The sequence below is a fragment of the Oculina patagonica genome, chromosome 5 (assembly GCF_052425735.1).
Source record: "Oculina patagonica isolate OP01 chromosome 5, crgOcupat, whole genome shotgun sequence".
NCBI lineage: Eukaryota > Metazoa > Cnidaria > Anthozoa > Scleractinia > Oculinidae > Oculina > Oculina patagonica.
The window spans coordinates 13404358-13462289 of NC_135762.1; the positions used below are offsets into that span (position 1 = coordinate 13404358).

The 57932-nt window shown below is 38.5% G+C and overlaps 1 protein-coding gene across 8 annotated transcripts; it reads left to right on the forward strand.

Annotated features, from left to right (window-relative positions):
* The first annotated feature begins 451 nt into the window (after positions 1–451).
* Positions 452–54003, forward strand: LOC144655578 (von Willebrand factor D and EGF domain-containing protein-like). Of its 8 annotated transcripts, XM_078515847.1 has the most exons (31): positions 454–976; positions 1857–1916; positions 1992–2263; positions 6613–6702; positions 7035–7361; positions 12400–12485; positions 17026–17089; positions 20396–20620; positions 23383–23507; positions 27759–28185; positions 32978–33249; positions 34396–34510; positions 34893–35156; positions 35251–35365; positions 35605–36009; positions 37715–37825; positions 38953–39063; positions 41742–41852; positions 41935–42045; positions 42232–42426; positions 43407–43520; positions 43660–43773; positions 44922–45035; positions 45545–45658; positions 46508–46621; positions 47080–47193; positions 49051–49371; positions 50115–50215; positions 50749–50807; positions 50927–51081; positions 52378–54003. In XM_078515847.1, exons 1-31 carry the CDS (start codon positions 484–486, stop codon positions 52812–52814), a joined length of 5736 nt encoding a protein of 1911 aa, XP_078371973.1. In that variant the 5' UTR covers positions 454–483; the 3' UTR covers positions 52815–54003. The 8 variants fall into 8 exon arrangements, with proteins under 8 accessions (XP_078371980.1, XP_078371976.1, XP_078371978.1 ...); XM_078515850.1 differs by lacking the exon at positions 46508–46621 and having other exon boundaries at positions 453–976; XM_078515848.1 differs by lacking the exon at positions 45545–45658.
* The last annotated feature ends 3929 nt before the right edge of the window (positions 54004–57932 follow it).

The following is a 57932-nucleotide window of genomic DNA, read 5'->3' on the forward strand; positions in this document are numbered from 1 at the left end:
AATGCGTTACCTGGTAAATAGTTAAGGGTTGCCATGCCTTTTTAACTGTGTAATGACATGTAATGAAATATTCTAGTCTAGCTCCGTAATCCGTCATCGCTAATGAAAACAGTACATTCCTTACCACCTTTAACCTTGTGTTAGCTCTCTGATTGTAGCGCATGTGTAAAACTATTTGCACAGAGATGTCATAAGAAGGAAATGAAGAAAGCATCATTCTGGCCAATCGCTTTTGCAGCATTAAGGAAATAACAATGCATAAATATAAAATCAGTGGAATAAAACCAGATAAAATTCAATGAAACGTTTGCGTTGCCAAGGAAGTACCAACAAAACTTTTTATATGTTACAATTAAACAAGATCACTTTGTAGGTTTCGTATAAGATATTAAGCTGCGCATGACAAGGGGGGCACGAAGTGACATGTTTAATTACGCTACCTTGTTTGAGACATAAAGAAGGGAAGAGTTTGGAAACAGCAAGATGTGTGGACAAAATACATCTTATTTTTTGTTCAGCCTTACAACAGTTATATTTCTGTCTTGGAGCTTAACATTTGTGCAAAGTGATCTATGCACGAAAAGACCGCAGTGCTGCAAGAAAGGAGCACCAGGAGGATACACAGAACTCGATAATCCACGCCGTAGCACAGAAAGCGTATTCAAAGCAGGGCAAAGCGCTATTTGTGATAGAGCCTTGACTTGGGGGTGGTATCGATTCGTCAGCTACGTTGGAGGAAAGATGCCTGAAAAAAATAAGATAGCCGAAATGCGTTGCGGCACCGTTCATCCAATTTGGATGAAGGAATCTCATCCTACATTTAGCGAAGGAACAGTCGATCGCACTGCATGTATCAATTTCTACGACTTAAATAATGGTTGCTTCACCTCTTTGAAGATCAAGGTCACAAATTGCAATGGTTTCTTTGTCTACTACCTTGGGCCGACACATACTTGCTCATTAGCGTACTGTGCCGGTAAGTTAGTGCATACATTTTCTCGTCTGTTATTCATAATGTATATTCTAAAAAGCGATCTAGCTAAATTTATGTATATTTTGACATCGGTACAATTCACTCGTCTCTTAGCACTTTCATAGGATTGCAACTCGGAAGGGTTAAAGCTATTCAAGCGTTTGTTGTGTAACTAAAGCAGTTATGAAGCAAGGCTTATATAATACTTATATAATAGCTTTTGCGGAAATATTAAGACCCAATCTTAAACGTTTTAGGGGAGGGGGGGAGGGGCGATGAGGGGAGTATTTTCTTATATAATCTATACGCGGGGTCTGTCGCCGCTGGATGGTGTCCAGTGTTTGACATTCAGGGTCTGTTATAAAACTCCGATTTTGGTCTTTTAGTCAGAAATGGAGTTGTTAATAAGTGGGGCAAAATATGTTTAATTTTTATCTTTCTGCCTATCTTTGAACGGGAAAGTGTATAACTACAACGGTTTCTGTTTTGAAACAATTGAAGTATTACAATCCACGTGCCAATACGAGTGACTGTTTTAAAGAAAGGAAATATTAAATAATAACGGGTTCTATTGCGAAACAATAGTAGCTTTAAAATCTGCGTGACAGTGGAAGTTAAAATAAACAGTCATTATTGCGTGACAGCTTTACAAAGCTTATCTTTTAACAACCCAAGCAAGAGATAACACAGAGTTCGGCAAAAACATTTGGTCGTTAAAATGCACCAAAACGAAACTTAAAATAACTTGAAAGATATTAAAGTAAGTTAACCCATACAACCCCGCGCCGCTACACAAAAACATCTGCTTATTATAACTACTTTTTATTATTTATATTCAAAAAACTCCTAACGGTCACTCTTTTTTTAACTTTGCTTATATTAGGTTTCAGGAAACCTTGTCCTTACGGCCAAAAATTACAAGGCACCCCTCCAACATGTAAAGGTAAGTCAAAGTTTTAATGAAATTTTAACAACCAACGGATGAACACTAATCTTCTCAACCCTTCTCTCCCTTTAGCAATACAACCGAAAAAATTTGACAGCAAAAATCTGGATACACCCAAGATTAAAACCATTCCGAATTCGGTATCCTTACTGTGCACAGTTGAGCTCCTTAACAACATTGAACAGGAGGGCAAAGTAGAGTATTTAATTGAATGGTTTGCTGACGGGAACGTCTTACAATTCAACACACCCAAGTGTGCTAAGCAGAACAATTCAGCATGCCCTTCGCCTGATACGAGCATTTCATCGAAACTACAAGGAAAAGATTACACAGCTGGGAAGTGGGTAAGAGAAATGTTGTTTATTGAAGTTCCTGGTGAGGTTTTAGAGGGATCTCTCAAAACTTTTCAGTAACCCTAGTGCTCGTCCCTAATTTATGTTTATATTCAGCCACAATTAATTCTGATGGTCGATTTAAGAAACCCCAGCACAGCAGTGAAAAAAATACACTTGTTTGATCCAAGTTGAAAAATGTTTCTTGATCTACACATTAAAAAATATACATAAATATAGTTTATATTGAATTTCCTCTTAATCATGAGTCATAAAATTTTGCTTGTTAGATAACTTTTGTTTAGTTATTTTAAAAAAAAACACGATTCATTTACAAGGGCAACACCTAGAGGGATAACATGGTTTTTCGTACAACTATTTACATTATTACAAACACTCAAGTGATTTCCAATAAACCATGAATTTTCCTTTTGCTCACTCCATGGTTGACCCATTACAATATGTTTACACATATGCATAGGTAATATAACTGTAAACATGTCACAGAAACAGTTGTTCTTTTTTATTCAAGGGTTTCTTTTTTTTATTTTCATACAGCAGTAAACCCTTCGAGTCACAAGTTGGCTGATTATAATGAAAATTCTCCTTGCAATATCCATATTTACTACTCCATCACACAGCCCATGAGAGACCATGATAATACGATTATCCGTCTATTACTGTTAGAAATGTGAACTTATTATGTTGATCAGGGTTTTTTCTTCCCTGGTCTACAAGAGGCTCATCTGCAAAAAGGTCTTCCTCGTTGTCACTACAGGTATTGCCCTTTTTTCAGTCATGAAGTAGTCTGAGAATCACACATTGTAGAGACTGTTCCACTTCAGGAATGAATATTCATTTAGAAGTTATCAAATTGCAACTTAGCTATGAGTATGATGAAGACAGGATTTTGGAAATAAAAACTTAAATGCTTTTTTCTCAATGAGAAGAAAAAGAGAAGAAACTTTTATTAAAGTGTCTTACTGCAACGATAACACTTTTAGCTTGCATTTTGAAAAGAAATCATAAAGCGAGTCTTCGCTGTGAACTGATGATGATTGATTCTTGCGTTAGTTCTGCCTTGCTGCCATGCTTAAGTCAGCAATGTATAATTCCAGTGGTAAATAACAAGATTTTGATATATGGTCTTTCTTCTCTTTTAAAGAGAGTCCGTTTTTCCGCGAAAGCAATCAGAAACGCCAGCATAATCAATGGCACCTTTCCTTGGCAATACATGTCCTGGAGCGCAATTGACAGATATATTTTATTCGTGTTGCAAATATCAGAGTTTTTCTTCGAAATAGAAAAGAACCATGGCTTTAAATGATGAAATAAAGCTACCACAGATATTTTTGAACTCTGAGTGTAATTTGAAATGAACAAGATTACAATTTTGGCGGCCCGTAAGAAGAAGCTGTATGTATGTATATGTATGTATGTATATATTTTTTTACATATATAGCTTCAGACAATGGCCGGAATTTTGAAGTCACGTAGCGAAGCTTGCATTGCTCCGTCTTCGCGCAAAAACTACATTTTAGTAAGCTTCTACCAAAAAAACTATGCTATTTAATAAGAGGAAGGTTACCTGTAATCTTCCATTTAAACTGGCGGAATAAGACTCGATAAGCGAAACGTCTACCGATGTAGTTTTTTGCAGTTGAAACTGGAGATCCCAAACTATCAAAATCGCCTGCCATGGAAAATGTTCCAGGTAACCGCAATATTACAATTTGATCCGTTTGTAGCCTGCGAGCAGGCTCTCTATCGGGGGCAACGTGAATATTGAACCAGTCTTCGAGCGCCGAAGGCGCGATCCCGCGAGTGCCGAAGGCGCGAGTCGGCGAGCGAAGCGAGCCGCTGGGCGAGCGAAGTGGGCCCGCGACCAAAATTGAGAGCCTGCACGCACGCCATTGAATTTCAAATCCGGCGCGTTCGTCCACGAACGCAGCACTCTGATTGGTCAAAAATGGCAGGCTCAATTAATGTGAGTAAAACCAGAGTCCATAACAAAGTCAAATCAACTACGGCCGGCGTCCGTGAATAGGTATGCGAGTTTGTTCAGCAGCGTTCATGAAGAATTTTGGAAACTTTCGCTTGATTCTAACGATTCTTGATTCTCCTTAAATTAAAACAAGAACAGGAAGATGCAGTAAATTGTCTTCTAGAAGGACGAGATGTTTTTTCGGTTATGCAAACCGGTTACGGCAATTGCTTCATATTTCAACTCTTTACAGTGGCAATGGCGGAGAAGAAAGTTTACGAGCGACTCTCGGACACTATCGTTTTAGTAATATGCCCACTTTCCAGCATAATTGAAGATCAGGTGAAGGAGGGACAATGGATGGGTTGAACTGTGTTGCTTTGCGAGATTTAACCGGCGTTACGAGTGTCAGTTCGCAGTTGATTTTGCATCGGCTGAGAAGTCCGCGACAGTCGGACGAAACGCGCAGGAGAATAAAGCAGCTTTACAAATGCCGTTCGCAGAGTGATGCTCACTAGTTAAGTTCGATTTTCTGATTTTTTTGAGGACACTAATCGCACACACGGCTGGACAAACTAGACAATTTTGCGAATTGGTTATCAATTTGTTCGTACATCTGTCATCATTTGTCCGCGGCTCCCATCGCGATTTGACGCTTAAAATATCTGTTTTCCGTTTACATGCGAACCTATTTACCAGTTCCACATTTTACCAAAAATGTACACTTGCAGATACAGGAACATTCACTCTCTTTGTTTACAACTTTTTTCGAAATAAACGCGCGAGCGTTCGATCGATCTATGAAGAGCCATCGATCGATCTATTGACACTGGAAGCGTAGCGAGTTGTCAACAAGTTGTCACATTTCGAGGGGCCGGATTTGAAATTCAATGGCTTGCGTGCAGGCTCTCCCTCTGGGGGCTGACTTCGCCCACGCACTCGCGCCTTCGGCACTCGCGGGATCGCGCCTTCGGCGCTCGAGGAGTTCAATAATAATATATTCACGTTTCCCCCGAATAGAGAGCCTGCTCGCAGGCTAATCCGTTTGTTGTGGTAAATTCCCACAAAATTTGCATTGGAGACGAAACTTCAGTTGCTAATATCTCGCTAAACACAAATACCTCTGAGCTATAAAAAAAAATGTAAGCAGACAAATGTTGTGATATATTTCAAGCTGCTTAAAACTTAACCGATTTAAAAAGGGTCACTTAAGGCTTCAGGAATACCTTAAATTTGTCTACACTTCGGTTACTCCTAGGCGTGTTAATATCTCAATCGGAAATCAGCACTCGTTGAATTCTTACCACATCCTCCAAAGGGAAAGCGTAAATTGGTATTTTAATAACCGAATATAGACAAACTTGTATTTATAGATCTACTCATATACATGTATGCATAAACCTATTTTATATTTGCGTGCTGTTCATCTATCTGATCTATGGCGAATACACTTCGTGTATTTGTGAGGATGAAGTGCTCCATACAATTCGCCCTTTTCGCCCCATAGCCTCACAAGGTCAGCTTTCCCCGTATATTGCCCCCCCCCCCCCCACCCACTGTTGCTGTTGTTGGTTGTTGTGGTTGTTTCCAGGGAAACTGGGGATTAAGACCCCAGTTCCCTGGGAAGCAGGGCATGTGGTTGTGTTTGTTCCCAAGTGTCCTAGAGATTAGGACCCCAGTTTCTTGGGAACCAGGACATGTGACATATAAAACATTTCTGTGATTAATAGATAGGCATTATATAAGCTTAGTTTTTAGGTGAGCGTCTGTTGGATTTCATTTTATTACACGCAGCAAATGTGCAGAAAATTTAAGCTCATTTGTTTGAAATTACGGTTCAAAATTGCAACCTGTTATGCTTACATTACTAACTGCGACCGAAAATGCTCCTCTAATACTCCATTGCCTTCCAAAATGTCAAAATTGTCTCTAAATTGTCTTCCCAAACAAACAGATCGTGTGCACCTTCCGCCATCTTAAATGAACTTGTGCACTCTCAGAGTCACGTGATGGGTCTGTTAAACCTCGGAGAACGCACTATTGTTTAGCCCTTTGAAGTTCGCCGGCTTTCAAAACAAGTCCTCTCTACTAACTATGGTGAAACCAATAACCGATTGCAATCGATGGCAATCGATGTCATTTAATCGATTGATATTGGAAATCGATGACTAATCGATAACGTAAAAGTTTGTGACTTTTAACGTGATCGATTTCCATTGATCGTTTTTTATTTGGTTCAACTCTGTATGGGTGTTATTTACATCAACTCAGTGGTTCTAGTGGGATTCTTACTCTTGTGAGTCGATGTCTACGTTAATTCGTTGGCTATTACAGTGTAAAATGGAGCCTCATGATTACTTTTCATTTATTGCAATAGATAACATGCAAAGTCAAAGCAAAGTTTAAGGATTCAAAGGACTGGTGTACTCCAAAGGAAGCGAATAAACCATTCTATGCAGGGATTGAGGTAGGTTAATCTTCACTCAGGACCTAGTACAGTTTGTAAAGAGTATATTACCGTGATCTCATGACTCTTTGGGACCTTGTACACCGCCGACAACATTGAGAAAAATTAGCGACAAAAATAGACAATCTACCGCATTAAATTCGTGAACTAACAACTAGTGGTGTGACAGCGTCGCTAAACTCGGTTCTATAAACCAAGCATTACACGACTCTAAAACACCAGTTCCGTCATGTTTGCGACTATAAATGTATAAGATGAATAAAATTATTTCACATGAATACGTTTGATTTATTCGTAAGGTATGAATGTGACCATGATTGTTATTATTACAGGTCTCGCCATCAACTTTATCACTTGATCTGCAATCCTGTAAGCCAAATGTCGGCAAGAATAAAATAAAAATACAGGCAACGGTTCCAGTGCTTAAACACCCTGTTACTGAAGAGTTTTTGAAAGTGAGCTTTAATTTACCAGTGGGGTTAAAGGTGGACGATGGGCAATGCGATTTTCAACTGAAAGGAACTTCCCCAAAAGAAGTGACGATATTGCCAGATTGCAGCGCCTTGAAAGAAAATCGTCATGAGACTAAAGTGATTGTCATCAAATTCCTTGGTGGAGGGAGTTTTTGGTTTCCCCACAGTACCGTACGTACTATTTGGGTAAGCATTCTACTAAGTCATAACTTTAACATTCTTATTTAAAGTAAAACCTATATCGTAGTCTAGTCCAAAGTAATGAACATGTTTGTTTTTTTGCTATTCCCTTCACCTAAGTAATCTCATTGACAAATTTTAGTCAATATTAATTTCCAGGATGCTCATTGACGTTAGCCAATTAAGTTAATGTTAACAGAATCTGGTCATACTTGTCGTAAAAATAATGAAATATTTTTCTTGTGGCGTCCTGGCACTTATTAACAACCGAAAAATTCTATCCTGTCCACTTCCAAGGTGGATTATCTCAGGAACCAATAAAAGTATTGAAAAAGCCAAATTTTGAAAAGTCTAGTTTGTTTGGATGCCGACGGTTACACAAAGGCTGGTGATTCAGTGAAGCAAACACCATCCTCTTCCGATATAAAGTTTTCTGTCGTTTCTATTTAACTCTATTCAGACCGGGCTTCTACCCCCCTCCCCCTAACCCCTAACCCCCCCCCCCCCCTAACCCTACCCTAACCCTTACCCTAACCCTAACCCCCCCCCCCCTTCTATGTAAGTTCCAGAATTTTTAAGCAATCGCAATGAAACTTATAGGATGTATAGTATGTCGGAACAACTGTCTTTTGGTATACGTCACATGGGATGATGACGTTACATCACGTGACAATTACATTATGATGTCAAAACAGCCGCCATCTTGGATCCGCCATTTTTGATTTAAATTTTTTTTCTAAAACGCCAGCAAACCACTCAAAATTACTGCAAAGTACAAATTACAAATTTGGGAAAACATGCCTGTCAAAATGCCGTTGCCATGGTGATGTCAAGTTCTTGACACAACAACCTATCCGCCAAATTATTCCCAGATAAATTTTAGATAAACTCGCAAAGTTTGGCAGCGTTTGGTTGAATCCTGAAATAGCTATAAGCGTTTAAAGTCAGCGCGGGCCTCAACATCACCCCAGGTCCGAATAGGGTTAAGTAGCGCGCGTAGAAACATTTTGCCGAAACGCACCCTATATATTTTGTTTCAGTAACCTTAACATAAGCTCGGCTCTGGTAATATTCAGGTGTAGTTTATTTCCCTTAGCAATTTATTTAACTAGTCGATCATTCAATGTAGCTCCAAACAGTCGCGTAAGCTGATAGAGGGCTGGGGTATAGATCACGTTCTCAAAAGGGGGTGGGGTATAGATCACGTTTCATGAGAGTAAAACGGCCCTTTCACAATTCACGAAAAATTTAACTCTCGGACATACAAGGGTGGGGTGGTGGATGCCGCCAAAAAAATAACTAGTATTTACTCTATAATGCTGAGGCATTCAGTAGCGAAAACTTTGATAAGTTAAACATGTGTCCATGATATTTGACGTTGTCATTGCGACGTCATAATTACAACGATTGTGGTGGTATGAATTTGCTTGTACCTCCAAGGGTTAAATTGAATTATCATTCTGGCATGATTTTGCATCAATTTCCGTTCATTCAGACTTTCTAAGAAAATAGTGAAATCCAAGATGGCGGTGCTAATGACGTCATATGACGTCACAGCCAACAAAGAATTATGTCATCTTGTAGAGTAAGCAAATAGCTTTCTACTAAGTGCAAAACAGTTTCGCTGCGCGTTAACAGAACAAAGATCCCGGGGAAGAGTTCCCACCGTCCATCTGTCCCTCCCTTTCTATCCATAGTCCATGGGCCAGACCAAATTGTTGTACCATTTTAAGGGAAAAATTATGATTAGTGCCAATTTGAAGAATATACCGAAGTGCTAAAAAAAGATATGATAACCATCCCTACTGCGTACCTTTTGGGGCTTGTTTGTATAATTAAAAATCTCAAAATTACCCTCTAACATGGAAACGGGGCTAAAACAAAAATAACATCTTAAATACGGGTTAATATTATTAATGATTTGATAGTAAAAAGAATAAGCGGTCCTTTAGCACTATAAAAATATGCATTATGGGCTCCTCTAACAACCAAAGTTCTATTTTAAGTATTCTTTTTCTGTAACTGGTTAGTCTTGTACATGAAATCAAAGGCTCATTGAGCCACGACTGAATTTTTTGCCAAGTTTAAAAGTTTAGTTTTCATTCCTTGAAAATTTATGAGCAGCAAGGTGATTCAAACATTCCTTTGATGCACATGATAACAGATAAACGGTGGAATGTCGATTACATTGATATAAGATATTTTCGTCTCACGTGACTAAGTACGTCTAAGTAGCGCAGTCGGGTAGGCAACTGACTGCGGATCGAAAGGTCGCGAGTTCGAGTCCCAGAGGGGGGTTTATTTTTTTTTCCTTTTTTTTTTCTTTTTTTAACCCATAGCACTAAAATGGTTTGTTTATTATATCGCTCCGTAGGTATGCATTGCAGAATAATTTACATGTAGGCTGTTAAGTAATAACGCTGTAAAAAAAAATATAATAGACTGATTCAGGTACAAATGTAATATTGTGCTGTTTCATCTGAAAAGCTTTTCCTTTTCTTGGGAACAAGCAGCCACGCACTCGATTTTAGCCAACGCTCTGGTTTCTAGATAGATCCATCGCTTATGAAGCTTATGTGAAACCCGATTTAGTTTTCGAATGCTCCTACATTCGACTACATGTACTACGCTAGCTCGAAAGATAGACACGAAAGTCATCGATCGATTAATGCAGATTACTGGCTCTCAATGTTCACTTTTTTGGCGGTCGATTACTTAATTCTACACGTAATTGTCAGCCATCTTTTGTTTCTTTGCTTCTGTTTTTTCTTGTAAACCCCTTTAAATTAAAAGACTGCTTTTATACGGCCGCTTTTATACGGCCGCCTTGCTACACTCTTTCTACAAGTATATCTGCTGGTCAGCGGAGTTGCAATGAGAAGTCTACAGATGATGGACCAACCGACCAACCATGGCTACCCACAATACTCCTGAATAAATTCAGTCGTAAAAATCACCAAAAATTGTCAAGTAGCTTTCAGCTTTGAGATGCGCTGTGATGTTAAGATCTGTTTTACTTGGGGTAAGCGATAATCATACCATTAAATTCGCCCTTGTTTTACAATTTTGGTTGGAGAAAAAACAGTTCTGAGTTCATATTGTCGTATTTACTGCCAAAGAAGCGTATTTGTTTTACTTTAGACACAAGAAGTAATTGCATTATCCACTGCACCGATGTGCGTGGAGAGCTAACATCTTAACATGATATACAGCTGAGATCAGAAAATACAAACCTGTTTTAGTTCAAGCCAAAACATTGAAGGAAGACGAGATCCCTAACATCTGTTACCACCGAAAAATGCCGCAGTATATGAAGTAATGACCACCTATCGTAAAGTTCCGTGTATAAGCCTCACCCGTAGATAAGCCGCACCCCCGATGTGGAAGCTCGGATTTCAAAAAAGACAAACAGACATATGAAGTTTGAAGTTCAAGTGATCGAAGTTCTATTTGGTAGACAAACAAGGGCAAACAAGCACGGTTTGAAAACGCTGACACGGCGGTTTTTGCAATGTTTAATATGAATTAGATTTATGAAAGCAAAATTTCACTTGTCATAGCTCCTTTTCAGTTTGAGTTTACAATATCTTAAACTTGAATGCTCTCTTGACACCATATTTTTTCAAGATAATCGCTTCTAAACACTCGCTGAACGCAACGCCGGAAAAGTTGTTGGTTGAGGGAGGATTCTTCCATTTAATAAACATAGCCTCATAGACGTACGGGCACCTTCGGACCTGGGGGGACGGAGGCCTTATTGCCCAAGAAAAATGACATGCGTTGAAACAGTTAATGTACAAACCTTGCCTGCTTGCTTAAAGGAAACGATAAATCTTTTATTAATTTCGTGGCATTGCCCAAAGATGTCAATGCACTGAATCCTTTTTCTTCGGAAATATTTTATTTATTCACTCTAGTTCAGCAAAATAATAGTGTATTTTTTGGGAGCTATTTTAGAATTTACATTGTTTTTCCCCCACTTGAAAGTTATACAAAAGCATGTGAAACATTTAGGGGTAGAACTTAGTATTTAAGTCAAAAGCATTAGTTTTATCACATTAGTAACAGCTATGTTTCAAGGTATTTCACTGGATATCTGGATCCACCGCACACAAATGCTCAAGCTATGCAAGCTATGCAAAAGCCTAACTTCTGGTCGCTCTCGCCAATTTCCCACTCACTTCCAAATGATTGCAACTGAATCAAACTAAGGGGTCACGCAGAATTTGCAAGAAAACCCGAACATGATTATAACAATTTGCGAGAGGAAACGAAAGCAGATGAGTGGGAAATTTAGCACAAATTACCACAACTTTTGGTATATTTCCAATACTTTTTCCGTTGATGTAATTCGTTTTGAACGTAATGTCGAGATTTGTCGGCTTACAATACAAAGACAAAGTTTATTAGTACTCCCTAGCGGCGCATTTCAGTGCTAACTTTCTATTTTCTATTTTTTGTAGGCTTGTTTTGTGCACGTTCAAGACCAAAACATGTGAACTAAACAATGAACTTTGTCAAGCTAATCACCACGCCCTTTATTGACCGCTTTTTGAATCGTGTAACAAAAGAAGTTTCTCCCCCCTCCCTGATTTGACCACATCGCTTGATGAAGTCTAGCAGTATGCAACTGGATCGTGAAGCAAATAATTACACTTTAATATCATGACATTACACGTAATGCGGTTGTGTGAATAGCCCATTGGCGCCTGGAGATTTTTGAAATTTTTTCACTAAAATTTCTAAGCTTTTAAGAGTGTGTCTTAAGCATGCACTCTCTCTGATTTGGGTAATATAAGCAATTTTACATTTTCTTCCTACAGAGATTGAGTATAAGCGATGCTCTTTTTTAAAGATGATGACATCAGAAGTGTAACAAAGGACAACGTTCGTCAAGGCCGGTTTTGTCCGACAAAGGCGAAACGGGTTACGATAAAAATTAACCACCACCACTAACACGTATTACGTTAAGAAATTTTAAGGTATTTTGAGGTATTATTATAAGATTGTTATAGCCTGTTAACCTTGTTTTCTTTAATTTCAGGTATCTGTTACAGAAAAGAAAGTAGAACAATGCATGACTTTTACTGACCCCCACTACCACGGCATGGCTCCGATAGGGACCACCAGGTATGTTTTCATTGAATTTAGTTAGTCACTGACTTTGAAGTTCAACTCAAAATTACTGATTGCTTTTTAAATACACTCTATTATTTCTAAACTCGCTTAGTTCCACATTGGATATTTATAGCCCTTGTATTCGTGGTCGTTTTATTTCCCCGATCGATATTTATACTTTGTGTGTATACTCTCGAAAAACTTAGAAAAACTATAGGGCTTATGAACAGACTAGAAAATCTCACATTTTTTCGTGATGTTTTAATAGGAGTGTGTAATGCAATTTATAAATGGTCATAACTATGAATTTGAATACGAAGTTCCTAAAACCGTTAACTAAATTAGGATTTACTAATTGGTGCAATAAAGTAGAGAAGGGGATTTGAATTTTATCTTCGAGTGATGAAAGTATACTCCTTTCAAATGCTTATAAAAAAGAGAACAAATTATGTTACAGCACATTTCACGATCTCAAAATAGCATCACGAAGTAGATTCTTGGCTGTTGTCACTTTCAATGATGAGTCGCCGTTTCTTTCGTTTCGAGTCACCTTCAGTGGATTCTTCCATGCATTTTTTGCGGGAGCTAAGTTGTTGTTAAAAACGCCTCGAGCTCCAGTTAGTAGTTTCCTTCAAACATCTTTTGAAGCCTCACTTGTAGTGGGAGACGCTGAAGAGATTCGATACTCAGCCAGAGGTTGCGTTGTCAAGTTGTTTTCCGTCTGTGTGACGATGGTATTGGCTTTGGTGGTCCGGGAAATAATTTATGTCAAATATCCTGCATTTGTTTTTCTCGAAGACTGTATGTTTATATTCCCCGTTATCTGGATAATCTGGTTGGGAGGAACTCCACCGTCCTGCAGTTTCAGGACTAAAGTTTTTCTACCATTGTGGATTGTTGTGCCAAAAATTCCCGCCGCTTGTGCCATGTCTTTCATGATACTGTTTAACTTGCTTGCTCCAATCGGTTATGCTTTGAATCAGTTCTTGCTTTTACCGATGCGTGGATTTCTGTTTAAAATTAATTTACAGACAAATAATAATACGAATCCGGTTCTGATCATGGATGGTTGTCGTTTTTCCCTGTACATCTTGTAAATGCAATGTACTGGATTACGATCAACAGAGATGGCATTTCGTTGGCATAAATATGTGTATTAATAGGCCGTTGATTCCTTAGATCTTCCCCCCTTGGACCAATTTCTGAAAAGAAGGTAAAAAATCTCCGCTGCTTCCAATGTGTTGTCCGACTTTGTCATGTTCAGATTAACCAGGCTGTATTTAATAACTCTTGTGGTGAACTTAATCTAAGGAACTTTTTGTCATACATGATTTCGATTTATTCGTCCTTCCTTGAATTCACTGTCTTTGAAGATAGCTTTGCCGTAACTGGCAAAGGCCCCCAGAACTGCCAGGGGGCCCTCACTCTCTTAGCCCTCCCCTCCCTTTCCCCTGTGAGTTTGAGAGAGCCCAGGGGGAATGCTAGGAAGCCTTCCCATGCACGGTCACAGCTGAGCTTTCAGAGGCCTCAAGGCTACTGAGCCCAGCGCCCAGAAAACCAAAAGCCGGGTGCAGTCCTGGCCACATTTCAAAGAAACGTCTTTGTCGGAAACAAGCGAAAAAGCTGACTTTAGCCAGCACTCCCCCCCCCCCCCCAGCCGGATATGCAATTCAGCAGCTGACCCAGGACTCCCTAGGGTTGTTAGATAAGGGCCGGGGCTACCTGCCCACGGGGTCGTTGACACTCCCCCCCCCACCCATTTGTCGGACAGAAATGGTCTACTTCTGCGTGACTGCGTGAGAAATATTGATCCCATAAAATATACCTAACATGAACGCACATAAAAGACCTTAAAATACTTTAAAAAGGAGGCAATGTTAAGAGACCATCAATACCTGCGAAATGTAACTCAACTGTTTTATTTCGTCGTCTCTGTGGCTCAAAAATGGCGAATTTGAGCGATTTGAAGTGTAGTAACAATCAATGCAAAATCCTTCAAATCGCTAAAATTCGCACTTTCATGAGCCGCGGAGATGGCGAAATAAAACAGTTGAGGTAGATTTGCGTTTATTTTGTGCTTACAGGTAGACATTCCTAGCAATATTGTTAGGATGATAAATATAATGCAAGAAGCATAACCTTTGCAACACAGAATGTCTTTCTGAAAAATAGTCCTTGGCGAGGCCGGACCAAGATAAATCTGTGATAAGACAAAATGCATTTTGTAAGGTAATTATTTAAAGCTGGACCCAGTAGTGGTCATTTTCACAGAACACTGTTCAAAATTTGAACTTGCAAAACATATGGCAGAGAACAGATTTAGAGGTGTCAACTAAACAAACAGGAAACCACGCAGCCCAGATCAGTGACGTCTAAACACGTCCTTGGCCACAATCTTACGGCTCTATATTCCAATACACAATGCCTCCAAATAAAACAGTGCCCCTCAGAAAGAAATGAGAAGCAAATAAGGTCAATAGGTCGGATTTAACATGGAACGGCAAAGATACAAATGTCACGAACGTAGGAGTTAGGCCGATCACCTTTATTTTACTGATTACTTTCCAATGCGTCCAGGCGGAGATAATGACACGTTGCCGACAGATTAATGTCAGGTTAATCAAAAGAGGTGGAATGGCGGCTTCTATTCTTTGTCAACAGGTTCTTTCCCTCTCCCTTTCTCTCCGCCAACTCTCCCTCCTTTTTCTTCCCGCTTTCTTTTTGCACCATCCGCGACCGGAGAGCCTGTTCGCAGGCTATGTAAAGATCGGTGATAAGAGTTTTCTAAAAATATGAATTTGTCCTGCGCAGCGTTAATTAAAATGAACACATTAAAAACTGTAATGTTCACCGCTGAAAAGTTCAATGTAAAAACTAAACATTAAGGCAGTGCAGCCTTGCCCTTTCTCTCCGCCAACTCTCCCTCCTTTTTCTTCCCGCTTTCTTTTTGCACCATCCGCGACCGGAGAGCCTGTTCGCAGGCTATGTAAAGATCGGTGATAAGAGTTTTCTAAAAATATGAATTTGTCCTGCGCAGCGTTAATTAAAATGAACACATTAAAAACTGTAATGTTCACCGCTGAAAAGTTCAATGTAAAAACTAAACATTAAGGCAGTGCAGCCTTGCCCTTTCTCTCCGCCAACTCTCCCTCCTTTTTCTTCCCGCTTTCTTTTTGCACCATCCGCGACCGGAGAGCCTGTTCGCAGGCTATGTAAAGATCGGTGATAAGAGTTTTCTAAAAATATGAATTTGTCCTGCGCAGCGTTAATTAAAATGAACACATTAAAAACTGTAATGTTCACCGCTGAAAAGTTCAATATAAAACTAAACATTAAGGCAGTGCAGCCTTGCTGCTCACGTATGCGAAAAAAATCGATGGAAATTCAAATTAACAATTTTGGAACTCGCACGTGCGATGGAAGCACGCGCCGGCAAAACTCGCATTCGAGTTATTTAAGTAAAGCCAAAGTCTTAGTTTAGCCCGCTCGGTGCCAGGGTCTTGTAATAAAAGATGAGTCGCATTTCTTAACGCGCGTTTTGCCGGCGCGTGTTTCCATCGCACGCGCGAGTTCCAAAATTATGTTAATTTGAATTCCCATCGATTTTTTCGCATACGTGAGTAACGACATTTTCACTTTTTAAGCGATGACGTGTAACTGATGACGTCATCGCTTTAATGCAGGCACCCGATCGACCGGATCCGTTTAGCTCAATCGAACAGAAATCAAGTTTAACTTAATAACAAGAAATCGCCGCGTGGAACACAAAAGCAAAATACTCCCGTGCAGTAAGAATGGGACCCTAAAATGTATAAACGAAAGAGACTAAATTTTATGTGATGGGATCTATTAGATTTGGTAGACAGAGATTTCTAATTCTTAGAAGATACAGGGCCACTGTAAGCAAGAGACCGTTTGACCTTTCTCGCAGCTTAAAAGCTAGCTCCCGCGTATCGTATGTCGTTTATCGCAAGTCACGCTATAAGACCTATAATATAACGTAATCTTTGTTGAGACAACATAGGGAAATCAAAAAATATATATATATAACTGTAGTTGTACAATTGAGCAAATCTACGAAGAAAATGTATTTTTAACCCCTTGTGAAACGTCATCGCTTCAGCATGTATTGCATGCCGTTTATTAATACTGAGGAAGGCAGCACTGCCGAAACGTTCAGTTTTTACATTGAACTTGCCAGCATTGAACATTACAGTTTCCAATGTGTATTAGAGTTTTCTGTTTGGTCGGCGCATGCGTGCGTTGCCAGATATATGGTCAGAATGCTATTGTTATGCGTCATCTGTATATAACACATATCATCCGCGATATACGTAGATTGACAATTTCCAGCTGCAAAACGAGTTTCGCTGACAAATTGTTAAATAATACAACAATTATCCTGCTCAATCTTGCGAAAATCGTCTGAATTTAGCCAACTCGGTCTACGGCCTCGTTGGCTACGTATCAGGCGATATTGGACGCGGTTTCGCAGGATACTTGTTAATTATTTGGGATTCTAATTGAAAGATATTTTTATCATTTTTTCCAGGCCATTCGATTTCATGGGGCATGGAGACTTTATCCTATATAAAAATGATGAAAAGAAATTCGAGGTAAGATCTCAAACATTTATTCCATGAACGCATTCGCACGTCCCAAAGACATCGTGCAAGACTTAATTTATTTCGAGAAGAAATACTTATACTTTATACTCGCGTTTTATTCAGCCTACACAGTAAACCGCGCAACAAATTTTGTCGCTTAAAGAAGGTTTTTTAGCCGATCTGGTTTTTTTTCTTGTCTAAATTTTCGGTGACATCTGTTCACCTTCATCAGAGTAAATGAAAAGAAAAAAGTGCGACGTTTTAATTTTGAATTAACGGCACATAAGCGCGAGGAATGGCTTTGCGTTCGTTGATAGCGTCGCTGTCCAAAGTAGAGTGCCACGACTCGAAGATGAGCCTCTTGCTGTAATTGCTTACACCACGCTCGAGGATCTGGGCGTCTTTCGGACGGATGTTATGTTCCGTTGACTCAGCATGCTGTTTAAAGGGACATGGTCAGCGTTCTTACCGCGCTGACCTGGACACTAGTTTTCACGTTTTGAAAAAAGACCACTGTGGACTTTTTTCAAAACAAACCTTCAGAAATCTGCTTCAATCTTCTCAGTGTTTCACTAAATAGGAAAATTTAGAAGAAAAAAAAACACTGAAAAGATTGAAGCAGATTTCTGAAGGTTCTCTGCGCGTATTTTGATTTCGGGTTAAGGTGGACTTTTTCCAAAACTTGAACGCTGACCATGTCCCTTTAATTAATGATTCGCTGTTGCTTGCGCGGCCTGGATCATGTACGGCTCCGTGCGTGTGAGGACCACGAGCCCTTGCTTTCCCCGATGTACGTTAAAGAGCAGCAGTGGCACTTCACTTTGCACAGCGACGCTTTCAACGAACGCAAAGCTTTTCTTCGCGCTAATGGGCCGTTAATTCAAAATTAAAACGTCGCACTTACGCACGGATTGGTAGCGCGAGCACCAACGGACTTTCACTTACTCTGATAAAGGTGAAAAAATGTCACCGAAAATTTAGACAAGAAAAAACAGATCGGCTTAAAAAACTTTCTTTAACTGTCTTCTACCGATCGCAGCACTGGCTCCAAAATTTTGTAGCGTCACTTTGTTTAGATCTAACTGAAAGCAATCAATAGAACTTTGTCAATGGCTTGATTCTGAGTAGACTTGCCCCAAGTCGCTCGTTTTTTCTTAAATAAAATCGCTTTGAAATGAGGCGCGAAAGACCACTTGAGTAAACCCGCGCGCGAGAGATTGCGCGGGATTCATTTCTGTGAACGCATACGCGAAGGAAAACAAATGACCCTTGCCGAGGAATGGCTTGTTCCGCCACGATCCTCTGCCATTTTGTTTTTTATGCCCGTGCGCGCCCTCCGTTTCGGTATCCAACGGTCTCCTGCGAATCAAACGAGCGACGTGAAGCAAGTCTCGATTCTGAGTTACGGAATTGCGACCAGAGACAAAAAAAAATAAAATTTAACTGCTTAGCAGCTGCTTTGCTATAAATTAGCGTAAAGTTCTTGATTGCGGCAATGAAAAAATGATTAACGGGATCAGCTACTATCAAATTACATGTTGAGTTGAGTTTGAGTTAAGATTGAGTTAAGATTGAAAAGCCAAATAATTAACAAATTATATCCAAATCAACCGTTTCTTGGTTCTGAATCCAGGACATTCCGGGTCAGAAAGTTATTTGTATATACCTGTTTTAGACGCCATCCAGGCAAACCCTCAGTTAAGTACGGTATAAAGACAACTATACATTAAAAAAAATGGGAAAAAGTAACAAATTTAAAATTTAAAAGAAGAATTAAAGAATTAAAATAAAATAAAAACTCAGATATGGACAGGGTGACCTGGAGTCTACTGGACCATATTTGACCATGGGCCTTAGCAAAGACCTCGATATTTTCCAAAAACAATACAGAAATAAAATACAAACTGAAATATTCGAGAACTATGACGTTTTTTTCTTTGTTTTCAATGCATAAAAGCTTTGACTATGCTATGCTCATGTATTTAAATCTAAATCGACTGACCACTGACTGACCATGGTGAAGCTTTTGTGCCCGCGGTCCAATGGCATATCTTCGCCAGCGGTCAATTGAAAAAAGACACGCGGCATTGATCAGTTCTACGCCTGTGCCCGCTATATCGTCTTGTGATAATGGTCAGCAGATACCTTGTTTTGACAGCTGTCAATTGACCATATCATGGATGTCCAATACCAATGATCCTTGTCATTTACCTGAAACATTAACCAAAGAGGCACAAGATTCCCCCCCCCCCCTTGGCCACAGGTCGGGTTGTCTTGCCCCCCCCTCCCCCTCTTAGTCGGTAGTACGCAACCAAATTGTTAGGGGGCTCCAGGATTTGCCAAAAATCCTTACTAAAACTCAGGGTTCTTGCAATTCTAAATTTTGATGACCTAACGCGAAGACCAAGAATATATCTCAATGCAAATACTAGCTGGCTTTTACAGCAAGGCGCCCAAAAGTGTGACCACTTTTAATTTATTCACATTCTTTCGTGCAGATTTAATCCAAACAGAAGTCAACTGCAAGCTATCCACGGCTTTTGATTGGATTAAATCTGCAGGAAAGAATGTGAATAAATTAAAAGTGGTCACACTTTTGGGCGCCTTGCTGTAAAGGTGTCTACTTTGAGAACATCTTTTGTGGCTAGCTGCGAGTGTCTGTACTTGAAATTTTTAGATAAGGGCTAGGGTTTTGTTGAGGTTGGACGCTCCAGTTGCGCGGCAGAAACTTTAAAATTCACATCGCGATGTTTTTTAATGGCGCTCCCTGTTCAGACATATATTGACAAAACAAAAGTTTAGTAGTACATGTATGAATGGCTGTTTTTATGCTAGAGACGATAATGTCGTCAGACGACTTTAACGTCTAAGACGTTAAAAGCGTCTGGTATAAAAACGGGACGCCTTTAGTAGACAGCTTTTCAGAAAAAAATAAAAAAAGACTGGGTTGGACACTCGGAGGACACTGGACACGAAGACGTAAAGCCATCAGACGTTAAAGGCGTCTGTCTTATTTACTGTTTTCGTACTAGTTCACGACGTCCCGTTTTTATACTAGACGGCTTTAACGTCTGAGACGTTAAAGCTGTCCGATAAGAGCGTCGTTCAGACGCTCTTACGAAAAGACGTTAAAGCCATCAGACGTTAAAGGCGTCTGTCTTATTTACCGTCTTTATACTAGACGTTAATGTCGTCTCGAGACAGCTTTAACGTCTAAGACAGCTTTAACGTCTCTAGCATAAAAACGGCCAATAGCGCGTTTCAACTACGTACTGGGTGTTCTCTGTGGCTTAAAAATTAGTTTTTATTTTAAAGGTTCACACAAGGCAGTGGTCCTGCAATCGTGCTGGAGTAACCTGTAACTGTGGAGCAGTATTAAGAGATCACAATGACGTCATCGAGTTTAACTGTTGCAATAAAGACCTCAGGTTTCAAAATCAACACCCCACGCCACTGCAGGTCAAGTTACGAAGCGCTAAGTGTTTACGGCCTGGAATATATGTGGGGAAGAAATCTAACGGTGGAAACGACGATTACACGGTGAGAAAAAAAGTTCCTATTCTATCCATGACTTACATAGTGCCGGTCTATTCACATTCCTTGACTTGTACAAATGTTACTGAATTGAAAAACAATTTTTTGATGTTTAGTCCGGCTTTCTCTTCACATATGAGCCAGAAAAAACGCGAAAGAAAGAAAAACCACAGCGCTTTGCCTGTCTCGATGATCGTGGGCTATAGCCAGACGACCTGGAACTCGTGGAGGGAGCTCAAACAAACGACAAAATATGCAACAAAATACGCAGTAAACATTTTTCAAGTTAATTTTTTCATTAAAGTACTACAATAAATCTCTCTATAAGACATTCTATATTAGAAAAAAATACACGTAAACGAACACGGAACTATATGCTAAAAACTGTAGATATTTAAATTGAAACTTTGCACGGCCGATCGATTGCCGTCTTTTTGCCGTCAAATCTGCTTAAAATATATATTTTTAGACGTTCTCAGCGAAAAAATTCTACTGTTACATTGGCAATAATAGTCGTGAACATTTTTCATTTAAAATGGGCTTCGAAAGAGGAAAAAAGAATGGAGGTATTTGTCACTGGAAAAACAAAGCAAAATTTTTATTGTCAATTTGAGGTTTATTCTACGCTTGAATCACATTACAAAGATGGAGGAAAAGACAGTAGAAGAAACTGTAATAAATAAAGGCAAACCATTGCTAGCCCACTGGATCCGCTGCTTATGCTATGATTCCTAATTAACCAGCAAAACTTCTTAAGGCACAAAGAGACTTTTCGGCTGCCAAATTACACTGGCAAGTTCACTTTACTTTCAAGAGTGATCAAGCACAGTGACATTTATTTCCATCTTGAATTAAACGAACTCCTCATCTTGATTTTTTTTTCCTAGCAGAGCCGTATTTTTAGCATTTCTTTCAGTTTTTGCCAAACTTTCCGTAGATTTACGTGGAATCACTTTCATCGACATGGCGCTACTTGCCACAAATTTCGCTTGAACTCTTATAACACGAATTTTGATTGGTTTATGTGCTGTCAAATGCGCGTTTTGAGAAAGTCTATTTCAATCCATAACCGATAACCTAAGTAAGGTTAAAGCTTTATATTTTACATACACCTAATTGCGGTAAGGTGGTCATAGAAAATCTTAGAGGTCTATGACCTTAACTCGTGAATGTGTTAGATGTATTTGAATCGTTCTTTTGAACAGCATAGTATCGATGGAAAATATTCATTATAGGGATTAATAATAATATTCAACTTTATTAAAAGAGGGTGAACGCATAACAGGTCGCTTAGGTAAAAGAATTACTTTTTTCATCATTTTAATTGCTGAGCAAACCGATGGCGCAGTGGTACAGCTCTGCATTCTTAAGCGTGTGACCCGGGCGGAACGACTTTTATACCCTGTGGCTAAAATTTCTTTTTTTCTTCTTACTTTTTTTTCCACGGATATTATAAACATATCTGTCTTGTACAGAGTTTCGTTACTCTTTTACTGATTATCCTTTAATAGACTGTGTCGTGCTCTAACCTTCCCAGTCTTTTAGTAACACATACATAAAGTCACTGGTCATCGTTTCCGAATGTTCGCGATTATTAAAGAAAAGGCAATATTTCATCGTTTGGGAAACGATTGTTTCTCATTTACAGGGGTGAAGTATTTTCTACACTTATTTCTTTGAACTGATACCTTTGTAAAGCTGTATTTTTATTCACAGCCGAGGGAAAAGAAATTTAGAAAGCGCCCGTGAGCATACCTAATTTGCATAATGTTTACAACACATCGATGGAAGGATGGAAGGATGGCTAAACTTCCCCACTATACTCGTTCATTATGCATTCACGAGTAAAAAGGAAAAGGGAAAAAAACGCCAAATAGGAATAAATTAAGCGCATGCATGAAATTTATTCGTACAAACGGCCTTAAAATGCCTCAAAATACGAATAAATCCATTCATTTTGTTACAGCATAAAAAAGTGGACTCAAACTGTAAAGATAAAATCTCGTGAGTTTTCTGTAAATTCTATCAGTTATGAAAATACGCTAGTTAATTCCTATTTACCTTTTTATATGATAGCGTTATTGTTATAAGGTGTAAATCAAACTTGTATTCCCGTTTGCTGTCTCCATTTCTTCTTCTCTATGCGTTTCTTGTTTTTGGCTTGTTTATATGAATCTGCCTCTCATGACCATGTCAGACATAATTTATCACCCACTTTCTATTGCTACAAGTGGGCTATTTCAGAACGAAATAGTCGTGGTTTCATGGCTTGATTGATGTCCCTTACGACTACAGGCAATGAACGCTGCATATTTATCACTACGTAAGCTTGCCTATAAGTGCGTATTAGGCCCTATTTTTTGGAACAAGTATTTTGCTTGTTTGTATATGTGTTACCAGTGCTTTGATAGGTTTGATTTATCAGTATTACGCGTAATGTGCCTTAATGTTCTTAATGTTCTTACAGCTAATTTGTTATTTCATATAGGTGCTTGCCAAGTTTAAATGCCTTTCGGTTGAAATTGCACGCTTTTGTGTACCGTTTAGAAGTGTGTTTATGGTCAAATCCTTTAAGAACGATAGAGACATTCAGAAAACTCTTGCTTCTCTGAGTCACGTCACGTCTGTCACGCCCTGTGACCGGCCTTAGCTGTGACCACCGCTGACGATATATCGGGTCTATTAAAAATGGATGCATCCCATGAATAGAAAGGTCGCTAAAATAGATTTTTGAGGCCAATAAAGTTAAAAGAAAGTTTGTTTTTCAGGTGATTTTTCCAACTGGAGTAAAGGTTGATATTGTCCGCAACTATTGGGGAATAGATGTTACCATTCTAACAACCCGACACACACAGGACACGGGAATCTGCATTAACCAAGGAAGCCAACCAAGGTATGATCTAAATGAATGAATTAATGAGTGATTGACTGACTGACTGACTGACTGACTGACTGACTGACTGACTGACTGACTGACTGACTGACTGACTGACTGATGACTGACTGACTGACTGACTGACTGACTGACTGACTGTCTGATGACTGACTGACTGATGACTGACTGACTGACTGACTGACTGACTGACTGATGACTGATGACTGACTGACAGACTCACTGACTGACTGACTGACTGACTGACTGACTGACTGACTGATGACTGACTGACTGACTGACTGACTGACTGACTGACTGACTGACTGACTGACTAACTGACTGACTGACTGACTAGCTACAGATTTACGTGCAAAATGGTTATTAAACTATTTTTTACTCTCTTTAGAACGTATAAACATTTTAAACTTAGCCATCCTTCAGTGTTTAGAAATTCAGTGTTGAAACGCGAGTTGGGCCATAAAAACATACAACGCAAGAAACACAGCCAAATAATTTTAAAATGATGTGCAAATGTAACATTGAGCGCATCATCGTGAATACGCGCTTGGGACACAGTTGAAATAGAAATTGATGTTCAGTCCGCTTGGCCTGAGAGGGCGTAACTAAAACATCAAACGCATTTCCCGCTGTTTGCGGCGAGTGTTGTTGCCGCTGCACCGCTTAAGACTACATCAAACCGGATATCCTCAAGTCAGTGGGAGGCTGATTTAAAGGTTTAGCCACCAAAAAGCCAGGCGGATGATGGCGTATGCTTCAAAGGATCTAACTAAAGCGTTCTCAGTTCTCAGTTCTCTGGAAAATACTGCGTGTCTTAGGATCCATGAACAAGATTCCAAGTTGTCCAACAGAATGCGCTTTGTGTAAGTTAATACAAGCGGTATTTTATTCCCTTTGGCATCGATCCAGCGTGAGAGTGATGTCATTACCTCGTCTCTTTGTACAGTTAAGACTTTGCGAACATCGAGGGAGGCATCAGGATAGCCACACGCCTGCTAGTAGATTTTCATCTGTGGCTTAAAGACGCAACAAAAGCAAGAAAAGTGTTTTATTTTATTCATCCTCTTATTAGCCCAGTAAAGTTATGCCAAGAGGTCAAAATGCTTGCAACAGAATTTTTCTTTTTACCTTGTTTGCTTTTGAGGCATGTATGTTAACATACTAAAAGTCAACAAAAATCAACTTATGGGAAATACGTAAAAATACGTAATACGTATTGACGACTGCCATGTTTTTTATGCTAATTAGCCATTGTAAACTGTTCTGTCAAGGCATTTACCACATTTAGTTACACTTAACATGTAAAAACAAGGACTGTTAAGTACAGTGTACATTTAAATTCTATCATGGACCGTTTTTCAACAAATATTCAACAAAAAAGTGTTATTTTCTAACATTAACATTTTAATTATATTAAAATGTTAATTTCTCAACCCTTGCTAGTCAGTAACTGGACTATCATATACCATCACCTGATTATCTATGAGTACCTTTCTAACTGTACAGTAACAGCGGCGGAGCAGAGGGGGCAGGTGGGTCTGTAGTCCCCCAGCACCCTGGGGGTGTTACATATATCCCCTGGGGTGGCATCTGGCTTGGTGTACAACTGCCTTCCCCCACCCCACGTTTAAAAACGCTCTGCCGCCTCAGCTGTGAATATTAAGTCATAAGGCATCGACTTCTTCCCCGATGTCCTCTGTATCACTATCTGGATCTGTCGGAAACACGCACTTCCACGACACTCTCCACAGGCAGGTGAACAGTCAAGTTCGTGCTTTTTGGAACCGCATGCAGTCGTGTTACAAATCATCTTGCAGTTACATCTGATAACTCAGAGGAGAGTTTCCAGTGCAGGTGGTATGTCGGTCATTACCTGCATTAGAATACCATCAGTTTCTTTCCATCTCCAGTCACACGGTGGAAGCTCTTGATTTCCAGTCCAAAATTGCACCTGGTAGTACACGCGAAGGTAATGAAATTTTGCTGCAGACGACGTCGGAGGCAAGGACGTCGCTTTAACCGCGGTTGTACTTCTATCCGTTTTTTTAGCAAAAACGTCGATATCGCAAGGCCTCCAAACTTCTTTTTTTTTATCTCTTTCTTGAGTCTTACATCAACATCTTCTAATGAAGCCCTTGACTCTTCATCGATTCTGACATCAAACAGCTGCTTTTCTTGTGTGTCTCTCGTTTTGTGTAATAAACTACTTGTACTTAAATCACTGGTCTAGACGACACGTTATCAGACGAGTGCAGCTTCCTAGGGGCAGCGTGTCCACTGTCGAAAATCCACATTTGATTGACTATGCTAGAGACACTAAACGCTTCCTGTTCTGAATCCTGGTCTTCCTCAAGATGTACTCCTAAATTGTCAGTTTGTGGCATAGAAAAATTTGGGCAACGAACCTGAAGCGCGTCTGCAATAAAAACAATATTGAGCGCTGCGTCAAACCAAAAAATGACCCCTGCGAGCTCTCGCTTGTGCCTTTCCACTTCGCATATCCTCCATAACTTGACCTATGCAGCCAAAGTATCTCATTTCTGTTTTTGGACGTCTAATTCGTAACACCACAGACAATAAATATCTGCTTACTGGCTCATTTGTAATGAAAGTCCAAGCCTTTCACCACAAGGGCTGATCAAATGTTATGGCACATGCTGTTTTCTTGCTTGATCAGATACAAAGAATAGGGTGGAAAAAGTACAGGGCATGTTGGACCGAGCTAAGTCAATAATAGACAGGAATACTACAGTTGCTTTCCCTGGATGGTTTCCCTTATGTACCATTTGACCAACCTGGTTGTGGCCATTTTAAAAAAGGAGAGACATTCCATAAGGTGTCTGACAGTAGTTTTGGTTCATCTTTTGGAGTAATTGCTTTTCAAGCGCTAAGGTCATAATAAGTTAGAGGCCGCTTGACCTTGGGATAGTTGTACTGTGATATGCAGTTTACTTTTACTTCTTTATTAATTTTATCAGGCGTTATCAAAAAGCTTTACTTGAAATAAAAAGCTTTATCTGAAATTTGGATAAAGGCACTGGCAGGACTTGCTCGTGATCTGTCGTACATAAACTCTGCCCTACTAATCTTCTAGGAAACCGGTGTGGACCTTATACTCTATCGTCAGCTTCAACGCAAAACTGGAGCGAGCTAACATTATAAAGTATATGCTAACATTTATAAATATTTGTTATTTTTTTTTTTATCCTACCTTAGAACGCGATTGAACGGGTTATAGTTATGCCATTTAGTTTACACTGTATTTTGCAAATATGTATTATCAAAGTTCCCTGTAGAGCTTAAAAAATGATTTTAAACCTTCGTAACAGTAGTAGTAACAAACGTTGTAATAGTGATAGTATTATTTCGTAGCGAGGCTCTTCGATTAGCAAACCAAAGCATTTTTTGCCCTTTAAAAACACTTTTAAAAACACTTTTAAAACTTATCTGTGATAAGGCTAATTTGCATAAAACATGGCGTCTAAGGGCAAAATGAGAGAGATAAAAAACTTTCTTTTTTTCGTATTTCACTTGGGTTGATTTTTGTTGACTTTTAATAGGTTTATCTAGAGTCCTTGACGAAAACGTCCCTGATAATAAAAATTCTGTTGCAAGTATTTTGACCTCACGGTATCAAATCGCGTTAACTTTCCTGGACTATATCTGATGTGAGAGCCCCATGTGCTACCGGTTAAAAAAGCAAGCAGTCAAGAAAAAAACACTGACTGGGACTTTAACTCGCAACATACGCTCCCCATCCTGATACCTACACGAGTCTGCTATTCAGAAATGCTTAGTCATGTGGGACGAATATATCTTATATCATTGTAATAGACATTCCACCGATTATCTGTTATCATTTTTTCCTTATTTCTGCTTTTTTAATTGCATCAAAGAAATGTTCGAATCCCCTGCTGCTCATATAATTTCAAGGAATGAAAACTAAACATAAAACTTGGTGAAAAAAAATCAGTCGTGGTTCGAAGAGCTCTTTGATTATCGATTTGTTACCACTCACTATAACACTGCAGTTTATATAATAACCCTTTATTCTTACCGGTTCCTTAACCTATACATTTTCTATACGGTGAGGACTTATTTCCTTACCAGTATTACCACTAATTCATCAAACAGTAAGCCACATTGTACTCAGAATAAAGTATTGTTAATAGTTTAAATTATATCCCAGTTATTGCTTAAAAACAATTGATTTCGGACTGCAGTTATTACAGATTGCTTTTAATTCCATAGGCTTGACTACGGGAAAAGCTTCTTTGATGTTCTGCCACCAAAAGTCGATGATAAGGATGCAATGTATGCATCAGTCTGTACATGCAGAAAGGATAAATGCAATCCAGCTGATGGGGTAAACTCTTTTCATGTTCCGTCTTTCATGAGAAACAACAAGACGCCATACAACTTGTGTGACCGTGCGTTTAAGAGGGACATACATTACTCAGACGAATTAACTGACGAAGATTTTGAACTATTTAAAAGTCCTCTCCCGTATGAACCGCAGAACCGCTTCAAAAGGGCGCTGCCTTCTCCTGTTATCCCAAAGCAAAACGCAACTCGCTACTGTACTGAGAAGATAAAAAACACTAAAGTTGGAAAACTCTGTTCTGATATTGGTGTTAATGTACAAGGATATGTGGATAGTTGCTCACTTGATGTTTCGGTAAGTACGATTTGAGCTGTGAAGCAATAAGATTTGATAAAAAAAATTGGTTGTTGAGTCTAATGCTTGCGTGCGCTTTGCGCATGCGCATTAGACTCTTTGTTATATGAAAAAGCTGTTAGCAATCCCAAGGGAATGGTTCGGGATCGATAATCGTTCGCTGTAATGTAGAAAACAATGATCAGCTGCAAGAACGGACTCCGTACGGACACGCACGATTAGTTTCAATTAAAAACAGCCAATCAGCGACACGTGTTCCCACGCATAATTAAAAGTTCTTTCTCAAGTCACGATTATTCAACACTTGAACAGGACGTAACAATTTTCCAGTTAAGACATTTGTAAGCTTTTTGTGGAAAATTATCTTCGTTTTCAGTTCAGTTAAGCACTTGTGTTTTCGTCTTGCTTAAAAAGCAAGACGTCTTTGAGAAAAAATATTTCGACGGCGACTCGCGTTTATTTACACAATGCGACCAAATATTTATTTTGTTTTAAAAAATAGAAAACTTTACCTCGTATTTTGTATTTAAGTCATTCGAATTTTGACCAATTTTTTCTTTACAGTGCAAACAAAAACCTTCAAAAATAAAAGATGTACATGGATAAATGTAAATCAAGTTACGAGACTAAATCAAAATGCGTTTGTTTGGCCGCTTTGCAGTATTACACTGTCCCGGGGTTTGCCATACACTGAAATCGAATTTCATGCTTTTACGACTCTCAGAGATCTTAAGTTCTTCTTACAGCTAGAAAAATCATAAAATGGTTTCATTGATATGGAAGTGATGATTCGCGAAATTTGTACATCATGATAAACAGTCTTCGCTCCTGTGTATGGTAGCTCGATAATAATTGCCTAGTTTCCAGCGTTCAAAAGGTCATCATTATATTGACGTGAGCATTTACACCCGTTTTTATATTTTAGGAAAATCTGTCACTAAGTGCTTACAGTACAATGGAGTAACAGTCACTATTTCAAGTGCTTTTATTGCAAAATCTGTTTCAAGAGTCATCATCAAAATGGTGAAAAATCTGAAAGAAAACGATGTGAAGTTCTTCAACCCTTGTTGTAATAAACATGCTTTTTGTAAATCGTCACGCAATCTTGTCCAAATGTTCGTTTCTGCTTTTACGGACAATACGGAAGAAGTAACATCAACTCCTGTTCATACTTTAAATGTTGTGAAGCACATAACATTTATGATTGTTTCGTTTTCATCCATATCATCCACGATGCCCCTAGCTTGCTATAAGCATTTTAAATTAAACTCCCGAACACAAACCTCTAACCAATTTTAACCGGCTTACGAAAACCGCGCAATCTGTATCACTATGCCATACGGCATTAGACTCATGTCACCCTTGGTGACCTATTTTTACACTAACGTTTTCTGGAGGACCGTGAAGCTACAATGTAGCTGCAGTCAGTCTAAAAAATCGGAATCATTACCTTTCAACATGTAGAGCAACATAATGTTTGCCAAGGCGTTATCAGTTTTAAAATAAATGGAAAACTTTATTTAATAAAAGTCAATCTTTTCTTCCTTGCAGGGGCCTTTTATTTTAGGCAATTAAATTCACAAGGCTAGTGCGTAAGAGCCGAAAATTCTGTCAAGGGTGCTATTTCAACGGTCTATACTTGGTATTCGTTATTTAGGAAATCTATACAAAAACTGGAATCGAAGAAGTTTCAGCGAGGCAAAACGCGAGATAGTTTTTTACATTATTACTGAGCTCGTAGTGGTAGGACTCAACGAAAAATGTATATTTCCGTAAAGTTCTGAAAGCAACGAACTTCCTTGTTATTGAATTTATCAGCCTTTTCCTATCGCTACCCCGGGAGGGTCACTATTGTTTGGAGGTCTGTTACATTATAGTAGCGAACACGAGTACCAATCTAACACGTGGCTAATCTATCTAGAGTTCTTCACGTACGCCTTAAAACAAAGTTGTTCATAAATTAACAATTCGTCGAATTCAAAAGCTTTATCTAGCCTTTGCTAATTTTTATAGTTTCAGTTCTTCACAAAACTTCGCCTCTAAACGACATAAATTCAAACCAAGGCCCCCCCCCCCCCCCCCCCCCGCGGGACATTTTTTTGTATAGGGCGATCTCTGCTGACGTCATTATTTATGTTTTGGCTCCTCTATCTATTAATTCTCAGTTCAAAAATTCTCAGTTTCCAATTTTGAGTTTTCAAACCCGCAAAAGTATCTTATACATCGGGCTCAAATATGTAGTGAAAGTTTATCGTGTCATGCTCGCTCAACATTCAGAATGATATTTTTGTAAATCGATCAGTGAGGCAAATATGGTGAACAAAGATTACCCTTTACAATCGGTTATCACATGATTTCGAGTGCAACTTGGATAAAATCAGCACAAATAATTTTGTTTTCGCACCATAAGTGCGATCGTGTTCTATGAGGAAATAAAACTAGTTGCAGCTTTTAGAAAAAATAACAATCAAGAAAACAAAAGGACAAATTTAACCTACTTTAGACCGGGATGGAAGGAGCTTTGTGGCCCGTTCAAATTTGAAGATGTGTAACTTCAAGACGATTACAGCTATAACCACCAAACAACGCAGCTACGCGACTTTTCCTAAAATTGCATTTGCAACGTTTTGACACTTGTTTCCTGCAACAGTCCACTTTTCGTTTCCATTGGAGCCGCTTTTCGACAGTTTTGCTTACAAATTCGCATTTTGGGGATTTTAATTAATGTTTTAATTCTATATTTCATCATAGAATTTGTAGTTTTACATTTGTATCGCGAACATGATATCATCACATAAAAAAATCCGTTTACGTTCCAATGTGTGTCAGAAAATCCTTAAAAAATAACTTTACATCGATGATAATAAGCGCTAAAATCATTAATTGCACGCAAACAGACACCAAAGAAGGCATCGGGGTGCTGACACGGTAATAATTAAAAAAAGACAATCTGCATTTCTTATGAAAACTTTAAATCATTTGCTTATTAAGGTAAAATAATCTGAGCAGCAAGAGCTGAAGTGGCTTCCTCTCTAAATATAGTATTTTTTCATTCATTCATTCATTCATTCATTCATTCATTCATTCATTCATTCATTCATTCATTCATTCATTCATTCATTCATTCATTCATTCATTCATTTATTCAAGATGCGCAGCCACGAGTAGAAATTGGTAAAGTCACGTCTGGCACTCCATTTCTTTCCGCCTACAACACTTAAGGTCGCGCAGTACCCTTGCTCATTAATAAATTCATAAGCCAAAATTCCTGACGGGGTGCTATCTTGAAAAGCTTTAATTCGGTAAATTTTGAACATCGATTCCTCTAGAATTTATCAAGGATATTAGGGGATGATGGAATTACATCATGATTGTCTTTTTACTGAGAGATGACCGTCGACTGTGATGTTACAAGCTCTTAAAAGTCTAGTCTTTCAGCTAGAACAGCACACCGGATTAAATGATTATATAATCTAGTGATAAATCGTAACCTCTTTTGTGTTCTGACAGGAACGAAACTCTCGATTCCAAAAACTGCTTGGAGTTTATGGCTTTAAAGAGAGTAGAAATGTGAAATCTAAACTTTGAAACGTGCTACCTTCATTTTGAGAAGGAAATTTCAAAATTCGCTCTTGTCAGAACACAAAAGAATACACCAAGTTTGTGTTCCTCGAAGATCAACTCCTGAAAGTCTATATCGGCGGAGAAAACTTGGACACAGAATTGCAGGTTTTGAGGCTTCCGAAGACCTTCCGAGTCAAAGTTTACAACTACGTGTGCAATGTTCAAAGCTGTGAATATAATTACGATAATTCGCTTTGTCCCAGCGCACGAGACACAAAGCTAAGAACAATAGCGCGTAATTACTTGTACAACGAACTGTAAGAAAATAATATCATGAATATATATTTCGTTTGTTTTCGGCTTCAGTCGTCGCAGTTCGTGCATGCTCTTTAAATAAATACATACATAATGACTGCAAGGGTCCTGCGCGACCTTAAGGCCAGTTTACACGAGCCATTATTATGTGACACTTTTTATGCCAACCTCGTTCCCAGGGCTTTTCCCTTTTAGGGTTTAGGGTTAGGGTTAGGGTTAAGGTTAGTTTTCAAATCACCAAGGGAAAAGCCCTGGGAGCGAGGTTCTTTTTATGCGACAACTTTTATTTGCTCGTGTAGACGAGGAAAATTGGCTTAATTTTATTTGACAAATGTATTTTCTGAGAAAGTGGCGTGTTAGCTTATGTGAAAAATGAAAAAAAATCACATACAAAAAGTTAGTCGACGTTTAGTCGATTCGTCACATAAAACGTGGCAAATATTGCGTCGTCATAATTTATGTGGTCCCCAATCTCTCAATCATCCCTACTGGGCACTCTGCGCGCGTATCTCTGTGCTGTTCAAGGTCATTAATGGCGTACCTAACCTTTGAACCACTGTCACATAATTGTTTTGTCATCTTCACGATCACATACATTTGTTCACATAAAAATAGCTCGTGTAAACCCGGCTTTGAACCATCTTTCCGTCTGGAGACGAAACTGTTACCACTTAAAAAAGAGTAAAATTTATTACTGTTGATATTTTCTATTAGTAATTTATAAACTTTGCGAATCTTGAGTCTTAACTAGGTGATAATCTTAACTAATCTTGTCCAGGTGATTATCTTGTCCAAATCCGAATAATAGATTACAGTAGTGATCTGGGTCGCATTCCAGCCTTTCCAGCTTTAATGTGTAAAGTAGCAAAAAATAGTCATATGAAAATATTAATCTTTTAAATCTCACTTACAGTTAACTGGCGACTTTTCATTCGCCCTCGGAATTGCTGCTATGTTGACGAGTGAATGTGGATATACAGCCGCTATTAATGCGTCCAGTTATAAGAATGAAAGTAGCAACGAAGGGCAAGCTGTGAATCCGATTGAAAATGAGATTGCTGAAATATTGTGTCCCAATGACTGTGCCTTTAATGGGAATTGTGTTAATGGCTCCTGTGTTTGTTATAAAGACTATACTGCGGATGACTGCTCAATCTCTATTTATCAAAAGCCAAGTCTCTCCAAGTAAGTATACTTTTTTAATTGTTAAGCGATGATTTACATCCTATTATGCTTAGAAAGAAAGGAAGAAACAAAGAAAGAAAGAAAGAAAGAAAGAAAGAAAGAAAGAAAGGTAGAAGGGTATGTCGGGTAGGTACATAGTCACCGATGGAAGTAGGTATGAAAGTAGATAGGTAGGTAGGCAGGCAGGCAGGTAGGTTGGAGGTAGGTAGGTAGGTAGGTAGGTAGGTAGGTAGGTAGGTAGTTAGGTAAGTAGGTAGGTAGGTAGGTAGGTAGGTAGGTAGGTAGGTAGGTAGGTCAGGGTAGGTAGGTAGGTAGGAAGGTAGGTAAGTAGGTAGGTATGTAGGATGGTAGGCAGGAATGCAGGCAGGCAGGTAGGTAGGTAGGTAGGTAGGTAGGTAGGTAGGTAGGAAGGTAGGAAGGTAGGTAGGTAGGTAGGTAGGTAGGTAGGTAGGTAGGTAGGTAGGTAGGTAGGTAGGTAGGTAGGTAGGTAGGCACGTAGGTAGGTAGGGTGGAGGTAGGTACATGTGTAGCTAGCTAGCTTTGTTCAAACATGTCAGTGCTAATTGATACAACTGGGACTTATTGCCTAAATTGCACAGAGTGATTTACAATCTAATCCCTTCTACTTCTCCAAAATCAAACCCAAAGGGGTAGGATCCCCTCCTTCCATTTCTCTAAGCTTAGAATTTTTTTGTGCATACGTGCAAGCACTCTGGATATATTCTTTCTGTTAGCAGTGTGTTAGTTAAAGATTTCAGGTGGTTATAAGAAGTTAGTGATTGTTATAGGGCTAGGAACAAGAGCTGACAACATTTTTTGATGCGCTCGTGATAATTTTAAATTTACGGTCCCAGGCAATTATCCGAAAACGAAAAAAATAGTTAATCAATGTATACTGCACACATTTCGTCAATTTAAACAATTTTTTTGTGGATTAGCAAATTCCGTTGGCCAACAAGTATTTTTTTCCTCAGATGAATATTAGATAACATTGATTATTGGGCGTGAGTGGCCAGTCGTTCGAAGGAGAGAAAAAAGGTTATCCACCGGATAAATAGTGATCCAGTGGATAAATTTTTCCAAAACATACTACGCTATCCACTAGATAGTGATTACTCCATTAATATTAATTTTTATGTATTTTAGATTACAGGGAGATGGTCTATGTGATAAACGAGTTCGCCCTTGCAAGAAGGTCACAGTGATGGGAATTGGATGGTTCAACTCGACAAATATAACCTGTCACGTGGTGGAATTTAAGGTAAATGCGATTTAATAATATCCCCTAACAAAAACCTATATAAAACATACAGAGCCCAACCTTAGCCAGGCCAATTATGCAAAGAAGGCGTTGAAACGACGTCGGGGTCAATCTATTTACACCTCAAGAAAGGTGGTCTTGCGGAAGCAAAAATGCTGAAAGGTATTAAAGTAACAAACCACCTAATGATTGCGTCAACGCGGAAAATACGAAATCAGATCAAACAATGATAAATTAATACTTATTATAGAAAAAATGGACCAAATTGATCAATTCTTTTCATGGGATTCTTGCACTCCAAACCTCTTTGAAAAGTGTCGTCAGTTCTAAAGCCATACTTTGTTTGTTTGTTTGTTTATTTGCTTATTTGCTTCTTGTTTAGGTTGTTAACAGTTCTTGGAAACCAAACAAAACGGAACGTAGTTTCCCAGGATCTATGGTCGACCTCTTGCTTATTGATTGCTTTCTACCAGACCCACCTGTAAAGCAGGGCTATTTCGACAGAAGTGTTGAAGGAACTCCAGCTGCTGGACTCACTTTATCTGTGTCAAACGACGGCATTCACAAAAGCAATACAAATCTCACCTTAATTACATACGACTCGGCTTGTATGACCTGCAATGTTACAAACGGATGTTCTCTTAAGGTGAATGATTATGAATGAAATCAATCGAATTCCTGTGCAGAAGGCTTTCAGGTGTTTTCAATGTTCTGTTCTTTTTGTCCATCTATTGATTTAGGATGATTCATGTTACATCAATCAATACTGTTTTGCCCCAAATGAAGTTCATCCAGATGACTTTTGCTATCAGTGTCTCCCCGAGGTTGATAAAAATACATGGACGAAACGGCGAGGTAACAGTAGTTTTTGTTTGTTAGATTTTTTGTTTTTCGATGTTGCTCTTTTAATTGATGGATGGATTGACTAATTGTGTTGTTGTTGTTGGTGGTGGTGGTTGTGGGTTTCATTTTGTCTTGCTTTCAGGGAGGGGGTGATGTGATACCGTCTTTTCAACAGTGTTAATTTGTAATGTAACATATCTTCGATATTGCAAAATGTCATGAGATTCATTGCCTTTATTCTGATATTTCAGTGAACCATCCGCCTAATATTACTTCTCAAACTGCTTACTACGCATTATATCAAGAAAACCTGGAGTTAGCTTTTGATGTATTCGACCCAGAAGGCATGCCCGTCACACTTTCATTGATGGACGGGAGCCCCAAAGAAGCAGTAATGAAGGACAATGTATTTTACTGGAATGTCACAGCAGCCAAAACCACCACATTCTACCTAGAGGCAACAGACGCCTGCCAGGCCTCTTCCATCTTCAATTTCACTGTTTCTTTAGTTGATTGTCAATGTCAAAATAACGGAAGCTGTTCTCCTGTGAAGCCAAGAGGAACAGGCTATTACCTGTGTAACTGTCTACCTGGATTTAAGGGAACGAAGTGTGAGACGAACATTGATGAGTGCCAGTCATATCCTTGTTCTCAAGGTATATCAGTTTCTCATATGGCTACGAAATTAACTTCGTTGTGATTGGCTAAGAGAAGGCGAATTTATCATTATTATTATTCTTATTTAAATTTATTTTTACTACAGAGCAAACTAATGTGTGCCATTCGTACTATTCTCAATATTCTTCAATAATATGAGGAATAATCGTAGGAAAGCTTGCGCGATTAAGGAATTTCACTACTCGAACGATTCATATTGTTTTCCAAATTGCACTCGTCTAAAGGCTAGTAAAATTTAAGATGATTTTTAATTATCACTCGTAGTGTGAATATGTAATTTACATTCGCATTCATACGACTACCAATACTTATTTCTACAACTTTCGGAGCACGCAAACGAAAGGGGCATATTCCTTTATGGAATCAAGTCAGGTTTATCGATCGTGACCCTCACTGATACACACACAGGGTCAAAGAGGCTATCCAAATAAGACTTCATTCTAATAACATCAATGGAGATAGCGTAATTGAAATTCCTGAAGCATGGAAAGATCAGAAAGCATAACAGCCGTTCAACTACAAAACGGACCTCTGAGGGAACATCATCTGTTAGTCGGAATAATAGCTGAGGATCGAAATGCACCAATCACAGCGAACCAACGTGCATAAATAGCGACGCGCAAACAATTGACCTCATCGCCTGATGAAGACTAGCAGTATTGCAGTCGAAACGTTGCGATCAACATCTCAAAGCGATTCTATCGTGGGACAAACGAATAAACGTTCATTATCTAACTAACAACTAGTGTGACTCTCATTTACCTAAAGCTAAGCGTGTACAACATCCGATAAGGGCGCGAAAAATAATGGTTTTGTTTCCCGCTTGACTTTTGTATCAAGGATAGTTACATCATTCTTATTTAAGTAGAGCGATTGTCAGAAACCGTGCAAAATCTTAGTTTCGTGGCAGAAGCTGACAAATCGATTTCTTTCATTTGCTGGAAGGTAGCACAGAGTTAATGTGAAAGATAAATTCAATCCTTTAGCAATACTCGTCAAAATGAAATAATTCAAAAATGAGGAATATGATTTCAGTATAACAAAAACACTTGCTAGAAAATATCTAAACCTCGTCGTGCGGCTTCCGTTGCTAACAACTACAAGTAGTAATTAATAAAAATGGAGGAAGGGAAGGGAAAGAATTAGTTTCTCTAGAAAATTAATTACTTTTATTAAATCCATTAATGCTTTTTGAAATAGTATTAATAGAACAAATGAACAAAAAATATTAATGGGGTACAGCCTTGAATGTATGTCCCAAAGCTAAGAATACATGGCGACCATGCATATTGATGTTTCCATTCAATGGGACATTTTTGCAGAATAATAGAACTTATTTTCTAAAGAAGTGTAATTTCTTTGTTTGGGAACACCAATTCTCTCTACAGTATAAGTTCAAAGGTCGTACAAATTTCCACAGAAGTATTACATACAAATAAAAATATTTTTACAACTTGCTGCGACGTTTTTATTGTGGCCTCCATGTTGATAAACAGAAACTGGACACCAACACGGCGGCCAACATCTCTTCAAGTACAAGACCTATGCTGTATTCCCTATTGTTGAATATCGATAATAAATGTTTTGTCAATACAAAGCTTTGAAACTTTCCGCTTTCTCTATACTGTCAAATTTATTCCTGCCTCTTGCAGAAATACCAAATCTTCATTTCTGTACTTCCAGGTCGTTGCGTTGATGGTATCAACAATTACACATGCATATGCGATCCGGGTTATGATGGAAGAGATTGTGATCACAACATTGATGACTGTGTGTCATCCCATTGTGCTTACGGTACGTGTGTAAACAATTTCGTGCTATGCTATAGTTCGACTATAAGGCCCCGTCCACACTGACCCGGGTAAATTTGAAAACGCATCTTTTTTTTCTCCGGTTAGGCCAACCGTCCACACTGAAACGGCGTTTTCGGTCACCGAAGACGGAGCTTTTAAAAAACGCTCACCAATGAGCGTTTGGACTTGAAGCGTGAAATAGTGTATTTTTATATTTTATTGTAAATAATTTTAGAGGGCCACTGGTTTGTCAGTATTTTTTATGTTATTTTAGTGCTACCCTCGTTAAATAAAGACTTTACTTTTACTTTTACTTACTAATGAAGCGTATCGTTTTCAAATTTACCCGGGTTAATGTGGACGGAAAACATTTCACGCGGCGTTTTCAAATTTCTCCGTTTTCAAATTTACCCGGGTCAGTGTGGACGGGGCCTAAGTGTGATTCGCACTTACCTAAAGCTAAGCGGTTAGAACATCCGATTTGGATGCGCAAAATCATGGCTTTGATTCCCGTTTGACTTTTGTTTGCCCCACGTTTGTGTCAAGGATAGTTACATCCTACTCATTTAAGTAGAGTGATTGTCAGAAACCGTGCAAAATCTTAGTTTTGTGGCAGAAGTTGACAATTCTTTTTTCTTTCATTAGCTGGAAGGTAGCACAAACTTGATGTAGAAGATAAATTCAATCCTTTAGCGAGACTCGTCAAACTGAAATAATTCGAAAATAAGGAATATGATTTCAGTATAATAAAAAACACTTGCTAGAAAATGTCTAAGCTTCTCCGTGTGGCTTTCTCTACGAATGTGGGAAGAGTTTATGATGATGAATTTTGGGTCAAAAATTAGGCCATTTTGAGACTCTGACCACAAAAACTAAGTTTCCTATTTATTTTCTCGAAATCCAAAGGTTTTTTGGCGGGAACAAACTACATCAGGAGCAACAAATGAAGGAAATTGAATTATCAACGACTGCTACTCAATGATTGTTATTGTTTTGTTGTTTTTCTGACAGGCGTTCACGGTTGTGTTGTGTAATTCCTGTGTTATAGTAATGGTTTAAGGTCCGTACCTTGAAAAACACCAGTTTCCACACTTGTTTTAACTAATCATTTTTTTTTTCTCTTAACAGGAAATTGCACTGATCTGGTTGATGGCTACGCTTGCAATTGCATTCCAGGATACGCCGGGCTGCAATGCGATCAGAACATAGATGAGTGTCTGTCGTCACCCTGCTTTTATGGTAATTTATGAACTGCTTTATGTTACCTTATGTAGTGCAAGCCCTTTTTATGAAGCGAGTTCTGCCGAAATATTTCATGAATTCTCCTACTTTCATCCTCTGAAGCCGTTATTTTCATCGAAGCGCAGCTGTTCTTCCCGCTAGCAAAAAGTGTTGGGTGATGGCTATCTTTGAGGGGGAAGAAAGTCGTTGCTTTTCTTTGATGGCATATAGCAGTGCCTGGAAACGGTGCAAGTCTGTGTCAATCAAGCCGTTGCTAAGAAAGACGTCACCCACAGTTTTGTTTTCTCAAAAAAAATTTAAATATCAATGACTGTATGCGTGTGAAATGCGAACAGTGGCGGTTTTTGCGTTTGATGTTTCACGCCCCTGTGATGTTTTTTTGCATTTTCAGCCAAATTTCTTTCTCACCTGATGTTTTGCGTCATTGAGAATGTTTTGGCGGCGTGGAACAACAGGCGAAAAATAATTTGTCATCGTTGACATTTAACAACAAAAAAATGGTATATCATTTTAGAATCATTGGAGTTCTTTTTAATAAGCATAATTCGCAAGCCTTACTTTTGCCAGACTGGTCACCGTTGTCACTGTTTGTTGTTTTGATGTCCGGCAAACTTCAAAAGAGCAAACAAAATGCAAATAGCTATTGTGTTTTGTGCACGGTAAAGACCAAAACATGCGAACTAAACAATGAACTTTCTCAAGCTATTCACTACGCCCTTAGCAACCATTCGAAAGCTAATGCACACACTCGGTTGCCCAGCAACGCTATGCCGCATGGAATCGCAATGCCTCGGGAATCTCTAAGACGAATCGTTAAAAGCAGGGTACTTTAAAATGGAGAATCTAATATTTAAACGGAGAATATTTAAAAGCGGGATTCTTTTAAACGGGGAATATTAAGAAACAAAATCAAATATTATGTATTCTGTGCGTCAATGATCAATGTGTTTACAATTTCATTTGTTTTTTCGCCGGGGCACAGTAGAGATCTCTGACCGAAGAGCATGACCGATGATCGAATAACAGAAAGGTCACATATTAATCCTTTTCTGCACATTTCACAAATCAAGAAATACGTAAGATGCTAAGAAAAACTTTAAAGCTGGCGTAAAGCGGCGCTCGTTATTTACGTTATCCGCTGTGATGTATGTAATCCATAAATAGACGTCGGGGTGCTATCGTCTTAACCATATTTCAAACCAAATTTACAAAGAACTCAAAAAAAAAAAATTGGCTCGAATATCTATTCCTGCCCTGTGTGAAAAAAAGGTCGCTGGGATCGAAGGTCTGCCACAACATTAATTTTAGCAGGATGACCAGTTTAAAGATTTCCAATTTTAATTTTAAATATTTCCCGTTTTTAAGATTCCCGGAGCCAATGAGTATTATAAGCCGCCTACTGAGATTTGGCCTTTTGGAGCCGTAGTCAGAGCGTGACGTTTACCTTTGCATAACAACATAACAGGGAAATCATTTTTAGGGAAAATGAAAACGTCTCCTACTTTAAATATCACTAATATGAAAGCCTTTAAAAATAAACACAATGCATGCAGGAGCAACGTTTCACATGTTGGTCTTTAATAATTTTCAGGAAATCTGTCAAAAACCTGACGGTAATAAAAGTAGCTGACAACTTCTTTGATGAATGGTTGTTCAACAAAAGTTTCGTTAACCTGTCACGTGACATCTGTAATTCGATATACACACCGGGCCAGCATAGCGCTTGAAGCGGCATTCTCGGAACAAACAATCGTATGATTTTTGTTTTTTTGAATTTAACGGTTTTTGGCGGGAAAATTACGTCACAAGGCTAAAGGCAAATTTTTATTCTTTTGTTATGGCACAAAAAGTACACGATTCTAAAACAAGACGTTAAGGTAAAGTGAAATGCGAAAGAATTGTTCAAAAATTTTAATCCGCCTTGAAGATATAAAGATTTGAATTTTGTAATTTTTCTAAAAATAGCAACAAAATGGCGGGAAATTCAAATTTTCAAACTATATCTTCGAGACGGATTAAGCCTTTTCAATAATTTTTTCGCATTTCACTTTATCTCAGCAAAATCTTCCAGAATAATGTACTTTTTGGGCCATAACAATAAAATGAATATTTTCCTTCAGCTCTGTGACGTAATTTTCCCGCCAAAAACCGTTAAATTCAAAAAACAAAAATCATACGATTGTTTGGAATAAAAAGTTCTATCATTGTGCCAAATTTGGATAAAACAGCAAAAAGTTTGTTTCGAGGGTGCTGCTTCAAGCGTTCTGCTGGCCCGGCGTGATACGGGTGCTTCTCGCGAGTATTGTCAAACGCTGTCCTGTAATTGTTTACACCAGCCCTTTGTTTTAAAAGAATGTCGAGAGGTTTGCTTGCTTAATCTAACAGAACTCATCAAATATAATTTGTTGCTTTCGTTTATATACTTTGCTTACCTGTAAAATGGCTTGGCCTTCTAAGATTTATGAACGTTCGCGTTGCATAGTTGTTCCATCGATAATGTCATCATATACTGACGTCTCAATCTCTACCTACCAAGCATCCTTATTTTGTTCTTTTGAAAATAGTTTCGATTATGGTATTAAATTATATGTATATATTTTGAAACCCTGCCAATAACGATGCCAAAACTTCAAAGAAATGGTAAGTTTCTTTTTCATTTCGCCATTTTAATTAAGGGACATGCGTTGACCAAGTGAATAGTTACAACTGTCAGTGCGAAGCTGGTTACACAGGACATGACTGTGACATTGATATTGACGAGTGTCAGTCATCCCCTTGTATTAACGGTAAGTCAATATCTTTCAAATTTTTGAAGTTTTGATCCGTTTTAAGAGTCTAAAATTCTAATTGTTCAACAAATTTTGCAAGGTAATTGCACCGACCAAGTCAACGGGTTTAACTGTAGCTGCCAGGCAGGATTCAGTGGCACACGATGCGAAGTGAACATAAATGACTGTCTTCCTGTCTCGTGTGGAAATGGTAAGATATTTGTACTTTTTTTCTTTTTCAATGAATTCAATAAATTAAACAATTTTTACAAATCGAATTTTTTCTGACTGTCAAAAAGAAAATTTCATAACCTTTTTTGTAACTCTTTGGCTTTCTAAAAATATTCCAAATTATTGAAAGTGTTGATATTATATAATATTTCCTTCTCTCATACAGGAACGTGTGTTGATCGCGTGAACAACTATAGCTGTATATGCAACGTTGGTTATACAGGCCGACACTGTGAAGTTCTTATCAGACACTGCAGCAATGATTCCTGCTACCCTGGTGTACCCTGTACCGAAAATCACTATACTATATCTTGCGGTTCTTGTCCATCTGGTTTCCAAGGAGACGGGAAAAATTGCAAAGGTGGTAACCCTGTTTTTTGTCGAATGTAACGAAGTACTACGCGACACTAGAATAGGAAAAACGTCCATTACTGGATCGGATCAATCATTTACTTTGTTAGATGCCTGCTAATTAAATCAACTGGCGGTCACGAGACAATTATAATGACAACAGTGAATTTAAGGCTATCTTTTTATTATTGGGTAATGAGCCACCATAAATTTTCGAAAATTTGAGGTGGCCCAGAAACTGCTTAAGATGAGTTGAAATGTCACAATTAATTCAACTATGTAATATATAGAGTTTTTTAGCAAACAAAAAATTGGAAAAGCTTGTAAGCGACTGAAAATGAGGACGAACAGTAGAAAAAAACTCACGGAAGAACCGAAAACCAGCACGATTCTGTTCAGATTTTCTCCATGAAATAAGGGTAGCATTTCAGCAAAGCTTCAGTTGTTACCATACATTTGATTCTTGCAATTTACTTCAATGAACTTAATCGAATCTAAATTAAGTTTTGTTTCAACGTAAGGAATATTCGGAAGGGAATTATTTCTCGCTTCCTTTCCCCGGGTTTATTCAGCTCATACAGGAACGTCCACATATCATCAATTCGATTTCTATTTTTAGTTATGAATGGTTTAATAAAAACTTATTCGATTCGCTTTTCTTGGATACAAGTTACTGATGATAATTATAACAAACTCGGCGCTACGCACCTTGACTGTTTTGTATATCATCTTGTATCCAACACGGGCTCAAAGAGTTTTATAATAGCCAAAATTAAGGGACGTGGCGGGATTCAACGAACAAATTCTTGGAAGTGGAATAATACGGAGATCCGAAAATCTGTTTTATGTCAGTACTCGACGAGCCTTCGATATATTCTTAGTATCATGACCAATACTGTCAACCGATTTTTTGTTACTAACCTTTTCGTAAAGCACATTCCATTCTCTCAATACTGTTTTAAATTTTGGTTTTATGTTTTATTGCACCAGACATCGATGATTGTGTTAACCACACATGTGCTAATGGTGCGTCTTGTGTGGATGGTATCAACAGTTACTCATGTAACTGCCTAGTGGGATTTACTGGAGATCAATGTAAGATCGGTAAGTAACGTACAGCTTCAACAAAAACCACTATTCAACTACTTCGTAAGAATACCATATCCACTATCTTGTAAGTAGCATTTCAATTGTAAGTGCCTTTAAACAAAACATTTTTCCCTGATGTACTTTCTGTTAACAGATATCGATGACTGTGTTAATCATACATGTAGAAACGGCGGATCGTGTGTAGACGGCATCAACAAATACTCGTGTGTCTGTCAGTCAGGTTTTACTGGAAATCGATGTGAGACTGGTATGTTAAATCTTATCCTGCTATAATTACATGTAACAATTATTGGAGACACTGACTAATTGCCCTATTTTGGGAAACCCATTTCGACAATTTTTATATATTATTCCATCGTTGAGTTTATTTTCGGAAAGTTCACATCATTTCTGACAACCGGAAATAGCGCAGTGCCTTGCTGAAGTAATACAGGGGAACAGCAACAATTCATTCGCTGGATGATACGAGCTTGTCTTCATCCAATTCCCTTTCAGATATCGCAAAAATCAATAACTAATCCATTCATTCAATGAATCAGTCCATCAATAACAGTGTTTCACTTCCCTGCTCCTCCCAATTCCCTCGCGGCTCCGCGGTTCCGCCTCTCTGCCGTTCGCCATAAGCAAACCACTCGTACTTGGTCGCGAGTCCCGCCAGCTACGCAGGCTTCTAGTGCAAATGAAATGATTCTCTTCCAGCTGAGGACACTAAGAAAGAACAGAAAAGCAATTTTCGTTGCCATATAATAATTGTATTCTCGCTGTTTTATCCGGTCTAGAAGACATATCAAATTGCTCTTCGACGAGATGTGAGCGAGCTGCCATTTTTCAAAGGCGTAGACATAAGTACGCATGAGCAGAATATTTGCAGCAAAATCACTTCAGATGGCAATGTGTATACACAGGTCCTCATTTGTAAGCAGATATTTGCAGATTTTGTGGTGGGCTTTCGGTCAATGTTTAGGAGGTAAAAAAAATGCATCGAAGAAAGTCAAATATTGATCAAAGTAGAAATGGAGAAGGTTATTGGACATAAAATATCAACATTAAACAAGAAATCCGTGAAAGAATGTGCCTAAACTGTGCCTAAGAACTAAATTGTCCTAAAAACTGAAAACGGGCGAAATCAAGATTTCTCTTGCTTAAGTACAGACATCTGCCTTGTCAACGCTGGTAGCAAATGCAGATTATTATTATTACGTTTTTTTTAGACTGCGAGCAGTCTATCTTTTGCTTAAAAAGTCTTCCGCGTTCGTCTCCATGGACTTTTTAAGCAAAAGAATGGCTGCTCGCAGTCCATGTTTTTATTCGTCTAATATTGTGTACCAACTCTTTTAAGTGTAAGTTGTTTAATTATTATTAATTTCGGTATCACATGCATATGCCCATTTACAGATATCAACGACTGTGTTAATCACACATGCAGTAACGGTGGATCGTGTGTAGATGGTATCAACAATTACTCGTGTAACTGCCTAACTGGGTTTACTGGAGATCACTGCGAGACAAGTAAGTTCTTTTTTTTGTCAATAGTAATTACAAATGTTGCTACGGATGGTTATTTAAATTTGAGGACAGCTCTGAATTAGAACTTGATTGATTAACTGTTCTAATTTTAATTGTGAACATTTCCGCGGAAATCTTACGTAAAGATTTTTTAACATTTTTATACAGTCATTATCGTCGTCAACGTCATCATCATCATCTTCATCATCGTTGCTGTTGTTTCATTTTGGCCCTCTCAACGCCTCTCAAAAAAGTTGCTACCACAGTTGTTAAATATAATATTTGGAAAGATTATCGCTGCTGGAGACATTAGTTCCTCCGACTTATGGGACCTTCCTCAGGATAACAGAAACGTTTAAAACTTTAAAGCACTTTAATTTTTCGTTTCCTACTGCAATAAAGTTATCAAACAAACGAAGAACCTCCACCGAGTGTCCAAGGTCATAAAATATAAATGCAAATCCTTGAGCTCTTTTATAAATATCATTCTTTGAATTGTTTTCCGGTAACAGATATCGACGACTGTGTTAACCATACGTGTCGTAATGGTGGATCGTGTGTAGATGGTATCAACAATTACTCATGTAACTGCCTGGCAGGGTTTACTGGACATCACTGTGAGGCTGGTAGGTTGCTGTCTGCCAGAATATGTACAACCTGATTAAATCATTGAGTACCGTAATGATTCGATTTAGCGCCCGGGGCGCTTATTTACTTTTTGCACCTCAAGGCAGGGCGCTTATTAAATTTTTCGAGAATAACCAAATGTTCAAAACAAAACTTTAATAAATATTAAGATAACTAACAATAACAGAAACTGTAACAGCAGCAAATTGTTGCAAGTTCAGCTACTTTTAAAAGAATTGTTCATTTTAGCAGTAAATATATACATGTACGGTATGGTAAATGTTCGTGCGTTTATCTACTTAAGTCGATGACTTCACTAGGGGCAGTTATCCACAATAATGGGCGCTTATTAGAATAGGGGCACTTATAAGAATGGGGGCGCTTGTTAGAATGTGGGCGCTTATTGGAATAGGGGCGCTTATTGACAAAAACACATTCGAACGGGGGGCGCTTATTCGGAAGGGGGCGCTTGTTGGAAGGAGGGCGCCAAATCGAATCATTACGGTAATTGTATTGTATCTGTATTCAGCTATGGGGAATTTATAGAGGAATTATATAAATTAATTCCGTCAAGATTGAGAGATGAACAAATATTTGTTTTATTCCCATAAGCTTTGTCGCTAGCTAATGTTGGCTTTGTGATCTTTTAACCACTTTTTTTGTTTTACAAAGTGCTGAAATGATTTCTCTTGTCACAGACACCTCACATACACCTCACATATCACCACAAAGAGTGATTGCAGACTAGCACTGCGTTGTTGCTCGTCTAACTTGTTTAACTTGGCTTTAAATTGATCTTTACAATTAAAATAATACATTTTGGTATTACATACTATTTTTCATTACAGATATCAACGACTGCGTTAGCCACAAGTGTAGTAATGGTGGAACATGTGTGGATGGTATTAACAGATACTCCTGTAACTGCCTTGTGGGATTTACTGGAGATCACTGCGAAACTGGTATGTTGTTTTAGTTGCAATAACAATTGCTGCCATGGATAAAAGCTTTAAGAATAAAACAAATTACGTACGCACAACGTTTCGACACCGTCATGGCATCATTGTCAAGTGAGGAATAAAAAGTAGAGAAGTTAATATATTATGGTTGAGTGTCAAATAGTCTCATACAAAGTAAAAACCAGTTATGACCAGTGTTCAACATTAATAGCTGAATTACAAAGGTGATAGTTCAAACAAATAGTTTTGCACTGATAGAGTCCGATTGTGTCCGATTGTAAAAGATTTGAGGCAAAGGTTCCACTGCAAAAAAAAAAAACAACTGAGCCAAAAAAGACGGCGATGAAACCTTTCATCGACCATACCCAATTGGCAACAATTTTATGATCGAATGATTCCTTTCCAATTACGTTTTTTTTTTAATTTAAAACCTCTTTTTATAATTTATCTACCGGTAACAGATATAAACGACTGTGTTAACCACACATGCAGCAATGGTGGATCGTGTGTAGATGGTGTCAACAGTTACTCTTGTAATTGCCTGGCGGGCTTCACTGGAAATCTCTGCGAAACTGGTAGGTTCTATTTTTTTAGTAGCAACTATGAATGCCACTATGGATCGTAGGTTTGTGTTGAAGACACAGTTTACGTTTAAAGTAAAACTATCATTTCACTCAATCAACGCCGGAGACTTACCGACAGAGGTGGTAAAAAGGAAACACCTGGTATTGAGTCCATTTTTCGGAGTCCCACTGTATTAAAACATGTTATTCAATGCAAAAAATCTCAAAGCTCAGTTCTACCGAAAAATTGTCTTATAACTAAGAATGGATAAATATTATTAACTGTATCGTGCTTCTTTGAATGTTAAAAATGGGTGCCCATAGACCCAGAGCACACTGATTTTAGAGCAGGTGCCGCTCGGCCTTGTACTTTAGTAAGCCCCGCAATGCGCACGGTCTGCTAAGAACGTGGCCTGGTGATACTACTGTTACGATATGTGTTTTTAGACTTGTTGTTGTAAGGGCTTCGGGATGCCCGTATTGTGCCCGCTGTAGGCCAGCGGTAAGTCGTTGTTAGCTCGTACGATCCGAGCTGGAATAACTGTATACTTCGTCGTACAATTAAAGAGTTTTGGCAGCTATCAAACGCTGTTACAACTACCTGAGACCATGTAATTTTAAAAGCATTTTTCTAAAGGTTAAGCGCTTGTTATCTCCTTAACTCTGCCTTTTTTACCATAACCATCCCTGAATGTATGGCTTTGCATTAGTAAAATCTGGGATAGGGTGAACGCTGTTCTATGGGATTCTATTGAAGCCAAATACGTCTCCTTTTGGATCATTTGTAAAGTATATAAATACACCTTATTCGATCAGGTTTAACATATTATACGCACGGATATTTTGCGAGTTGCGTAGTATTTTCCGAGCCCCGTAGTGGCGAGGAAAAATACGAGCAATGAGCAAAATGTCCGCTCGTATTATATGTTAAACCATCGAATAAGGAATTTATTATTTCACTAATTTTTCCATTTTGTTTGGGCCAGTATTCCGTAAGTTTGTCCGCCCGTATTTTTTCCCTGTTCTACTGTGTAATAACGTGGCAAATTTTGCGCGTTCTTTTGCCCTAATATGGTAAAATGGCGCAATAGTAGAATAATAATTATACCTAATCGTACCTTTTTGGTACGCTTCGGCGGCATATCAGTCGAGTTTGGTCGAGCCATGGTTCGTATTTTGGCGAGACGCAGTCGAGCCAAAATACCCATGGCGAGACCAAACGAGCCTGATATGCAGCCGAAGCGTACCAAAAAGGGTACGATTAGGTATTTACCGTACCCAAATGCAGCCAAAAATTCGGTTATATTTAACGCTCTGTTGAAGCCATGCTTGCCAGGAACGTAGCGCAAATTGTGTTGACCTGCTTGTCTTGACACCTTTTTGTTCCTCAACACTTTTATCAAGTTCCTCTTCTGCCTTTTGTTCCACTCGTTTGTTTGGAGTTTCATTCTCTAAATTTTCAAAATCAAAATTAAGCGAAAAATGTGGAAATTCCAACTCCATTGTTTCAGTCTGAATGTTTCAGTACTCGTCGGCAAACATCGCGCAATTGGCGAGCGCGCTCAAGTTTAGTTTTTCTCCTTTTACTATCGCTTAACACCAGCTAAATTTAAATTACGAGGTTCTGTTTTATTGGTAAAACCTCTTTTCAATTCATCGCTTGGTAACACTACTTTACTTCAAAGTGACCGTGATATGGTGGCATATCAGGTCAGTGTCTTGATATCGTAAGATATCAGGACAGTAGATCGCGCTTCTGATTGGCTACTTGCGAATTTGGGTACGGTAATACTTTTTACCATGGCCTTGAAGATCCGTAAAAGTGTTCCAAATAATATACAGTTAATTGCTTTCTTACTTTCTTTAAAGTCATATCGACCCAGCATGTTAAATCAACACGACAACCAACCACAAGCGTTCCAGTGAAAACGCCAATCTCGACCAAAACAAAAACAACAACTTCCACTACAACCTCAACTAAATTAGTAACGAGTTCGACTGCGGCCAGGACATCACATGGGATAAGTGCCACATCTACTGTACAAGAACCAGCAACGTCGTCCTCGATAATTGAAGTAATCCCCACAAGTGAAGAGCATGGTAAAACGACTACACCTACACCGACAAGTGAAGAACGAGAGACGAAACAACCAGCAACAAAAGAACCAGAGACAGAAAAACCAGAGACGGGTAATTCTAGGTTTTTTATTTGCGAACTAGTTTCTTTGTCTTGTACATCTCTTTGTGTTTAGCCTTCTAATCAAGTGCGTTCACTAAAATTATATAACAGCTCTTTGGAATGATGTGGGTCTTTATTACACATACCTCCGTGATTTCACACGGGTACTTTTTTAGCGGAACTCTCCGCGGCCCGAAGGGCGCAGAGCTGAACCCCATACCTATAGAAAATCCACAGAAATAGGAGAACCATGCATTTGATTTTTCATGGACACCAGGCTAACGCCACGGTTCGAGGGCGCGAACGTCCACCGTACGAAATACATACGTTGCTCAATCATGGTGGCCATACCCCAGAAAAAGGTTTACGTTAAGGTTGTCAGCTTACATCTTTGATATTACACATCTACATGTCCTACACTATTGTTAATTGACAGGTGTCAAAACAACGTATCCGCTAACCAGTATCACATGACCAAATCGCAGGCTCAGGTGTTGAACTCATTGAGGTCGCGAGCTTTTTTTTATTTTTCTGTCTATGGTCAGTTAATTCAGATTAAAATAAAGGGCAAAGTAAATAACCGGGAAGCACCACTTTTAGGCTTAGCTAAATCTATTTAATTATGATTTATTTCCTCGGCATATTAGCATATGTTTTGGTAGGGGCTTAGTCAGCGCCAGCGTGTTTAGGTAATTTAGGTATTTTTTTCAGTAAATTTTCCATACACCAATAATGTTATTTGTTTGTATTCTAGAGCTAACCGTTGAATTACGCATCGAAATGAAATGGAATAATGACTTGAAAGATGAAACCAGTGAAGCTTTTAGAAATTTGGCTAATGAGTTCAAAAGCGAGGTAGGGTTTGTCATAGATGGATGATATAATTATATTAGCAACGTCGTTTTAAAATGTTATTGTAGGCCTTGAAATTAAACCTTGAGTATTAACTTAAAAGGAATATGGCTAGTGAATCAAAGTTGAGTTTTATTAAAAATATTACAGTAGATACGCTCTGTTGAATTCCCCGCTATCTATAACTGATAAACTAATACAAGAGACATCAAGGTGACTAATGTCAGTCGTGGAATAAAAGGGAGGTGGAGGTGGCAGATAATGTCAAATGATTTCTTTCAAAGAGCACACTTATTTGATGAGGGAAAATGATGTCGATTAGGCGGGTAGTAGACAGCCCTGGAAAGCCACTGGGTTATTATTACATGAGATCTGATGTTTATAAACCATCATGTCCTTATAGCGCCAACAACTACACCGATATTTGTCCATTATAGCTTCAGGAAAAGACAACCATTTTCCTTGAGCTAATTAATTTATGAAAATCATATATCAGTAAAATTTTAAAGTTGTATATATCATTTTGAAATTTACAGATTGAAGACCAATATTCCCAAGATGACGACTTTATTGCAGTAGAAATCCTGTCATTCAAGTGAGCGAAACTATATAACACCGCCATAATATATTTACGCTGTTGCAGTTGAATTGAAGTGTAGTCCGTGTACAATGATAAACAAGAACAATTTGTTTTGATTTCCTTTTTACCTCTAGGCAAGGCAGTGTGGTTGTTGAATTTAAGCTGACATTCAAAAAACAATTGGACAACGAAAAAGCATTAGGTGCACTAAAAGAGGGGATAAAAGATGGAAAAATGGGGTCGCTGAAGGTCGATCCAGAATCGCTGAAAGTTAAGAGGGACAGTGAAGGTAACTTGGTTTCACGGATAAAAGAGACTTCTAAGTACATGCTTATGGCGAACCGCAAACTGCATTTTTAAGATTTTCTTTTTGCCGCCATAATGGATTTCTAGAATGTGCAGTAGTCGTTTAAGCTGTGGCTTATTGATATTAAAATTCGTACTGAACAACTTTTCTCTATATGAGTAAAATTCATTTGCGGAACAACAAAACATCCAGGCGAGTAACCTACGCAAAAACCTGCCTCTTGCCGTCGAAAACGTGAAGAATTCATTGCAGACGCGACGACTTGGCTTGCGGTTTGCGGTAACCTTGTATGTAAAGTTATCTATTATGTAAGGGTTATTCGCATGAGGCGAACAAGGGGGTTTGATTCACCGAGGGAGAAATCGCACTAGGTAAAATCATATCAAACTTCCTCATCTGGGTAAGGTTCGCTAAAGCAAACAAAAGATATATTCTCTCGAAAGTAACGTCCCATACATGATTTCGTTTTCTCAAGGCCGATAAAAATATGTTTTGAAAGTCAGAAACTTTGTTTAAACGTTTAGTGGAGGCATAGCTGGTTATCCAGCTCGACCAAAAGTATTTTGCCCTCTGTAGCGGTCATGAGCGCGGAAGTCTTTACTGTTTGTGTGCAGCTTATAGTTTTATGGAGGTGAAAAAAAATAACACTCAGCTTCAGCTATATATACATTCGGAGAGGAAAACAAAATAAAAATAGCATTAGGACGACATTTGTTAACAAGCACTGTTTTACAAAAATAAAAACAGAATCAGATCGGTTTAAAAATCCTTTTCAGACGCCTTGTTGTTGTTGTTGTTGTTGTTGTTGTTCTAATTTGTCAAAATACTTCTTCACTAGTTCTCTGGTTGGCACGTTATTTTAATATAGCTCGCTTGAGTTCTACTAGTATGAGTGGCCAAAACATCGTTGACAATTAGCATTTGTTTTTGTTCGTCATCTAAGTGTTGTTACTTGGATGGTGAAAGAATGACGCTATATGCCACAAAGCATTGTGTTGTTTAATATTTCCAAGGCAAACAACCTAGTGAGGGAATATGTTGGGAGGCATATAGCAGAGGAATAATTTTGAGGGGAGCATGTTGAGGGAGATAGGTAACTCATCGTTTCCTGTTAATGCCAGCATTTTTTCAGTTTCGCTATTCCCCATAATCTTCAGAACCGCCGCCAGCTTTTCAGCTACTTTAACTAACATGGTTTTTGGAATATATTCAACTGAAATAAACTTACCCTTTCCCTTCACCTTCCCCTCATCCTCGTCCTCGTTCTATCCTTATTAGAACCAACAAAACCAAAGATCTCATTTGCAGTCATCATTGGCATTTCCTGTGGTGGAGTTTTTCTCCTTGCTCTCGTCACAGTTTGTGTAATTCGCCACTGCCAGCGTCGCACAAATGGGAACCGAACGCGTGTTTCGGACGGAATGCCAGCTGAAGTTTCATTCCCTAAGAGTGAGAAATATGAGTTGGAAGCAAAGAAAGAAGATATTGTACGCTACGAGGAAGTGCAAATCTCGGCTATTGACACCCACTATGAAGAACTGGGAATCTCGAATGAAGCTGTCCGCTATGAGAAGTTGGGAACCTCGGGTGAAGCTGCTCGCTATGTGGAAGTAGGCAACTCCACTGATGCCGGCCAGTATGACGAAATCGGGATCTCAAATGATGCTGCTGTCTATGAGGAGATGGGCATCTTGAATGAAGCCATGCAGCAGTAAACCAGAAAAAAAGGAACGGTTAAAGGTTTTGTTTTTCTATTGCTTGCTTTTAGTCTTTCAAAGGCGGATAGTGTGTTTAATTGTTACGTTGTATTACTTCTTATAAAGCAGTAATGACTGTCGTTTGGAATTCATGTCTACTTTGGCGTTACGCTTGTCGAGCTTTCAAGTTGTACCTGTCTGTTGGTGGTGACTATACGATTTTACAAGCTGATAAGTCAGGTTTTACATTTACGACAGTCATAAGAGAAGCGCTTATAGAAGTTTTATAACAGTATTTCAAGGTGTGTAAAGCAAACTATGCTTTCAGTAGTCTTTTTTATATGCATGTGTTTGCTGTTAATCAATTCCCTATGACAGAGGTTGAACTAAACATGAGCATCAACAAAAAATTTTTTTTCCTTTTTTCCGAAATATCATTCCTAATTTCTAAAGTGAAATGTTCATCTTGTCTTTTTATTTTATTTTTATTTTTCAACCAACTTTTGAAGATGTTTCCTTTCTAATTTCTTTCTATTGTTTCTTTAGTTCAGTATGAAATTCCCCTTTTTCTGGCGGCTAAATGCGCCCTTCCCCTCAAAACATGTTTTGTTTACTTTTCAAAGAGAAGTGAAGTATTTTGTTTATGTTCCTATATAGTTCAATCTTCCAATACCGTGTGACAACAAAGGTTTTATGTAATGTTTCCAATCCATCTAGTTACGTGTTGATTTTTTTTAACTCCCTGGTGATAGGTAATGAATGAATAAATAGACTGCGCCATATTTTGCTTGTTTCAACCAAAAAAAAATAAAAAAAACTTTTTCGTAGAGATGCAATCGTAAAAGGTAGGCCAGGCAAATACTTTTTAGGATCTTTAGTACACTGATTTTGTTTGTTCTGCCATATCTACCGTTGCTATGGCGGCTATCTAAGCAGATAACTAGCCGCCGAACAGAGATAAATGCAAGAATTTGACGCGCGATCCCGATTGGGATCTAAACTTATAGTTTTTATAGCTTTGAGTCCATTTTTTATTTAGCAGATTTAGAATTTTTGATAGCCTAAACAGATATTTTCAAGGTGTGACTTTGTTCACTATTAAAAACTTTATATGCGCATACGCGTTTTTATTGGTGTGTTTTGATACATTTGTAGTTAAACTCCGCCTTTTGTAGATCGCTTTTTGCTGAATAAAACTTATCTTTTTTAAGATATATTGTGTGTCTTTGCAGTATTTTATATTTTTATCCACTTTGATTTTTATTTTACTTTTTTTGGTGCTGTTTTATAAGAAGATAAAAGCTTCCTATCGTTTGCTTTATGGAGATTGAATGGAAACAGCCCTAGTTCAGACTTGTCAATAAAGCGCTTTCAAGGTTGTCATAGTGGATCCCCCTTACGACTGGAGAGTTTTGTGTAGGAAAATTGCTTATTCCCCAGAGGAGAAAAAAATATTGCCTGGAATAACCAACACGGCCACCACGTCACGGAACATAAGAGACGTCTATATAGGAGATTTCCGTGCGCAGTCTTAACGGGAATGATCAAAACCAACTCTTTCTTGTTAACGGTCATCTCTATAAGACGGACATCCGGTGTTGGCATCGTCCCTGCCGTTTATAAGAAATTTTACTGAGGTAAACTTTTTATAGGACGGACTGTTAGAGCAAGAACCGACGTTGTCCGTCTTAGAGGGAGTTGACTGTACAACAAATCACGTAATCAGCCAGTTTTTGCTTTTTCGCGAAATGTATCCGTATAACGCGTACGTTTGTTACTCCTCGACAAATGATTGTAAAACGACCTGCAAGATCATTCATATTGCTTTTGATTGTAAGTGAAATTTATGTTAAATATCAGTCACCGCGTAGTTACTGTATGCAATCCAACACATCTCTAGCATACGACGTATTATTAAAAACTAGCAATGGTATATTGCATTTCCTGAGCTCATATACCATTGACCGCAAATATGGTAGCCGATACTCGTCAACAAAAACAGCTGGGGAGCTCAAATATTGCAAAGTTTTGGGCGTTTTTAATAAAACAATTATTACACTCGCGCTTGTTGGATATAACCTCGTTATAGCCAACGAGGCGCAAGCGCGCCTCGTTGGCTATCTACCATCTCATATCCAACGCGCGCTCGTGAAATAATTGTTAATTATACAGTTTTCTAACATATTTGCTCGCCTGAACAATTATTTCACGAGCGCGCGTTGGATATGAGATGCTAGATAAGCAACGAGGTTCGTAGCGCCGAGTTGGCTATAACTATATCATATCCAACAAGCGCGAGTGGAATAATTGTTTTATTAAAAACGCCCAAGGAATTAATATATTTCAGCTCTTCAGCTGTTTTCGTTGACGCGCGGAAGTTTGGGTCAAATACTTAACAATTATTCCACGAGCGCACGTTGGATATGAGATGGTACTTATTACATGAAATTTTCGCGACACGTTAATTTCGCGAATTTCGCGATTCTAACCCTTTGACTCCCAAATTTTCCCCCGAAAACTGAAATTTTGGTGCTATGGTCTTGAATTTACCTCAACTTTGCTAAAGAAGCACTTTTTTACACTTCAGCAACATTTTGATAAAGATTCTGTGTAAAAATGTGCAATATTTTACTTTGGTGCATGCGCATAAGCCAAAATTTGGACTTTTTTGCTGAACCGTTCCAATTTTTTTTGCCCCTTTTGCTTCCTTTTTTTCCGCTTTCTTATTCTCGTTACTTTCTACTCTTCATATCCTTTCTTTTGACCAAAAAAGTGTTGACGTTATCATTGGAAAACCCTGAAAAGGGGACCTTGACCAATTACAGGTGTACTGGCCTGTTTAAGCAATGATTTTGCACCAAAAATGGATTTTGCTTTTTCTTTGATTAGCTCTGTCAGAATGCAACTGATATTCAAAATGAACAGTCCTGTAGAAAGGTCGATCCTGTAGAAAGGTCAGATTCTTATCACAAAATTCCACTGACGTGCTAATTGATGACGTTACAAGTGAATCAATGACCGTACCTCCAAATAGCGTCTGAATGCGCGTTTAGGAGTGAAAGGGCTAAAAAATGGCGAAATTAAAGTGACGTGAGCAATAAGTGTCGCGAACATAACATGACGTGAAAATTAAGTGACTCACATTATGCCAATAATCAAGAAAAGAATAAGTTTAGTACCACTGAGGGAATGAATTTCCAATGTGAATGGATCTTGTGGTCAATTGAGTCAAGAACAGTAATTCACGTACAAGCATGAACTGCTTGTGGCCATTGTGAGAGCTGCTCTGTTGTTACTGTTGACATTTAGTCCCGCCTTTGCGTTTTTGTTCCTTTGATAAAGTCGTTTTATTTAATTCAAGGACATGTTAGATCACACTGCCAAGGAAATGTAAATTGTGAAAAAAAAAACGCGAAATTAAAGTGATTCAAAAAAAATTTTTTCGCAAATTCGCGAAATTTCAGTGTCGCGAAATATGCGCACCACAAAATCGCGAAATTAACGTGTCGCGAAAATTTCATGTAATAACTTTAGTGATCTCAGCTCGTTGACGCGTATCGGCTACCGTATTTGTGGTCAATGGTATATCAGCTCATATACCATTGCCTGTTAACCAATCAAAACTCGTCCAATTTTGGCTGTCCTCGGAATTTGTTTGTATCCAATTATTTATATTTCCATGTGGGCTTATTACATTACTAATTTGAATTATAAACCCGACGCCGAACAAACAAACGCCAATGCATGTCACGTGATCGTATGAACAAGCTGTAACACAAATGTACAAGAGATGATCTCTTGAAATGTAGAACATTAATTTTTGCCGTATAGTAGAAAAGCGATATGCAGACGCAGTCCTATGCTTCGATACATTTCTCTAGCAGTTCTAACATTTTTCCTTCACATCTCGTTTAAGGCCTGGTCCCAAGCTACTGCCTTGGGTAGACTGTTCAAAGCCCTCTGTTTTTTTGTCGATCGTTGAGCGCGGGGAAAGAACGGCGACGACTAGGCTCTCGCTTTTTTGCGTTGAAAAATAGAGAAGCTGAGAACAGTCAGGCTTTGGGGGCTAACTGATGCCCATAAATTAAAATTAAACTACTTGAAGGAAGACTTGATAAATATTATCCCAATACTGTAACATTATGACAAAAAAACGTTCACTTTCCAATCTAAGATTACTCTGAATTAACTTATGCTGGCTTTGCTAAAAGATATTCCTTGTCGAAAAATAGAATACCAAATCTATTGTAGGACATTAATTTTGGAATGTTCCCGTTTCACTTGGTAACAGAAACAGTGTGATCATAAATACTGCATGCGCATGGCCTGACGATAACTGAAATGATACTAAATCACTGCTTCCCATGACCAGTCAACTCCTACATGTTATTTCATATTTATTTTCTGCACTTGACGACCGGTTAACGCAGGGACCGCGGAGCAGTGGGAGAGGAAAGTCTCTAAAGCCGGCCAGTTCAAGTCTTTAAGTCACTAGTCAGCCCCCCGCCCCCCTCCCCCAATAAGAAAAAATGCTAGAAATGTTTCATTCAAATGGCCGAAGGTACTGTAAACCTACTATCGATCGTTAAATTTTATCTAATAAGTTGGCAGGCATTTTCTCTCAAACCGGTGAAAAATAAAATATATAAAGCTAAATATAAAGAAAGAAAAATGGACGCCGGTGTTTGTGAGGTCATGAGTTCGATTTCCGTCGGGGACTAAAATTTTGCTCGTGACATGAGATGAGTCATAGGTTGTCACTTTAGAACAATTGACCTTGTTTCAGCACGAATTACGCCGGGCACGCGTAAAATAACAGTCATAACTGATTACTCTACTAGTGGGAAATTCCTTGCGTTTTTAACACTGTTTTTTTTTATTATTATTTAAGTACCGTTGACAGATATCTTTCTTTTCTTTGACCGAACTCTTTGTGTTGTCACAAATTCCACAAATGACATACCGCAAACCGTGCGCTGGGTTATCAATTTCTGCTAGGGATATCGGCCTGAGCATGATTTTAATTACCTGGCGTGACTTTGGGCAGGTAAGATTGTATTTCACCTTCTGCGTTTGTCGTCATTTTATTTTTTTGCTGCAAGATTTCGTTGTTTTGCTTCGATTTCAAGGGGAAAA

Coding starts and splice junctions, on each gene's coding strand:
- LOC144655578 (XM_078515847.1), top strand. CDS start 484: ATGTGTGGACAAAATACATCTTATTTTTTGTTCAGCCTTACAACAGTT. Junction 41,853..41,934: donor GTCATCCCCTTGTATTAACG/GTAAGTCAATAT, acceptor AAATTTTGCAAG/GTAATTGCACCGACCAAGTC. Junction 51,082..52,377: donor AGTTAAGAGGGACAGTGAAG/GTAACTTGGTTT, acceptor TATCCTTATTAG/AACCAACAAAACCAAAGATC.